Source organism: Solanum dulcamara, chromosome 12 (assembly GCF_947179165.1).
Source record: "Solanum dulcamara chromosome 12, daSolDulc1.2, whole genome shotgun sequence".
NCBI classification, from domain to species: domain Eukaryota; kingdom Viridiplantae; phylum Streptophyta; class Magnoliopsida; order Solanales; family Solanaceae; genus Solanum; species Solanum dulcamara.
Window position 1 is genome coordinate 59924032 of NC_077248.1, and position 72089 is coordinate 59996120.

The 72089-nt window shown below is 35.3% G+C and overlaps 4 protein-coding genes and 2 pseudogenes across 5 annotated transcripts in view; 4 read left to right on the forward strand and 2 right to left on the reverse strand.

The window, feature by feature from the left end:
* LOC129877886 (uncharacterized) overlaps nt 1-369 on the forward strand; it is a 3598-nt gene extending 3229 nt beyond the window's left edge. The window contains exon 8 of the mRNA XM_055953420.1: nt 1-369. This exon is cut by the window's left edge and continues 429 nt beyond it. The gene's annotated coding sequence lies outside the window, so the exon portion shown is untranslated.
* Nucleotides 370-15258: 14889 nt separating this feature from the next.
* Nucleotides 15259-17128, forward strand: LOC129875806 (uncharacterized). The gene is made up of 5 exons (XM_055951042.1): nt 15259-15663; nt 15748-15996; nt 16122-16202; nt 16568-16642; nt 16718-17128. The coding sequence occupies exons 1-5, from the start codon at nt 15259-15261 to the stop codon at nt 17126-17128; spliced, it is 1221 nt and encodes a 406-aa protein (XP_055807017.1).
* Nucleotides 17129-30821: 13693 nt separating this feature from the next.
* Nucleotides 30822-33366, forward strand: LOC129876639 (protein BPS1, chloroplastic-like). Of its 2 annotated transcripts, none has more exons than XM_055952123.1 (2): nt 30822-30924; nt 32086-33366. In XM_055952123.1, exon 2 carries the CDS (start codon nt 32099-32101, stop codon nt 33161-33163), a length of 1065 nt encoding a protein of 354 aa, XP_055808098.1. In that variant the 5' UTR covers nt 30822-30924; nt 32086-32098; the 3' UTR covers nt 33164-33366. The 2 variants fall into 2 exon arrangements, with proteins under 2 accessions (XP_055808098.1, XP_055808099.1); XM_055952124.1 differs by having other exon boundaries at nt 30847-30924; nt 32222-33366.
* Nucleotides 33367-34852: 1486 nt separating this feature from the next.
* LOC129876671 (mechanosensitive ion channel protein 1, mitochondrial-like) lies at nt 34853-59443 on the reverse strand. Its single transcript, XM_055952161.1, has 8 exons — nt 59100-59443; nt 56430-57260; nt 56058-56335; nt 54190-54290; nt 53075-53182; nt 42086-42307; nt 39725-39859; nt 34853-35190 (listed from the first exon to the last, which is right to left on the reverse strand). The coding sequence occupies exons 2-7, from the start codon at nt 57179-57181 to the stop codon at nt 39758-39760; spliced, it is 1563 nt and encodes a 520-aa protein (XP_055808136.1). The 5' UTR covers nt 57182-57260; nt 59100-59443; the 3' UTR covers nt 34853-35190; nt 39725-39757.
* Nucleotides 35744-38340, forward strand: LOC129875807 (soyasaponin III rhamnosyltransferase-like; annotated as a pseudogene).
* On the reverse strand, nt 45717-45833 carry LOC129877962 (U1 spliceosomal RNA; annotated as a pseudogene).
* Nucleotides 59444-72089: the final 12646 nt, after the last annotated feature.

Below are 72089 nucleotides of genomic sequence, written 5' to 3' on the forward strand. Positions count from 1 at the left end.
ACACCATGAATGTTTTCAATTCATTTTCTTCTTTTTGTAAAATTCATTGATCTCTCTTTGCAATAAAGGACAGCTTGTGAAACCTTAGTTGTTGCATTGTAATTACATGTTAGGAAATAAAATTTATCAAATTTGTATTATGGCTACCTCTTAGGTTGTTTTTTGTATACAAGCCAATATTGCTAATCCAATGGCTTGACCAATACATTCCTCTTATAGATGTATTCTTTTTTTGATTATTAATATATGAGGTAGCAGTGCAGAACTAGAGGCTGGATATGGGTTTGATAGAATTCAGTAATGTTAGATCAAACAATGTATTTTATATTAAATATTTATTAAAAGTATACAAATATTAAATTTAGAATCTAGTAATTAACAATTGAAGTTGTTTTAAAATTCAAAATCCACAAAGTTAAAATTTTAACTTTATCTTCATATGCAGTCAAAAAAAAGCAAAAGCAAAAGAAAGAAAAAATGCAACAACTATGCAGGAAGTCAAAAGTGGCTTTTAAAAAAATACAAAAAGCAAAAGCAAGTTTGAAAAAACAGTTGACATTTGGTACGCGTATAACTTTTGACAGGAAAAATAAAACGCGTAGAAAATTAACGCATTTTCTTCCTCCTATAAATAGAGGACTTCGTGCCCTCACTTAATTCATTCAGAAAAAAAGAGAGTAAAAATACTAAGAGAGTTATACACCAAGATAAATATTGTAGTCTTGAGTGTCTCTTTAGTGAGTTGTTCCTTTTATAAGCGAGGAGTGTTAATTGTTGTTTCTCCTTGTATTTGAGAGCACTGTACTCCCATATTTTCATAGTAAAATCCTTCTACCCCCTGATTTTTCCCCTCTATCTGTTTGAGGGATTTCCACGTAAAATTTTCGTGTCCAGTTTATTTTTATTATTTTTATCATATCAAACTTTAGTTGTGGTGCTTCCTCCTCCTACGCATTACTTTAGTAAAGGGCACAAGAATTTTATTCATCTCACAAAACTCTTTCTTTCCTAAGGATGAGAACTTTTGAAATTTTCTGATGGATAAAGGCTTTGAGTAGGATATCCAATTTGGTTACATCTTTCCTTACTTTTTTTCCTTATTTTTTCAGTGTCTTTCTGTAATAATAATATTAATTAAGTAATTATTTGAAAAATCAACTCGAAATAAAGGTTGGCTGCTAATTTAACCAGATGAACATATGTTTGCAACTTAATGCCTCATCTTCTTTTTGGTTCCCACTTAAATCTCATTTATCGAAAAATTATACTTTTGGAAAAAGGATACAAATATTTTTTAAATATAATTTTTTTTTATTGAATCCTTTTTATGTAAGGAATCTTTTTTTTTATTGAATCCTTTTTATGTAAGGAATCTTATAGTGTAGTGGCATTATAGCTTCAAAATTATTATAGATGGTAAGCTAATTACGCATTTAATTAAAAGCAGTATATAAAAGAAAAAGAAGATATATGTTGGTAATTTACGTCACCTAGATTTCTCTTGTATAATATAAGAAATCAGTTTACTTGTGTTGTTGGGATATTAGGGTGAACATCAGGGGCGGAATCGAAATTTTTATTAGAAGATTTTATATAAATTTTATAGTGTTAAGAGCTAATTGCATTTTATCCCTGTTCTTTTTTTAAATTACAAAAATTCTTTAAATGTGGAGGAATTCAGATACTTCCCAAAACGTCTTAATACATTGCGTCTTGATTTCGAATACATCTTCAATGTCTCGATAAATCGTGTTTCGGTTTTGGATACATCAATCAATGTCCCAATACATCACATAAGTCCCGATACATCGCGTAAAGTGATGTATTTGAGAATATGAGAGAGTAGAAATTTTTACAATTTTTTAAATTATAGGGAATTTTAGAGAATATGGTCAAATAAGTTGTGTATTTAGGTAATTTTTTCTTTTTATATTAAGAAAGTTTAGAATTTGAATAAACACACACAAATTAGCTGAAAGAGGTTTAATATCCACTATATATAGATAAAAATATTTTTTTAATTATATATAAATAATATAATTTTCTATCAATTGAAGTTCGAATGAATACCTTGATCAAAGATGGCTCTGCCCCTAGTGGAGACTACTAGACTAGCTAGTGGGTTCCAACAATTTTTTGCTTGAACGTAACCAACAAATCTTCCCATGTTTTGTAAACAGAAGCAAAGTTGAGCTCAGCCAACTTGAAGTATATGTGATGTATCTAGAAATCAGGCCATGATCCTATACTACACATATTATATCTTGAAGTATATGTGATGTATCTAGAAATCAGGCCATGATCCTAAACTACACATATTATATCTTGAAGTATATGTGATGTATCTAGAAATCAGGCCATGATCCTATACTACACATATTATATCTTTTATATGTCACTTGTGAAAATATTACTCTTTCCATTACGAAAGAATGGTAGTTTGTTTTGAGACAAAATTCAAGAAATGTTATCAACTAAGTTAATTGGATGTCCACTTTACAATGGTGGATAGTCCATTTATTTTTTAAGTGGATAAATTGCTCATTAATATTTTCCTCCATTTTTATATATATAGCTATAAATATAGCCTTATTCTTTAATGTAAAGGACATACATTGATAAAGAAAATGGAAAAATTACCCTTTTATACATATTCTAATACCATATTTACTTATATTCCCTATTATACCAAAAAAATTCCAAAATCCCATTTTTTCCTTTAACTCTCTCTCCCTCACTGATACATCACTCTTCCTCCCTAAATCCTCTCCCTAATTCGCTCCTCTTCATCAGTTTTTGAGATTTTGAATTTATGAGTACATCTGTTACTCAATTTCAAGGTTCTAACTAAGAGCCCGTTTGGATTGGCTTTAAGTTGGTCAAAACCAACTTAAAGCCCCTTTTCAGCTTTTGGACGTGTTTGCCTAATGCTAACTTTAAGCCAGAAAGTTCTTAAAGTCAGTCAAAAATGAAAAGTTAGGATTCCTAACTTTTTTTTTCTAAGTGCTTAAAGTCATTTTCTTTGACCATGGAAATTACTTTTATATCCCTTATATTTTAATTAAATTCTCAAACTACCCTTTTTATTCTTTTAACCCTAAAATTCACATAATTTTCCTCATTTAAGCACTTTTATCCAAACACTCAACTGCTTATTTATAAAAATAACTTTCAGCACTTTAAAGTTCTAAAAGCACTTCATACATAAAAGTTACTTTTTTTAAGCCCATCCAAACGGGCTCTAAGGTATATTTTAATTTTTCCTTATATGGAATCTCATTTCATCCTCATTCAATCTGATTTCTCCTAAAATTTGTACCGTTTGATTTCTTCTGTAAATCTTTGAAAAATCTTCTAAAATTGATATCATTTGCTTTCTTCTGTAAATCTTTCTGTTTTTGTAACTCATATCTTCAATGATACATATGGAATCCGTTCATGGTTTCAAACAGTCGAATAAAAATCAAGGAATTCTTGTTTCACCTGGTTCTGATTCATCTTGGGAATGTTACGACGAGGTTAGATCCAAACATTGTAATGATCCAGCAGTGATGGATAAGCTACGTGAAAAATTGAAGTCGAAATCTCCAGTTAAACATGCACCCAAAGAACTAGACAACAAGATTGAAGGAGTTACAACACGCCCTAATCTCCCAAAGGTATGGATTCAATTAAGGGTTTTTTTAATGAAGTTTTTATGAAGGTTTTTTGATTCTGATACATATCATTTATGTATCAGCTTATCATGTATCAAGCGCTAACTCTTCTGATACATAGTGTTTTTTAAATGCTATTTTTTTGGAGATTTACTACTTCTGATACATCGTGTTTAAGTGTCAGTTTCTATTGTATCAAGTTTTAATGATTTTGATACATCTATATTTATGTATCAGATTATAATTTATAAAGCCTTACTGCTTCTGATACATCTTCTGTATGTATCAGAATCTCATGTATCAAATATTTTAATGCATATGATACATCGTATTTATGTATAAAGTTCAAGTTGAATTTAAATATTTTTCATGTCAATGCAGGAAATGAAATACGTCATCAAGAAGATCTCGTCCCACCCATTGAAATTCGACACGACATATAGGGCTAATTTTCCTAGGTGAAGAAGGTATAAAGTTATTTAGGCAATCCATATTTGGTCACTACTTAGATATGTCAAACTGCAATTTTCAAGGGGAAATCGTCAAATGCTTCTTACTTCTTGAGGTAGAGCAAAAAAATAAAGAAGAATTGCACATTCGTCACATGTAGGGTAATATACTCTGATTTACAATAAAGGATTTTACTATCATTACTGGTTTGCGATGTACCGGTAATATCAATGACTTTCGGTACTCTGATGACCCAACAAGTATATTATTGTCTATATATTTTCCTGGTGCAAAAAATGAGGTCAACAAAGCTCGTTTCATTGAGCATTTTCTGATAGAAGGATGGAAAACAAATGAAGATACTGTTCAGATGGTCATTCTCTACTTCATCCACACTTTGTTTTTTCTCAACTAGGTAATGCACTTATATATGTTGATGATTTTAAGATGGTAGAAAATGATAGGTATGAGCAATACCCATGGGGGAAAATAGCATTTTCCAAATTGATAAAAGGAATGAGGCAGGAGTTTTCAAATGCCAAACAAATGTATCGTCTAGGCGGCATGTCATACACTCTGAATGCATGGATATATGAATGTGCATCTCAAGTGCCCTCTGAAATTGTTGTAAGAGTGGGTAATAAAATGTAACACCCCTCAAAAAAATTTCCTAAGATTCGGACCCTTCTTGTATTCGGGTAGGGTCGAACTCGAGTATTGTGGAGCATTTGCAGGAGTTAAGATGATTCCTTGAGAAATTGAGAAGTGCTAGAGGTGATGTGGGGTCACGAAGGACCCCTAGGACCAAGCTAAGTCCAAAAAATTCATCGTGGCTAAGTTTTAGGATGAGTTCATATGAGGGGTCGACTTCTAACGATCCTATCTTTTGAAAGACGACAGTCTGGGTGGTCCACGACCCATCAAATTAAAGGTCGTCGAGTCTTCTTTCCAACGCCACCAAGAATGTAATTATTGGAGTTCGTAGTCAAAAGATATGACGATCCTAAGATGAACTAGCACAGTAGAGATTTTCAGGCCTGGGTTGTAATTGCTGGAAAACTGAGCTTGGCACCGCAGTGGCGCGACGCACCACTATAGCGCCAGAAACATGCCTCAGTAGTTTGGGCTCTGGCGCGGCGCGCCACTAAAAGGTGTGCAGGGTTTTTCAAGCCAATTTCCTGAACCTAGAAAATATTGGCCTTGGCGCTGTAAGGGCGCGACGCGCCACTATCGCGCCAGAAACATGTCTCAGTAGTTTGGTCTTTGGCGCGGCACGCCACTGTGAGGTGTGCAGGTTTTAGGCGTAATCAGCCTGGCGCTGCAATGGCGCAATGCACCACTATCGCGCCAGGTGCATTTTTGCCTATTTTTCAGAACTTTTGAGAAGGGGCAATTTGGGAACTTACCCAAATTATATATGTATCACCCTAGACTATTTTGAGATCATATTTTCAGCCTCCACTCTCTCTCTAAAAGGCCCTAGGAGTTCTTCTCTCTCTCTCTCTTCTTCTTCCTCTCCAAATCCTCTTCCAACAAGAAGAGTTCCAAGAGCTTCAAGGTTTGAGTTCTCCATTGAAGACCCAACCACAAGGTTTTCTTCAAGTCTTCACTAAGGTATGTAAGGCTATCAAAAACATGGGTTGAGTCCACCCATGTGCCCTACCCTTGCTCTGAGGTTAGATGTCTATGAAAATGGAGTTTCTTGGTATGGTTTAGGTTTGAATGAGTTTTGTCCCCTATTTATTTGATGCTATATGTGTTGATGTTGTTGAGATAAGAAGTTCCTAAAACCTTCATGTTAGTATGAGTTGATGGAGATGACCTGTTATTATGTTTTGTTGATCTTTTTAGCCATGTGATTATGTTGCTTAAGTCAATTTCCTTAAATGTGTTATTCTACTTGTGTTGTTGATATAAAGTCATAGAGTTGTGATGAGTCTTGAGGAGATATCATAAATGCTTACCTAAATGAGGCTTGATTGAGTTAATTGGAGGATAGAATTGACGAGTGGACGAGGTCCTAAATGGAACTTGCCATTATGACTTAATTGAGTTGAAATGAGAATAGAGTTGATGAGTTGGCAATGTCCAACATAAAACTAGCCGTGAGGGCTTATTTGAGATGATTGGAGGGAGTCTTATGAGCATAGAGTCATGGGAGGAGTATCGAGCACCGAGGCTGGCGAGAGTATAGTCCGTACTCGAACCCCAGGAACTACGCCGCCAATGTAGGTAGGGATGGAACCGTTAAAGTCGGATGCTTCCCATGGGATCAAACCGTTAAAGTTGGATGTTTCCCATTTATTTGTCCTGAAATGATAGGACTTGACTAATCGATGGTATCCATGATTAGGGAGGCATTTATGCCTTGGCAAGGTATGGACGGATTTGGCAACAACGTCTGATTATTGTACTATCACCGGCTCATAGGTAATGGTTGTCGGATAAGAGAAACTCCCATTTAGGTCTTGATAGTGCTCCAAGTCAGTTGAGTTGAGTGGCTTATGAGTTAGTCCCGTCTAAACTATTCTTGTTAGACTTAGGACACTTGAGTGAGTTGTCATGTATGTATGAGTTGAGACCCTAAGTTGATGTTGATGTTTCCTTGATGTTTGTTTCATCTTGCCATTTTACATACTCGTACATTTCATGTACTGACGCCATTTGGCCTACATTATTTCATGATGTAGAGACAGGTACTAGAGATCATCAACCGGCGCTCCGTTGAAGATCCACATACATTCTCAGCTAGTTTGTGAGTCCTCCTAGTTTTCAGAGGATGTTGAACTTTATTATATAGTTTTGTTGTAGTTTCCTTTACTTTGATTTCTTAGTAGCCATGGGCTTGTCATTGGCACCTTCTAGACTTTGATAGAGGCTTCATAGACTAGAGTGTGGGGAGGTTGAACTGTTATTTTGAGGAGTCCTATTATACTTATTTTGTTGAGTTAAACATGTTTGGCCTTCGGCCCCCATATTGTAAATAGCATGTTATAATTGAGCCTTCTTTTGAGCGTATATGACTGAATGATGGAATGATTAAGTTAGGTGGTTCGCTTGACGGTCAAAAATGGCTTTCAAGTGCCGGTCACGTCTAGGGTACCCTCCCGGGGCGTGACAAACATGGTATCAGAGCCCAGAGTTCAAGTGTCCTAAGGAGTCTATGAAGCTGTGTCTAATAGAGTCTTATTTATAGATGTGTAGTGCACCACACTTATAAGCATGAGGCTATAGGACATTAGGAATTGTTTCCCCTCTTTCATACTCTAAATTCGTGCGATGGAGTTAAACTCTATGAAACTTCCCTTCTAATTCGTGCGTTTATACATTACAGATAATGCCTCCAAAACGTACTACTAGCTAGAGGAATGTCGATAATGTAGAGATTCCCCAGTCTGAGGTACGCCCGGAAAGGGCTAGAGGTCGACCTACGAGGTATGCGGAGGCGCCCCAAGTGCCTGCTACTCCACCTGCACCCACGTCAGAGGCAGAATTTAGAAGGGCGATTGCAATGCTCACTCAATTAATAGCTGCCCGAAATGGTAACCAGAGTTCGCCGACTCTTAGCTCTAGTTCCCAAGAGTCGTTTGCTGCCGCTAGAATTCGAGACTTTCTGAGAATGAATCCACTGGCACTCACGAGTTTTAAGATTGATGAGGACCCTCAAAACTTTATTGACGAGATATGGAAAATTCTGAAAGCTATGCATGCTACGGAAATTGAGGGGGTTGAGTTGGTGTCTTATCAACTCAAGGATGTGGCAAACATTTGTTATAACCAATGGGAGCAAGGTAGAGGTGAGGATGCTGAACCTGCTGTGTGGGATGAATTTGAGGGAGCCTTTCTTGACCACTTCTTTCCCCGAGAGTTGAGGGAAGCAAAAGTGGAGGAATTTGTGAATTTGAGATAGGAGGGTATGACTGTTAAGGAGTATGTCCTGAAGTTCATCCAGCTGTCCAGGTATGCTCCAGAAATAATCCCAGATATGAGGTCAAAGATGAGAAAGTTCGTCTCCGGATTAGGGAGGCATGTAAAGAAGAAGTGCAAAGCAGAATTGTTGATCTCGGATATGGATATTTCCAGATTAATAGTGTATGCTCAACAAGTAGAGGATGAGAAAAGAAGAGACAGAGAAGAGCACCTGAGCAAGAAGGTAAAATCAGCGGGCCATGAGAGTGAACAGAGGCAAAACAAGGGCAACAGGTCCTTCTTCCAGAAGAGGCCTTCCAACTATGCCTCATCTACCGCTAGTGCTTCTATGCCTCAGAACAGGTATAATCGGCAGGGACAGAGTCGCCAGAACCTCAGACTCCAGGGTTCTCAATCCCTGGCCAGCGTAAGTCAAGGCTCGAGAGAGAAGCCATCATACGGCAAGTGTGGTAGGCTCCACTTGGGAGAATGCAGGGCAGGAAGGGTTGGTTGTTATAAATACGGCCAAATGGACCATTTTCAGAGGGTGTGCCCGACAAGGGAAAGAGAGTCCAGCATTCTGCCACCGCACCACCGGCTAGGGGTAACCAGAGGGGCACTACTTCAGGTACGAGTGGAGAAACAAATCGCTTGTATGCCATGGGTAGTCGCTAAGATCAAGAAAACTCTCCAAACGTCGTGATGGGTATGATTCGAGTCTCTTCTCTTGATTTTTATGTGTTGATGGATCCGGGTGCCACCTTATCTTTTGTGACTCCTTATGTGGCTAGCAAATTCGATAAAGTTCCTGAATATCTTCTTAAGCCTTTTAGTGTAACCACTCTTATGGGTGATTCTATCTTAGCTGAGAGAGTCTATAGAGATTGCACTGTGTCAATTCATCATAGGGATACCTTGGCTGACTTGGTTGAGTTGGACATGGTTGATTTTGATGTGATCCTTGGCATGGACTAGCTTTATGTCTGTTATGCCTCCATTGATTATAGGACTCGAATTGTTAAGTTCACATTCCCAAATAAAGCTGCCATAGAGTGGAAGGGTAGTCCGATTATGCCTAAGGGTAAAAGTTTACTTCTTACCTTAGGGCCAGGAAGTTAATCTCAAAAAGGTGTATCTATCACTTTGTTTGAGTGAAAGATGGCAATGTTGAGTCTCCATCTCTCGAGTCGGTCCCGATTGTCAATGAGTTTCCTGACGTCTTTCCCGAGGATCTGCCTGGAGTCCCTCCTGATAGGGAGATCGACTTTGGGATTAATGTTCTTCCTGACACCCATCCTATCTCAATCCCTCCATATAGAATAGCTCCAGCCGAGTTGAAGGAGTTGAAAGAACAGTTGAAGGACTTGTTAGATAAGGGATTCATTAGGCCAAGTGTCTCACCATGGGGTGCTCTGGTCCTATTCGTTTGAAAGAAGGATGGGTCCATTAGAATGTGTATTGACTACAGGCAGCTAAATAAGGTCACCGTAAAGAACAAATACCCTCTCCCCAGAATAGACGACTTATTCGATCAACTTCAGAGTGCCACTTGCTTCTCAAAGATAGACCTGAGATCTGGCTACCATCAGTTGAAGGTGAGGGAGTGTGATATTCCAAAGATAGCGTTTCAGACCCGTTATGTCCATTTTGAATTTTTGGTCATGTCTTTCGGGTTGACTAATGCCCCCACAGTTTTCATGGATCTCATGAACCGAGTGTTTAAACCATATCTTGATATGTTTGTGATTGTATTCATAGATGATATTCTGGTCTACTCCAAGAATGAAGAGGAGCACGCCTATCATTTTAGAGTCGTTTTACAAACCTTGAGAGACCAGGTATTGTATGCAAAGTTCTCTAAATGTGAATTTTGGCTTGCATCAGTGGCCTTCTTAGGCCACATTGTATCTGGAGACGGTATTCAGGTTGACTCCCAGAAGATTAAAGCTGTGAAGAATTGGCTCAGACCCACATCCCCGACAGAGATAAGAAGTTTCTTGGGTCTGGCTGGCTACTATCGAAGGTTTGTAGAGGGATTCTCATCCATATCATCACCATTGACTAATCTGACTCAAAAGAAGGCTAAGTTCCAATGGTCCGATGCTTGTGAGGAGAGTTTCCAGAAATTAAAGACCAAGCTAACCACTACTCATGTCCTGACCTTGCTCGATGGAACAAAGGGCTTTGTGGTCTACTGTGATGCATCCACAATTGGTTTGGGTTGTGTGTTGATGCTAAGGGGGAAGGTGATCGCCTATGCTTCGAGACAGTTTAAGGTTCATGGGAGGAATTATCAAACTCATGACCTTGAGCTGGCGGATGTAGTATTCGCGCTTAAAATCTGGCGCCACTACTTGTATGGAGTGCATGTTGACGTATTCACCAATCATAAGAGCTTACAACATGTCTTCAGCCAGAAGGAACTCAACCTGAGGCAAAGGAGATGGCTTGAGCTACTAAAGGACTACGACATGAGCATCCTCTACCATCCAGGTAAAGCTAATGTTGTTGCTGATGCTCTTAGCAGGTTGTCTATGGGTAGCACTGCCCATGTGGAGGAGGGAAAGAGGGAATTTGCGAAGGAGGTACATCGATTAGCCCGATTAGGAGTTCGACTCAAAGAGAAAAATGAAGGTGGAGTAAACATTCGAGATGGGGCTACGTCCTCACTTATAGCAGAGGTAAAGGAGAAACAAGATCAGGATCCCATCCTCCTCCGCATAGTTCCAGATACTCTATTCATCCAGGCTCCATAAAAATGTATCATGACTTGAGGGAAATCTATTGGTGGAGTGGGATGAAGAGGGATATTGTGGAATTTATTTCCAAGTGTCCGAATTGCCAACAGGTGAAAGTTGAGCATCAAAGGCCATGTGGTTTAGCCCAAAACATAGAAATTCCAGAATGGAAGTGGGAGATGATCAACATGGACTTTATTATAGGCTTGCCGAGGTCTCAAAAGCAACACGATTCCATTTGGGTGATTGTGGATAGAATGACGAAATCAGCTCACTTCTTGGAGGTTAAGACTACTAACATCGCAGAAGATTATGCAAAGTTGTACATATAGGAGATCGTCAGATTGCATGGGGTCCCTTTGTCTATCATCTCAGACAGAGGAGCCCAATTCACTTCCTAATTTTGGAAATCCTTTCAGAAGGGATTAGGTTCAAAGGTGAACTTGAGTACAACCTTCCATCCCCAGACAGATGGCCAAGCAGAGCGCACCATCCAGACATTGGAAGATATGTTGAGGTCATGTGTGCTTGACTTCAAGGGAAATTGGGATGATCACTTACCTCTCATAGAGTTTGCATATAACAATAGCTATCATGCAAGCATCCAAATGGCTCCTTATGAAGCTTTGTATGGAAGGAGGTGTAGATCGCCCATTGGGTGGTTTGAAGTTGGTGAGATTGAGTTGATTGGACCTGACCTTGTTCACCAAGTCATGGAGAAGGTGAGAGTTATCCAAGATAAGCTAAAGACAGCCCAAAACCGCCAAAAATCTTACACCGATGTGAGGAGGAGAGACTTGGAGTTTGAGGTGGGTGATTGGGTATATTTGAAAGTGTCACCCATGAAAGGTGTCATGAGGTTTGGAAGGAAAGGGAAGCTCAGTCCTCGATATATTGGTCCTTACCAGATTTCGAGGCGGATTGGGAGTGTTGCCTATGAGTTGGAGTTACCTTCAGAGCTAGCCTCTATTCATCCGGTGTTCCACGTTTCGATGTTGAAAAAGTGCTTAGGCGATCCCTCGTTGGTAGTCCCCATTGATAGCATTCGAATTAAGGATAGCTTGTCTTATGAAGAGGTTCCGGTCCAAATTTTTTATCGCCAAATTCGCAAGTTGAGGAACAAAGAGGTCGCCTCGGTCAAAGTCCTGTGGAGGAACCAATTTGTTGAGGAATCCACATGGAAAGCGGAGGAAGCCATGAAATCTAAATATCCATATCTATTCGTGCCTACCGACGAGAATGTTGAAGGTAATGCCCATTTCCTTGACTTGAATTCATTTGTACATTTTGAGTCTTGATTGATAATTGTTTAAGAATTTGATTGATTGAATGACTAAATTCTTGATTGTAATTTGCACCCCGAGTCCATTCTTGGTTACTCTTCATTCGAGGACGAATGATCCCAAGGGGGAGATAATGTAACACCCCTTAAAAATTTTCCCGAAGATTCGGACCCTTTTTGTATTCGGGTAGGGTCGAACTCGAGTATTGTGGAGCATTTGCAGGAGTTAAGATGATTCCTTGAGAAATTGAGAAGTGCTAGAGGTGATGTGGGGTCACGAAGGACCCCTAGGAATAAGCTAAGTCCAAAAGATTCATCGTGGCTAAGTTTTATGATGAGTTCATATAAGGGGTCGACTTCTAACGATCCTATCTTTTGAAAAAAGACAATCTGGGTGGCCCACGACCCATCAAATTAAAGGTCGTCAATTCTTCTTTCCAACACCACTAAAAATGTAATTTTTGGAGTTCAGAGTCAAAAGATATGACGATCCTAAGATGAACTAGCACAGTAGAGATTTTCAGGCCTGGGTTGTAATTGCTGGAAAACTGAGCTTGGCGCCGCAGTGGTATGATGCGCCACTATCGCGCTAGAAACATGCCTCAGTAGTTTGGGCTCTGGCGCAGCGCGTTACTAAAAGGTGTGCAGGGTTTTTCAAGCCAATTTCCAGAACCCAGAAAATATTGGCCTTGGCGCTGTAAGGGCGCGACGTGCCACTATCGCACCAGAAACATGCCTCAGTAGTTTGGTCTCTGGTACGGCGCGCCACTGCGAGGTGTGCAGGTTTTAGGCATAATCAGCCTGACGCTGCAATGGCGCGATGCGCCACTATCGTGCCAGGTGCATTTTTGCCTATTTTTCAGAACTTTTGAGAAGGGGAAATTTGGAAACTTACCCAAATTATATATGTATCATCCTAGACTATTTTGAGATCATATTTTTAGCCCCCACTCTCTCTCTAAAAGGCCCTAGGAGTTCTTCTCTCTCTCTCTCTCTTTTTCTTCCTCTCCAAATCCTCCTCCAACAAGAAGAGTTCCAAAAGATTCAAGGTTTGAGTTCTCCATTGAAGACCCAACCACAAGGTTTTCTTCAAGACTTCACTAAGGTATGTAAGGCTATCTAAAACATGGGTTGAGTCCACCCATGTGCCCTACCCTTGCTTTGAGGTTAGATGTCCATGAAAATGGAGTTTCTTGGTATGGTTTAGGTTTGAATGAGTTTTGTCCCCTATTTATTTGATGCTATATGTGTTGGTGTTGTTGAGATAAGAAGTTCCTAAAACCTTCATGTTAGTATGAGTTGATGGAGATGACCTGTTATTATATTTTGTTGATCTCTTTAGCCATGTGATTATGTTGCTTAAGTCAATTTCCTTAAATGTGTTATTCTACTTGTATTGTTGATCTAAAGTCATAGATTTGTGATGAGTCTTGAGGAGATATCATAAATGCTTACCTAAATGAGGCTTGATTGAGTTAATTAGAGGATAGAATTGACGAGTGGACGAGGTCCTAAATGGAACTTGCCATTATGACTTAATTGAGTTGAAATGAGAATAGAGTTGATGAGTTAGCAATGTCCCACATGAAACTAGCCGTGAGGGCTTGTTTGAGATGATTGGAGGGAGTCTTATGAGCACAGAGTCATGGGAGAAGTATCAAGCACCGAGGTGGGTGAGAGTATAGTCCGTACTCGAACCCCAGGAACTACGCCGCCAACGTAAGTAGGGATGGAACTGTTAAAGTCGGATGCTTCCCATGGGATCGAATCTTTAAAGTTAGATGTTTCCCATTTATTTGTCCTGAAATGATAGGACTTGACTAATCGATGGTATCCATGATTAGAGAGGCATTCATGCCCTGGCAATATATGGACGGACGTGGAAACAATGTCTGATTGTTGTATTATCACCGACTCATAAGTGATGGTTGTCGGATAAGAGAAACTCTCATTTAGGTCTTGATAGTGCTCCAAGTCAGTTGAGTTGAGTGGCTTATGAGTTAGTCCCGTCTAAACTATTCTTGTTAGACTTAGGACACTTGAGTGAGTTGTCATGTATGTATGAGTTGAGACCCTAAGTTGATGTTGATGTTTCCTTGATGTTTGTTTCATCCGGCCATTTTACCTACTCGTACATTTCATGTACTGACGCCATTTGGCCTGCATCATTTCATGATGCAGAGACAGGTACTAGAGATCATCAACCGGTGCTCCGTTGAAGATCCACATACACTCTCAGCTAGTTGGTGAGTCCTCCTAGTTTCTGGAGGATGTTGAACTTTATTGTATAGTTTTGTTGTAGTTTCCTTTACTTTGATTTCTTGGTAGCCATGGGCTTGTCATTGGCACCTCCTAGACTTTGATAGAGGCTTAATAGACTAGAGTGTGGGAAGGTTGAACTGTTATATTGAGGAGTCCTATTATACTTATTTTGTTGAGTTAAACAAGTTTGGCCTTCGGCCCCCATATTGTAAATAGCATGTTATAATTGAGCCTTCCTTTAAGCGTATATGACTGAATGACGGAATGATTGGGTTAGGTGGTTCGCTTGACGGTCAGAAATGGCTTTCAAGTGCCAGTCACGTCTAGGGTACCCTCCCGGGGCGTGACATAAAATTCCTAAAATTCTTAATTGGCGTGTTGTTGTCGTGAAGCCAAAATTTGAGACCTTCATGTTTACCATCTTTAGTGAGGTACATGCATTGAAGATTATTGGTTTATGCACTGATTTATTATACATAATATCTAAGATACATTATATATTCGTAACCTTGATACAGTATAATTTAATTTATAAAGTAGATGTATCAGCTGCTATATTTATGTATCAGGTTATAAATGTATCAAGATATAATGTCCCTAATACATCTACTTTATGTATCAAATGAAAATGTATCAAGCTATAACCTTTCTGATACATATAATTGTATGTAGTAGAAACTCATTTATTAGTATTTACAGCTCCTGAAAACTCTATCTTATGTATCAAATTATAATGTATCAAGAATTATATCTCATGATACATCTGCATTTATGTATCAGATTCTACTACTTCAGATAATGTTGTTTTCTATTAGTTTCTCATGTATCTACGATTAATGTTTCTGATACATCATGTTTATGTATCAGAATTATCATATATCAATTATTCACTTGTTTTTCGATAAGCAACCAATCTTTTTTGCAGTATTGATGCTCCAACATTGTGCTATCTCAACATGAAATGGAATCTATTGTCATTCATGGCAGTCAACATCAACCTGAAGCTTCTACATCAATTGTAAAGTTCAATTTCAAAAAACCTCATGAAGTCCCCGGATTTGAGGACTTTTCAACAACACCACCCACAGAATTATTAAAAAGATCCAGTCATGTCACTGATACATCTTCTCCACCTCCTTCCAAAAAAATGAAGATTACCCCTGCTAAAGAGCCAATTCAAGTAGAAACAACCAACATGCATAAGGATGTCATACCACCAAATGAATCAGAAAAGCATGTTTCTCTTGACAATGTACTAGTGGCGAAGTCAGCGGTAGGAGGTGAATCTTCCGGTCATTCGGAGCAAATTATTCATATGCAATTCAAAGCATTGAAGAAGTCCATAAAGAAGTCTTTAAAGAGATACGTAAGTTATTACTTTAAGATGTATCACATACAATATACTTTTAATTAATTGATACATTCTGATTTTTCATATAACTCTATCAAGGTTGACCAGAAGTTCAAGCGTTTGGAGAATAAAATTAATTCGAATCATATTGATCTTTTGAAAGCCATCGACAGTATAGCGAACCGAATGACTGGCACATCATCTCAACTTAAAATAGATGATTTTGATCAAATATTTCATGTGGTGGAACAACAACAAGCACCTACTGGATTGGAGGAGCACAATTTTGCAAATAAATCTGATCCACCCCAAGCAAATGACCAATCTAATGTCCAGGAAGATATTAAGGTACATACATCACGTAATATTTGATATTTATACTTTTAAACTTCTGGATACATTTCATTTTCATGTATCATATGTAAATGTTATTATATTTTCAGGGACCTGAACCATCCACCATGATAAAATAGGTGGACAATATATTAGAACAAAACATTTTATCAGATATTCCAGAATCATTTGATCAGCACGTTTCTTCTGATACATTAAAGGTAATGTATCAGAAATAAATTGATGACCAATCTGATGTTATATATATATTGTATAAGCTCAACCTCTTTAAATATATAGATATTTGAACATTTCGTACATATATATCATAAGTAAATGTTATTATGTTTCCAAGAAGATGATCCGTCCATCAATATACAAAAGATAGATGATGTATCAGAACAAACATTATAGCAGATGATGTAGAATCATTTGATCAGCATATGTCATCAGATACATTAAAAGTAATGTATCAGTATAAAATTTGATTAAGGTAATATATCATATCAGCAGTTTTTTTCTTAAGTAATTGTTTTTTAAACATTTGTAGGAACCAGAAACATTCATTATTACACCATAATTGAAGAATGAATCAGCACACCAAATGAAACCACAAAGAGCAGATATTGTTCAGCTTATTGCTGATTCTGATACATTACAGGTAATGTATCAGATACATTATTGAGATAAAGTCAACATTAATAAGTTTTGTAATGACGTTATACATTACATGTAGAACACTATAGAGAAAGATGGAAGAGTAGTCGTTGATAAAACTGACAAAGTAGAAGAGCAAGTTGAGGAGATTGAAAAAGAAAAAATCAAACCAAGCACATCGGAATCTAATACTTCAACACCATTTTCGACCGTAACTCTGGATGTGATAGATGCTCTAATATACGGACTTCCATTACCAGCCACGCCATTGACCGTTGTTAGTTATGAGCAAGTAGTTCAGGATAAATGTCTATTACGCGATAGCCAGCTACCTACCACTCTTCCATCAAAACCCAATGTATTGTCTGACGATGCGAAGACACCATTTCGAAGAAGTAGGATTCCTTCGAAGATCTTACAATCGCCATATCTTTCAAACTTTGGGTCGAGTGAAAAGGGTAAGGAAAAATTATCATCTGTTATGCATTAGACACACCCTTTTGAAGGTTTTGGTATATGCTATCATCTCTCATCCGAGCTTTTCACAAACTACTTTCAATGGATAGATAAAGGACTACTAAAATCGCATGGCAACAAATAAGTATGATATATACAATTTATATCCATACAAGTTGTGTATTATATTCGTTATATTATTTAAATACAAGCTTCCATTCAGGAAACCGAAGGAGGAACATTACAGATCTAAGTGCTCTTTATTCGGCTTTTAAAAATGCACTTTGTAGTGGCATTTCCTAAAAATAAGAACTGGTTCTACCTAATGTCACAGTCGAACAGATATTGGAATGATGAGGTAAAAATTTCATCATAAAGAATATGATACAAGTCATACTTACTATCTAATACATAGAGATTAATGTATCTGATACATACATAATCTGATATATGAAGTTTATTGTTATATAACTAATATTTTCTTAAAATGTGCAGCACATCGATGTAATATTTTACTACCTTCAAAAGAAATCGAAGATGCAGTTGAGCAATCAGTATTGATACACAATGACAAACTGCATTTTCAAAATTTTCATTGAATCTGCACACACGCTACTATCATATTCCACCTGACATTTCAATCCAAGAAGATATGGCAAGGGCCACTGTTACAGCTCATCACGAGAGATCCGTGAAGAACATAATAAGAGGTTTCTCAATACTAGCCTGGTTGCCCTAGCATTTGGTAGATGAAGTATACATTCCAGTAAACTGCGACAGCGATTTTCATTGGGTTCTTGCGATAGTTGTGTTGAAAAAAAGGTTGATACGTGTGTATGATTCATCGCCTAGACAAAGAAGTAGTAACCCTTCCCAAGAGATCCAAAAGATAGCAGCAATGCTACCAACATACTTGTAAGATAGTGATTTCTTTGACAACAACGAACGTACTGATTGGTCGTCGCTTGATTCATACAAGGACAAATCAACCGGTAACATGCTTGAACCACATCACCCATTTGCAGTTGAATATGTTGAAGAAATTGTGCAACAGGGAAGTGACAGTTTGTGAGTATTAACAATTATGTATACCTAAATTATTTATATGTCAATTTTACTTTTTTTAAAATTATGTATTCCTTTCTTTGCAGGGATTGTGGAGTTTTCCTGGCCATTTTTGCTGAATATCTTAGTGATGGAATTTTTATTCTAAATACTGGACTAAATGCCAAATTCTTCCGTTCAAGATATGCCGCACTCTTGTGGAGATATGGTTGTTAGAAGGCCATGGATGGTTATGTTAGCGAAAACGATGATATAAAAAAACCTAGGAGAGATATCTCTCCAAGCCCAGGAGAAATGATTGATGTTCAATAGGTTTTTTTTGTGATAGTAAACATTTTAGATGTATCTGCTACTTTTAATGTATCTGATACATTAACTATAATGTATCTGATACATTAACTATAATGTATCAGAATCAGTAAGCAACTAAAATATAATAATCTTTCCATATATCAATTAAAAAGATTTGTATGTTTTTCTCATGTGTCAAACTCGAATATAAAATCAAAGTTTATGTATCATATTCTACTGTATCAAACTTGACTGCTCGGGGCATCTTGCTTATGTATCACAATAACATTTATCATTTTTTAATGAATCTGATACATATACTTTTGTATCACATTCTCATTTACAAAACAGTAATTCTTATGATACATATTGTTTATGTATCAGATCCGCTTGTATAAAGATGTTATGATTCTGATACTTCTTTTTTATGTATCATATTCATAAGTGTCACATTTTGTGAATTCTGATACATATTGTCTGTGTATGAAATTTTCATGCATCAAGATTTATTAATTATGATACATCATGCATATGTATCAGATTCTTATTTCTCAACATTTACTAATTCTGATACATTTAGTTTTTGCATAAGAATTTCATATCTCAAGATTTAATGCTTATGATACATCTTGCTTATGTATCAGATTCGCATGTATCAAGATTTACTGCATATGATACATCTACAACCTACATCAAACAACATCTTATGTATCACCCACAACTCTTATGGAATTATGGTTGTCGAAAAAACAAGAATGTTTATGTTTGGGAAAATAATGATCCAAAAAAAACCATGTGAGATTTCATTTTTTCTAGTCAAAGAGAACCGATGGACGTCGTATATTTTTTTTAAAAAAATTATAGCTGTAGAATGTACAATTTTTTTTTCACCAATTGTAAACATTTTAAATGTAACTGCTGATTTAAGTATCCTGATACATTATATTTAATGTATCAGAATCGAATGTACTAATCTTGATACATATCAACTGAAAAGATTTGTATGTTTATATCATGTATCAACTCAAATATAAAATAAAAATAGATATAATTATATGATTCAAATAGAATGTATACCGGGATACCACAAACATCATATCTCTTTAGGAATAAAATTACAAGTCTTTCTATTATGGCCTTCGTGGCCACAACGTCCACAAGAATTTGTGCTACTTATTATCTTCTCACTAGCGAACTTTTTTCTCCCTTTCTTTGGTCTTCCTAGCATCCTTTTGTATATTAGTGGCAAGATAAATTCTTTCAAAATTTCCTTCGGAGTAGACCAATCTTTCTTATCTGGCATTAGAACCATTGGTAATTCATAAGTATTTGTCAACGCCTCTGGCTTGTAGTAATCAGAACAGTATGGGTGAAGGTCAGTAATGTTCTTGCTCTTCAACACTGCAATTGCATGTGGACATGGTATCTCGTCAAGTTGAAATCTGCCACAATTGCATATTTTTCTTTCAAGACACACAATGTATCTTATACCTAATTCATAAACAGAATAAAGATAGTCTGATGAAGTAACAACCTGCAGGAAATAAATTTCAAATATATGTATCATTACTTATGCATCACATACACAACTATGTATCAGAAATAATGTAAAAGGGTAATAATTATCACATGATATACATAACTGATGAAGCAACAAACTGTAGAAAATAAACTTCACATATATGTATCAGAACTCATGTATCAAATACAGATTTGATATATCAGAACAGATGTATCAGTATATAATGATCACAGGATATACCTGAATAATAAAGCAACGAACTGCAGGAATCAAGTTTCACATATATGTATCAGTACTTATGTATCAACTACACATTTGATGTATCAGAATTAATATATCAGTGTATAATTAGCATAGGTTATACCTAAATGATGAAGCAACAAACTGCAATAAATAAATTCACATATATGTATTAGTACTTATGTATCATCTATAGAACTAATGTATCTATACTGATGTATCAGTATATATTTAGAACATGTTATGCATAACTGATTAATCAACAATATGAAGGAAATAAACTTCACATATATGTATCAGAACTTATGTATCAACTGTAGAACTTATGTATCATAATTGATGTTTCATTATTTAATTAGCACATGTTATACCTAACTGATGAATCAACAACCAGTAGGAAATAAATTTCACATATATATATCAAAAAGTATATATCAATTACAGAACTGATGTTTCAATATTTAATTAGCACAGGTTATATCTAACTAATGTATCAAAAAAAACTACATGAAATAAACTTCACACATATGATGTATCAGAAATTATGTATCAGTCTTTAATTAGCACAGTTTATACATAACTGATGTATCAAAAACCTGCAGGAAATAAACTTCACACATATGTATTACAACTGATGTATCAACAACAGAACTGATGCATAAGAAATGATGTATCAGTATATAATTAGCACAGGTTATACCTAACTAATATATCAAATAACTATGTATCAAATACTTATCTACTTAAAAATAAATGTCATGTACCTTCATTCTCGAACACTTAATCGTGTTTGAAACTAGGATATCTTCGAATTTTCTACCCAAAGTATGTTTTGTATAAGATGCTATTTCCCTATTTTTGTAGTTCCAAGCACCAAATAACATTCTCGTTTGCTCCAAAAAGTCAATTATAGGAAGCTCTCGTGCTTCAACAAGATATCCATTGATATATTCTGCGATGTTAGAAGTCATCATTCTACCCCTGTTGACAGTGGCATGAACCCTTGACCACTTTTTGTATCATGCATTTTTTAAATATTGTGCCACCCATTGATCGATTCTTTCAACTTTGGCCATTAATTTATCGACTTTATCTTTTCGGTATGCCTTGACCATTGAATAGAAGAGGTCACTTAGTACAGCTTTGCTCCTTCTGTATTTAGTACACATATTTTTCCATATATGCCATATGTATGCAAAATGAGGAACATTGGGAAATAACATGCTTACACTCTTGATTATGCTTTCGTTTCTATCTGATACAACACACATATTGTCCCTCTCACCAAATGTATTTTTGAAATTATGAAAAAACCACGTCCATGATGCATCATTTTCTGTATCAACAACACCATACTCCAACGGCAATATGTAACCTAAAAATCAATAATAGTGATATAATAGTTATTAGAATTCATCAAATTAACAACAAACGTGACAAATGAGATGACACACTGTTATTCAATAACCAGCGGTATCAAAAAGTAATACCTGCCCCATCAAGTGTGCTAGCTGATACAAACGTCCCTTTATAAGGTCCATCAAGATGCGCACCATTAATAACAACTACGATAAACCTAAAACTCCCTCATCAAGGGCCTTAACGCTATGAACAAATACATGAACTCATCAGTTGGTGACTTATGCATACTTATGTATGAATTTGGATATACGATTTTTAGCATATGTATGTATACAAGCAGCTGTCTATATCCATCAGCAGGTTTTCCCCTTAACATCTTCAAAGCATGCTCTTTTGAACGCCATGCCTGTTGATAGGTAATATCAACTCCATACGCTGATTTAATATCCTCTCGTATATCATTAGGGGTGAGAATTCTCTTATGATTAACCAATTTAGGTGCTGTGAATGCACTAACAAAAGCCTTTGTATCATGAACTTTGTTGAAAATCCTATCTCTCAATGCACATAAATGTTCACTATTGAAATATCTAACTTTGAATATATCGGATTTTTTCCAACATAAAGCTTTCATTCTCCAACAACACCCGTCTGAACAGCATACTAACACATAACTGTATTTTTATAAAAAAAAATAACATGTATCATACCAACATTTTTTCATATGTAATATCACCAAACAAAGGGACATTCTGATAGAAAGTGTGTCAATGCATGTACTTGATACATGCTTCTTAGTATGTATCATGAACAAAAAACAAACATGCATCAGATACACAGTCATATGAATTTGATACATACTGACAGCAATATTTTTTAAAAGTATAACTACGATCATTTTTTAACTGAGTTACAGAAATAGAGTTTTGATGTATCATGACAGGAAAAAATAATTCTTTTAAGCATGTATCAGATACACACATTGATATGTATCTAATACATACTGTTTGATAATATCCAAAACCAAAATTTCCAAATGCAGACTATGCGCATACCTTTTACTGTCGAATCTTTTAATCTTGAAATTAAATTCATTATTGATTTTGTATTTGGCCATTACATCAACTAGAGTTACTTTGTCCTTATAGAATTGATTCACCTTCACTTCTCCACCATTTGTATCAGCGATGTAGTTCGTCAAATCCAATTTTGCTATATAACAATTTGCAACATTATCAGATTCTTCTAAACCAAAAATTTAGGACTCATTCGCGTTTGATTCGGCACAAACGATTGCTCCAGATGTACTGTCGAATGATTTTCTCTCACATCTTTTTTTATCAGAGCTTGATATGCACAGGGGATAATTTACAAAACTAGGCTCTTTCTTCTTCAACTCTATGTAAAGATTAACACCCATATCATTACTAATATATATTGGCGATGAGTTACCTTCAACGATGTATCGAATTTTAATATTTTTCACTGATTCATCCACACTCAATTCAAAAGTGATTGTTGCTTTTAGATTTGAGTAAGATACATTGTCACCGACAACGATTCCATCACTTTTGTATTGTTCATAACTAACATCGGATTGCCAAACTCTAGAATGTCTCAGGAGTATCGTGATATTCATATCGATTAATTGATAAAATGCGAATTTTGTTTTGAATTGATGTTCTGTTGTTTTCCTTGGAATCGATGCTCTGTTTTTTGGTTTGAAACTTCATGTACATAATTGTCGTCTTTTTTAACCAATTAATCTCATTAATTAGATCAGTAATTGATTTAAAGATCCAATCATATCTTATCTCAATCTACTATACATAAATAGCTGATGTGCGTTAACTATTCTATAGCTAAAATTGATGTATCAGATATATAACTTATGTATCAGCAAAACTGAAAAAATAATTGAAATCGACTTTGATTTGAATTGATGCTCTATTTTTTCCATTCGAGACGATGCTCTGTTTTTGGCTTGAATCTTCATGAACATAACAATTGCTTTTTTTAACAAATTAATCATATTAATTAGATCAGTAATTCAATTAAAGAATCAATCATACCTTACATTAAGATACTAACCATAAATAGCTGGTATGCATTAAATATTCTACAACTAAAGTTGATGTATTAGATACATAACTTATGTATCAGCAAAACTGGAAAAAAAATTGAAATCGAATTTGGTTTGAATTTATGCTTTGTTTTTGGGCTTGAATTTTCATGTACACAACCGTTATTTTTTTTAACCAAATTAATCTCATTAATTAGATCAGTAATTAATTTAAATAACTAATCATACCTTATATTAAGATACTATCCATAAATAAATGATCTTCATTAATTATTTTACAGCTAAATTGATGTATCAGATACATAACTAATGTATTAGAAAAATTTTAAAAAGGGGAAATCAGGTAATTTTGATACAATGAGGGATGTATAGTAATTAGACTTTTCCATTATGGGATTTAGATAAAGTTTACAAAGAAAATATACACTGCTTTCTCAATTCTCTCAACTCTCTCTCCGTCTTCTGTTTTTTCTTCTTATTCTCACCTTATTTTGCAAAGTTAATTTACTTCATAACACGTTATCAGCACGGAGCTCTAATTTTCAGAAAATTAACTTCTATATCAGGTATATCTACTGAAGAAATTAAATTTTCAGTTGTCTTTGTTATTTTAAAAATTAATTTTCATCATGTCAAACTTGTCAAAATTGGAGTTTGTGTCACTTGATATTTCTGGCAAAAATTATTTGTCATGGGTACTTGATGCTGAAATCTACTGTACCCCTAAGGGACTTGGTGATGCTATAATTAAAAGAAATACAGCATTAAGTTAGGATAAAGCAAAGGCTATGATTTTCCTTCGTCATCATCTAGATGAAAGCCTGAAAATGGAATACTTGATAATGAAAGATCCACTTGAATTGTGGAAAGATTTAAAAGGGAGGTATGACCACCTCAGGGCAATGGTATTGCCAAGGGCTCGTTATGAGTGGATGCACTTACGATTTCAAGACTTTAAAACTGTAATTGAATATAATTCTGTTATATTTAGAATAACTACCCAATTAAAATTATGTGGGAAAACTATAAATGATGAGGACATATTAGAAAAGACACTAACTACTTTCCATGCCTCTAATGTGATATTACAGCAGCAATACCGTGAAAAGGGTTTTCAAAAATATTATGAATTGATCTCATGCCTTTTGGTGGTTGAGCAACATAATGCCATTTTAATGAAAAATTATGAAGCTCATCCCACTGGAACTGCTCCATTACTAGAAACAAATATAGTAAAAGCACATGATCAGTCTGAAAGAAGACAAAATAAAAATCATGACCACAATAATGTGCGTGGGCATGGAAATGGCAGAAGATGATTTAATAATCGTCGTGGTGGTGGTCAACATAAAAGGGAGAACAATATCAGTTCTCAAAATGGCCCTTCAAGAAGTAACTGTCATCGTTGTGGCATGAAAGGCCACTGAAAAAATGAATGTCGAACGTCTGAGCATTTTGTAAGGCTTTATTAAAATTCATTCAAAAGAAAGGTAAATAGAGGTGGTGCCTCTTCTTCTAATGCTCGGATAGAATTACACTTGGCCTTTGAAAATATTGTTGAGGCAGGACCTTCGCATAATAATAATATTGAAGCAAATCTGGCTTTGAAGAATGACGGTTTTAATGACCTCAATGATATTACTCATTTGGATGTTGAAGACTTCTTTAAGGATTATAATTGATGTTTAATTTCATTTTATGATTTTCAATATATGTATTTTGAATTATCGTGTTTTTATGTTTATCTACTGAAAAAAATGAAAGTTAACCAGTGGTGGGGTATTACAATAATGTGAATTTCTTTAGGGAATAAAATTTGAGTGATGTTCAAAGTTATATTTTAATTATGCACTTAATATACAACCTAATAAGTTTGACAGTTATAATTACACATCTACATCTACCTATTAATCATGTTATTCATAAGGATGTGGATTTGATATAATAAAGTATATAACAAATATTTATTATTGAATGAAATAAATACCACTCATGATTTGTGTGTTTATTATCAGTATGTTAGTGTTCATACAGAATATGTCATTCATATATGATAGTAATCAGTGTTTTAATTCAATCACCATTATGTTTGTATGAACGATCAATACATAACGCGATTTACTTAGATGTAATTATAATACAAGTTTGCATATGTTTTGGTGTTTCAAATTATATCATCATATTATTAACACAACACACCACATGGTATTTGAATAGTTAGTTTATTATAAAATACTGATTTACATTGTTATATTACTTATTGATGTGATATTAATAGCAACATATGCAAATTATTGCTAAAACTTGATTTATTGCTTTTGAATTATACATGATTTTGAATTACGTGAGCAAGCAATTGCACACCATATTATTATATATTTCTATTTATGCTGAACCACTCATATACCACCATATTTGTATTTATATTTATATAACCATTACATTTATCTCTACTACATTAATTCATGATTCATTCTTTATTATGTTACTACATGTTAATATATCATACCTTTTAACTTAACTTATGTGAATATTATTTTTATTACTTATTTCTTATAATGTATTTTTATATTATGAAGATAAATAAATTCTTCAGTCTTCAATTGGATCCAAGATGAGTAATGGATATATGTGCCTTTTGGATAGTGCCACAACTCATACAATATTAAAAGAAAAGAAATATTTCTGTCATTTAATTATGAAAAAGGCCTATGTCAATACAATATCTGGTAGTACAAAATTGATTGAAGGCTCTGGAAAAGCAGCCTTATTACTTCCTGGAGGAAAGATATTGGTAATTGATAATGCATTGTATTATAGTAAGTCTCAAAGAAACTTGTTAAGTTTCAAGGTTATTCGCCAAAATGGCTATCATATTGAGACTGCAAATGAAGGAAAGGTTGAATACATTTATATTACTACAATAAATATGGAGAAGAAAATTGTGCACGAAAAATTACCTGCACTTTCTTCTGGATTGTCCATACAAATATTGATACTATTGAATCACATGCCATAGTAAACAAAAGGTTTACTGATTCTCATGATTTTATCATTTGACATGACTAATAGGGCCATCCCAGTTATAATATGATGCGCATAATTATTTAGAATTCACATAGACACACTTTGAAGAATCAGAAAATTCTTCAATCTAAAGAATTCTCTTGTGTTGTTTGTTCCCAAAAAAAACTGATTATTAAACCATCAGCAACTAAGGTTGGGATTGAATTTCCTGTGTTTTTGAAACGTATACAGGGTGATATATGTGGGTCAATTTACCCTTCATGTGGACCATTTAAATATTATATGGTCTTGATAGATACATCTACAAGATCGCCATATGTGTGCTTATTATCAACTCGCAATATGGCTTTTGCGAGATTGTTAGCTCAAATTATAAGGTTAAGAGCATAATTTCCAGATTATGCAATAAAGACAATTCGTCTTGATAATGCTGGTGAATTTACATCTCAATCATTTAATGATTATTGTATGTCGGTTGGAATAAAAGCTGAGCATCCGATCGCTCATGTCCATACTCAAAATGGTCTAGCAGAATCATTGATTAAACGCCTCCAATTAATAGTTAGACTATTGCTAATGAGGACAAAACTTCTTATTTCAGTATGGGGGCATGCTATTTTGCATGCAACAGCACTTGTGCGCAGTTTCTCCATTACAGTTGACTTTTGGAAGGGAGCCAAATATATCTCATCTTAGAATATTTGGTTGTATGGTATATGTCCCAATTGCTCCACCGCACCGCACAAAGATGGGTCCCCAAAGAAGGTTGGGAATATATGTTGGGTATGAATATTTTTCTATTATAAAATATTTGGAACCTATGACTAGAGATTTATTTACGGTAAGATTCACTAATTGTCATTTTAATGATTCAGTATACCCAACATTAGAGGGAGAACGTAAGCAGTTGAAAAATGAGATAGATTGGAATTCATTATCACTATCTCATTTAGATCCTCGAACAAATCAATGTGAGCAAGAAGTTCAAAAGATGATTTATTTGTAGAATATTGCAAATCAACTGCCAGATGCATTTACTAACCTTCCACGGGTTACTAAATCGCATATCCCAGCTGCTAATGCTCAAGTTCAAGTTGATGTCCCGGTAGGACAACTTGTTCAGGAAAATGAGTCTAGGTCACACTTAAAACGTGGAAGACCAATTGGTTCCAAAGATAAAAATCATCGAAAAAGAAAAGGAATAAATGATCAAGATGATTATAATTTGGAGGAAAGTGCTCAAGAATATCCCAGAGACACAACAAATGGTGATACCACCAAGGAGGTCCAAGTACTTGAAAATAATGAGAATAAAGAAATCTCAATAAGTTATGTCTCGACAGGAAAACGGTGGAACTGAAATAATATTGTGGTCGATAATATTTTTTTCTTATAATGTTGTCATTGAAATAATGCAACAAGATAAGGATCTTGAATCAAAATTTGTCGATGAATGCAGACAGAGAAATGATTGGCCAAAATGGAAGGATGCAATTCAAGCAGAGTTAACTTCACTTGAAAAACATGAAGTTTTCGGATCAATAGTCCAAACACCTGAAGGTGTCAAGCCAGTAGGGCACAAATGGAGTTTGAAATGAAAGACCTTGGAAAGACAAAATTTTGTCTTGGTCTACAAATTGAATATTTTACAAATGGATATTTGTCCATCAGTCAACATATACTGAAAATATTTTAAAGAGATTTTATATGGATAAAGCACATTCATTGAGTACCCCAATGGTTGTGAGATCTCTTGATATTAATACAGATCTGTTTCAACCTCATGAAAATGATGAAGAACTTATTGGTGCTGAAATACCATACCTTAGTGCAATTGGTGCATTAATGTATCTTGTCAACAATTCTAGACCAGATATAGCTTTCTCAGTAAACCTGTTAGCAAGATTTAGTTCTTCCCCAACACGAAGACACTAGAATGGAATTAAGCATCTATTCAGATACCTTCGAGGTACCATTGATATGGGATTGTTTTACTCAAATGATTCAACGTCACAATTGATCGGTTATGCAGATACGGGATATTTATCTGATCCTCATAAAAGTCAGTCGCAGAAAGGCTATTTATTTACATGTGGTGGTATAACTATATCATGGTGTTCAACAAAGCAAACTATGGTTTCCACTTCCTCAAATCATGCAGAGATAATAGTCATTCATGAAGCAAGTCGAGAATGTGTTTGGTTAAGATCAATAACTCAACACATTCAAGAAACATGTGGCCTTTCTTTGACAAAAAATGCTCGAACAATATTGTATGAAGACAATGTTGCATGTATAGCTCAACTGAAGAGAGGATACATCAAAGGAGACAGAACAAAACATATCTCACCAAAATTCTTTTTCACTCATGATCTTTAAAAGAAGAGTGAAATAGATGCCCAACAAGTTCGTTCAAGTGATAATTTAGCAGATATGTTTACCAAGGCATTGCCGACTTCAACCTTTGAGAAAATGAAATACAAAATTGGAATGCGTCGTCTTCGAGATGTTAAGTGATGTTTTCATCAAGGGGAGCAAAATTACGCATTGTATTCTTTTTCCCTTAGCCAAGGTTTTATCCCACCAAATTTTCCTGATAAGGTTTTTAATGAGGCAGCACTCAAGGCGTATTACTAAATGTGTGTACTCTTTTTTTTTCACTAGATTTTTTCCCACTGAATTTTTCTTAGTAAGGTTTTAACGAGGCACAACATCATGGATGTTCAGAATAAATATGTATATTATTTTTGTAAAGTTTTAATGAGACACATTTCACGTGGACATTCAAGAGGGAGTATTATCAACTAAGTTAATAGGATGTCCACTTTACAATGGTGGATAGTCCATTTACTTTTTAAGTGGGTAAATTGTCCACTAATATTTTTCTCCACTTTCATAAATATGGCTATAAATATAGCCTTATTCTTTAATGTAAAGGACATATACTGATAAAGAAAATATACATTGCTTTCTCAATTCTCTCAATTCTCTTTTTGTCTTCTGTTTTTCCTTCTTATTCTCACCTTATTTTACAAAGTTAATTTACTTCATAACAAGAAAATAATTAAGATTTTTTAATTTGTTTATTTTAAAAGAAAGTTGTGTCAAATGCATCAAAATGTCTTTTAAATTAGTATCCTTAAACATGCAACATGTAAAGCTGAAATAAAAGTGTTGCAAAAAAAATAGGGTCATTTTTTAAAAACAGATTAAAAAGAAAATTCTATTTGAAACTAATGGAGTAATTAAGAAGAGTTTTGAGTATTGTTTAATCATTATTCATGACTTAAGATATACTTGCTTCGTTTAAAAAATAATGATCTAATTTAATTTGACATGAAATTTAAGAAAATAAAGAAGATTTTTTAATCTTGTAGTCATAAATTAAAATTATGTCAAATGTATCAAAATATCTTTTAATCTGTGGCCTTAAACACGGCACGTAGAAAACTGAAATTAAAGTGTTGTCAAAAAAGAAAAGGGGTCATTCCATTTTAAATAGACTAAAAGGAAAAGTAAGTCTTTTTATTTTAAATTGAGGATTACTGTTTTATTTTTTGCATTGAATATTTACTTTATTTATGTGTCATCAATTATCATCCCTCATAATTGAAGTGTTTGTAGTGTTTCAAAACAATTATTACTAAAGGTAAAATGAGAAAATAATAATTAATTTTATCTTAAATTTCTAAAATAACAAATAATTTGATACAACTATTTTTAAAAATCACGAAAAATAATTTGAGACAAAAAGAGTATCTACGTAGTTTAACCTACTCCCTTTCTTTTAAATTGTTTGTTCTATTTTGACTTGGTACTATGTAATCTTAAATTGAAAATATATCAAAATAATATTTAATTTCATAATCTTAAACCTGTCATTTACAAAATTGAAATTTAAAAATGCCTCAAAAAAAGAGAGATATTTTTATTTTTTAAACAGAACGAATAATAAATTGTCGGAAAATATAAACGGTCTGATTCTTTCCGTCTACAATCTTCTACACGCTTCCTCACGATAACACAAATTAGAAAATGTCCATAGTCCATACCAAAATTAGACTAATCCTAGCCGTCCTTTATTTGACGATCGAGAATCCAACGGTCACAATCTCACAATAGATAAAGCCCTCTAAAAAGTTTTATCTTCAAAACCTAACCCTATTATCATTTCTGAAATTCTACTCGTCTGCAAAATCCAGCTTCCTCTAGGCAGCGATTCTCTGATCATCTCTCTAATGTAAAGCCTCTTTACCTTGATCTATGTATGTGTGTGTTTAAATTTTATACGTATATATGTATTTTTTTTCTGTATTTGTGCATATGTATGTAAGTTTTAGGGTTCGATTGTGAAATGTAACTTTGTGTGAATCGGTGAAAAGATTAGGTGTTTACTGTTAGGAAAACGTTTGAATTTGTGATATTTGACTATCAGATGAGTGTTTTAGATGTGATTATGGGTTGATTGGTGGTTAATTTGAGCAGATATGGGTTTCCTCTTGTTGTATGTAGTTAAATTTGCTATTAGAAACAGTCTCTCTTGTATACACTTTACTCTCTTCAAATTCCACTTGTGCGATTACAATGGATATGTTGTTGTATGTAATAAAATTTGCTTGATTCGGCGAACCTGGAATATTAAATTTTAGAGCCTATGGCTATGGTATGTGCTAAGAGGATGGATTGTAAAATCCAATTCGTTGTTGCTTGGTACTTCTTTGCTTGAGATTTTGGAGAAATGGTGTATTAGTGAACTATGAGGGTTATTATCTTATTTTAACAAGTAATAATTGAATAAGTCTGATTCAGTTGGAACGAATTTCTTGATGAGGAGAGTATTCTTGCAGGAAATTATATTTGTTGATGTAAGTTTCCTATATTCTCTTCTAGACTTGAGCTTTAGCTCATCTTTCATCCTTTTTAGCAGAAGAAATCATCTCTCATCCCTCTGAACTCGAGTTACAAATGTTTAGGTAATAAAGGCATGTATGTTTGTCTTCCTTGATTCTGAGCAATGAGAATATCACAAAAGACAAGTTCAAGATGGTTTTTATTTCATGATCGAGTAAAGATATTCGGTCTGGCTGGTAAAAAAACAATTTACAAATGGTTTTATTTAAGATGTTGCTTGTTGAGTATAATTTCTTCTAGTATTCTTAATCAAAAAAAGTATGTTGGATTGCTATGTGTTGTTGGCTTCACATGTCAGTTGTTTCTTAGGTTCAAGAAAGCTGTTTCAGGATATAGGTGTGGCTCAAATAAACTACATATAATGTAACATAATATATTAGATATTAATTGCCTCATTGTCACCTGTAAAAAGTAGTTGCCTTGTTTTCCTTCTCCATTCTACAGGGTTCTTCCTTTTCTCGTGTCTTATTGTTTTAAATTTGTTGTGCAGTTTATAAATTAAAATGAGTAGTCCACAGGGACCACACCGCCCTTTTCTCCCATTTGGAAATCCTTTCAAATTTATATTACCCAAGGGCTCATACTTGTCTCCTAAGCTTCTTGCTCTGTTAAATGCCTTTGAGCAGTCCTTAACAAAGAGGGTTAAGAGTCTCAAGCCGGGAGATAAGGAAGACATCCTCACGTTATCATGGATGACACAAGCAATAAGTACACTTTGTGCAATTCATACAGACGTGAAAACTCTCATTACTGAACTTGAACTTCCCGTATGTGATTGGGATGAGAAGTGGATAGATGTGTACTTGGACAACAGTGTGAAGTTGCTGGACATTTGCATTGCTTTCAGCTCTGATATCTCAAGGCTTAATCAAGGACACCTTTATCTTCAGTGTGGCTTGCATAACTTGGATGGAACCTCAAACCAGTTCATGAAGGCTCGTTCCTCATTGGACGGATGGAAGCAGCATATCTTTTCAAAGAACCCAAGACTAGAGAATTGTTTTGCCATCTTGGACAGCCTCACCGAGTCACTGAACCTACCTAAGATCAAAAATTCTGCAAAAGGTAAGGTTCTAATGCGGGCAATGTATGGAGTGAGGGTAGTAACTGTGTTCATATTAAGCATGTTTGCTGTCACATTTTCCGGTTCTACAAAGGAGTTGAAAGACCTGCAGGTTCATGAGACTTGCTTGTGGACAGAAGCATTTGTTGATGTTCGTGATTTTATTAGTAAGGAGATCAGGACTATATATTCAAGTGGAAGGATCACAGCACTGAAAGAGCTTGAAGTTGTGGATACAAGTGTGAAGAAGTTGTACCCCCTCATACAGGATGGAGTAGTAGACCCTAATGAAGCTGAGCAGTTGCAGCTCCTAACTTCAAATCTGACTGAAAAGGCGGAGAAACTTTCAGGAGGACTAGATCTGCTCGCAAAGGAAGCAGATAGATTCTTCCATATCCTTTTGACCGGACGTGATTCTCTGCTCTGTAACCTTAGAATTGGTAGTACTGTCTCTAACACAGCAGAAGCGAACAACAACAACATAGAAAGAAAAGAGGTGAGGTGAACCTTAGAAAGAGGAGGATGTGTCCTGTGTATACAGGGGGGTGGGGGGTGTTTCAGATCTAAGGTTGAATTTCATGTATTGTTAAATACTGCAATATATAGTAATTGTGAAAAGGTTTGTTGTTTGTGGTATGGTTTCAAAAGGGTTGATATATGTTTGTATTGTCATGTTATGTTAATGAAGCATAAAGTGGTTTTCGGGTAGATACAACAATGTTCTCACGAACCATATCAATACGCAATTTGAACTGCTTAAGTTGTTCCACAACTTTACTTAGTTGTGGGTTAACTAATGCAATTGTGGAACGACTTATGTAGTTCTTGGAAGAAATAGTTGGACAATTAAAGAAGTTATTCCGACAATTAAATAGATTCGATAAAATGCACCAAATTACAGAAAAAAATCTTTTCTTTCCATTCAAATTACTACACAGAAAAATATTGTGGAAGAGGGATAAAGTGCGATAGAAAAATTTAAATGAAACCCAATTTGTTATTTTTATTTAGGAAAACTACACAAAATGGAGTCAATTGTAAAACTATTTATTAAAAATGGACCCAGCTTAAATTATTTATCCGTTTATTTTATTTTCTCCTTTTTTTATTTCGTGCATGACGTTAGCATCACTACTATGTGATACTCCGTCCACATATGATACCATAATAGTATCATATATGATTGAGTTTAATCCTCTATGATGCTCCGTTAGTATATTAATACTCTATCGGTATTATATAGGATTTGACTCTTTTTTTAAGAAATAAATAGGCAACAATTAAAAAAAATTTATTAAAGTCACAATTTTATTTATTAAACTCTAAATTAGTAGAAAATATATTTTTTGTGATACTCTATCGATATATTAATACCCTATCGATATCATATAGGGTGAGCGTTGAAGTCAGCATAACGTCAGCGCGCGAATTTTAAAAAAAATCTATGCCATTTTAATATAAAAAAAAAATATGAAAGTAATGAAACATTTAAAGATAAACTCTCTTTTTGGGTATAAGTGTGGTTTTCCCTTTTATTTAAGTGAGACTTAAAAGGTCTGTTGAGCTCGTCACTTTTATTTACTTGAAGACTCAAGGGGGCCTTTTGAGCTCATTTTTTCTGAAAATGTACTACAATTTTAGCATAAGTGATCCTGCGATTTTATCTCAAACAAATGTGGAATAAATTCATTCTAAAATTAATTTTAAAATTAGTTATTCCTTATCCCTCGTACCAAACAAGCCTTTACATTATTATATAAAATAAAATTGTACAAACACTGAACTTCTCTCCGATAAAACTTGAACTCACAAAATTCCATTCTAAAATCCATCAAAAACATCCCAAATAGCTTCAAATTTAACAACAAAAAAAATAACAATCCCAACGAACTTCAATCATCAACTTCTCAAAAACTTTAACAAATCACAAAACTCATTTGTACAACCAAAAATGTTAATGTGATGATCAATACTAATATCATTCTCAATCAATTTCTAAGCATCAAAAAAATGAATAACATATTCCCAAAACCACAATTTCAACTATCGATTTTTGACTTTGTCAATTCCAAATAGGTTTTCCAATTTCCTCGACTTTTGCTCAAAACCCACTCTCTTCAATAATGAGATTGGAGTTTGAGGCACAAATATCATATAAGAATGGCGGATGAATCGGAAATTACTCTAAAAATCGAATAATGAATAAAGGAGGTTATTTCACTTGGAACATAGGGTTATTCACCAGCACCTCTTCTTCATTGTAGGCCAAGGATTAAATCTTTTGCTTTGCAAAATATATACAAAATGGGCTGTTTCAGGTAAGATTGAAATATGGATGCATTTTGGTTATAAGGTTGGGCCGGTATAGAGTAAAGATTCCAAGAAAAATTCGCAAATTCAAGTACTACCATAATCATAGCTCAACAGTGAAATCTTATCTCACAAAGTTAAGAACTTAAAGCAAAACTTCCACCGGAACCAGAACAAAATCCTAGACCTCCACCTCCATGACCGAACAAATCCTCCGAAACCCTGCACAAAGTTAGCAATACACAACTTAAGGAAAACATGCAAGAAAAAAAAATGGACAAGCATGACAAAACCAGTACTTAGACGAGACTATTATTACCCCATATTTACAACATTGACTGTTCGGGGATATATTTTATTGTGGTTCCATATTCAAAGTAAGGATTTTTTTTTTAAAAAAAAGAAGGTATCCATGTGTTTTAGCCATATAAATTGTCGAGGTCTTGTGTCCTTTTATAGCAGCTAGCAAGAACACTTCACACTCTAAAATGCCTCCACGTGGTTATTGACATTTGGCAAAGATAGTCAGTAAAAGTCGAGGCCAAGCTTTCAAGCATACAATACAAGCAAATATGACCAGAATACCTCTTCAAATGAACTTAATTACTCTAATCAATCAGTTAACTGGAAGCTTTCCCTCTTTCTGGCATAAATATAGTTGTAATTTATCCCTTACCGTGTACTTCAGACGAACATAAAGCAAAGAATTGACTCCGTAGATTCAAAAAGCAAAAAAAGAAAATGAACATGAGCAGGAGATAGTATTCACATTGTAATGGTGTTAGCATTTGGTCACCTGAAAGGAGTACAGGTCTCTTTCCCGTCCACTCCCAGGAACATTAAGAGACTTCCTGAACTTCTTCATAACTTAGAACACTAGTAAATCTAGTGGAGTTTCCACATGGGACACCATATAATAATCCTTTTCCATGTGGAACATTATATACATAAATATTCTAACACTCCCCTCTAGCCTGTGCATTAGTCATATGTATCGAGCTTATTACAAATGTAACTAATACGAGGACCAGTGAGGAACTTAGTGCAAATACTTGCAAGTTGATCTTTTGACTTCACAAATTTTGTAACAATATCTTCTGAAAGTATCTTTTCTCTGATAAAATGACAGTCAATATCAATGTGCTTAGTCCTCTCATGAAACACCAGATTTGATGAAATATGGAGAGGCCACTTGATTATCACACAAGTTCCATCAGAATGATTTCTCCAAAATCTAATTTTCTGACTCATTGCTAGATCCAAACTAGCTCACAAGTTACAATAGCCATTGCTCGAGATTCTGCTTTTGCACTTAGATCGAGAAACCACATTTGTTTCTAACTCTTTCAGGACACTAAATTACCTCCTATCATAACACAATATCTAAGTGTGGAACACCTATCAAAAGGTGATATTGCCCAATCAGCGTATGTGTATCCAACAATCTGCTCATGGCCTCGATCCTCAAAATGCAATCCTTTGCTTAGGGCTGATTTTATGTTTCGAAGAATACCAACAATTGCATCTCAGTGACTATCACATGGAGAGTCCATAAGTGGACTAACAACACTTACAAGAAGGCAATGTCAGGTCGAGTTAGTGTGAGATAGTTCAACTTATCAACCAGCCGCCTATATCTTCTGCGATTACAAAGAGGCACTCCCTAATGTAGTAGAAATTTGATATTCGGGTCCATATATAGGATTATTGATCGTTCTACAACCTGTCATACCTTTCTCCTCAAGAATATCAAGGGTATTACATTGTGAGATTACAAGTCCTGATTTTTGGCTACGTGACCTCAATGCCCCAAAAATACTTCAATTTGCCTAAGTCTGTTGTTTGGAAATGCTGAAACATATGTTACTTCAGTTTAATTATACCATCTTCATGCTCTCAAGAAAACTCTAAACTCTAGCAGCCAAAACTTACACTCAACTACGTTTCACGCCTCTGATGGTCACCCTGGCCGGCGGCACAATATATAATAATCTTTTCCATATGGGACACTATAATAATCCTTCCACATGGGACACTATACATTAATATTTAAAACTACTGACCAAATTCTACTTGAGGGAAGCTTATGATGTCCATGAAACCGCCAGACTCTTCATTTGCCGATAAAAAACCCTGAGATCATTCGATTTGCCAATAAACCACCAAGGGTCTTCTTCAAGCCCCTGAAACTCATAGCTAGGCCCGAACAGGTTAAAAAGGTATCAAATCCACTGCATGAACTTTTCACCACCACCATGTGTGGATTTTCCATCTACGGTTGCTTGCAGGAAACATGAAGCTTTAGAGAACTTATTGCTACAGTGCACGGAGAGAATGCTTCATGCAAAACTGTAATGGGACATGATGCCATAGTAGAAGACACATGTAAAGTCGTGGCTATACATACATGCACTGAACTAGAAAATGATTACTTAGAAGCACATAGAGAAGTCAACTGCAAGCCGGCGATTCCAGTTGGATTGCTACCACCAGCGGATGAAAGAACTCCTGCTTGTCGGCCATATTGGTAGATCTTCAAAAGGCTCGATGAACAAAAGCCAAGATAGGTTGAGTTTGTGGGATTCGGTTAAGGAATGTAATTCTATCAAGAATCTATGAAATATAAAATAGAATACAACTCTCCGAGACTTCCAATTCTATGGATACTACAAAACTCAACTTGGATTTGAATGACATAGATGCTTTACCATAAGATTTTTTGACGCTACAAAGGAGAGGAGAGGGTTGATGCACATTCGCTAGGCACTACATAAGGAAACTCTAGCATATTCATCTATTGGAGGGTCCCTCTATCATGTCAGAATTTGGTTCAGGCATTGAAACGTTACACATGGACTTGTTGTTGCCTAGTCTTTGACCAGGGATTGAATGCAAGATTGCTAGAAGACAAAAATGTGGTGATTGAAGTGAAGAGGAAAGAAGAAGATGGATCCTTTAGCGGAAAATGGAATAGCAATGTCCATAAGAGAAGCGATCGTTTCAGAGGAACTAAGCTTGAGCAAGAAAGGGTAGTGCCATTTTTGGAGAATGGAAGCTTCATCACTCCCACATCAGAAGCTTTTGTTGAGTATTTGAAAAGTAATGATGAAATTAAGGTTTAGTCATCAACCAGAAAATTATTGTTACCGTCCCACGTCGGCTAAAGGATAGGAACATGGACTCCTTATATGGTCTTTCCTCATGAGCTGGCTTTTGGAATTGAATTAGGCCCAAGATCCATTTATTTACATAATAGCAGAGTCAAGCCCATCCTAATTCATTGTTTCTGATGTTGGGCCCCCCATCTAATATTGTCCACGCTCCAGATGTCCAATCCTAGGCATGCGGGGACTGTTGGTATCCCACATCGGTTAAAGGATGTGAACATGGACTCCTTATATGGTCTTGGACAATCCTCCTCTCATGAGTTAGCTTTTGAGATTGAGTTAGATCCAAGATTCATTTCTTTATCAATTACAAACCATTTTTATGTTCTCATTGTACTCCAATTTGTAATCTTATTCCAGATTTGTACAACTTAAAATAATCTACAACTGTGCAGCAATTCTAACATATAAGTATGCATTTTTCCCTTTTTCATGTTTTTTATCATCCTGCACTGCATGCACTCCTTGACAGTGATGTAGATAAAAATACTTTAGTTATTTAGGATGCACCCGTTATATTTTAAAACATGCACCTATATTCTACAGGTTGAAGAAACTGTTTTACCCCTTTCAAGTGGGCTGTTCACAGTTTTGGTTAAAACCAAAATCAAACCGAAAATTTAACCAAACCGAATAAAAAAACCGACATTTGGTTTGGTTTGGTTTTAAATTTGAAAAACCGATAATATTTGGTTTGGTTATGGTTATAGTAAAAAATAACCAAATAAATAACCGAACCAAACCGATAATTATATACATAAAATTTATAATTATTTATATGTATAATATTACCTTTTCATAAATAATTAAAGATATTTTATACCTTTTAATTATTAATTTGAAATGGTCGAAGTACTTTTGATTATATTATGGATTCTCTAGTTAGTTTAGTTTAAATATGTAATTTTTTCATTTTAATGGACAAAGTTGTTTGTATTTTGGAACCTCTGTTTGACTTGTTCTTTTAAATCTAAATTGCGTTGCAAGTTTGGTCCACCTGATTTGCCATCAGCATGTCTTTCCCTCAATATGCAGCAAAGTTCGCCCTTGTGGGCCGTGAGGAAAAAAGAGATTCATAAGAAATTTGAAGAATGTAGAGAGAGAATATTTGAATTGTCCCGGCTAGTCATAAACCGAAAAACCAAACCAAACCGACAATAACCAAACCGGTGGTTATTATTTTACTTGGTTTGGTTATGATTTTAGACATTTTAAAACCGATTAAATTGGTTTGGTTATGGTTTTAATCAATAACCACCCCAAACCGAATCATGAACACCCCTACTTTCAAGACCTATCAACTGACTTTCTAAAGTATCAAGGATTTATTTCCAAGAAAGTGTTAAGGGTTCAATAGCTCCTATAGTGCTTAAGATGCTTTATCAAAATATTACACGAAAACCGTCTAACTACACAAGCTTGCAAAACAAAGTAAATGACCATCTAAACAAGTTCTTTGCTGCAATACAAAAAACGAACTTAGAAACTTTTCTGGGTACAGATATTCACAAGCTGAAGTTTCACTCATTACTTAAAACTGTATAACAATGTGTTGAGCAGATGAAAAAGATATATCAAGGAAATCTAACCTCAAGACTAAGACATCTTCGTTCCAATGCAAATCACTGACTCCAAGGATCAGCCAGTGTGCCCCCATGCTGCTTGACTATTCGAACTGCTTGCAGAAGAATATCCTGTTGTGCTGAAAACAATTTGTCCTTGCTCTAAAATACAAAAAAGACGGCAATTAGCTGAATGAAGAGAAACCCATAAACAAGATCACTGAACAGTTGACTGAAGAGTAACATTGGAAGCAAAAACTGATCAGTGATATAATTGCAAATGGAAATTATAAGATTCGCACAAGTAGCATTTGTTCCAAATATCTTGTTGTGTATCAATTACAGAAACCATAAGGCAGACCTCAAGATAAAAGGACTGGCTTTTTGGGGGGTTATGTGGTCAACTTTTGAGGTGCCAATTATAAGGCCCAAATTTGGAAAAACAATGAAATGCAAAGGCCGTGTAACCTAGATAGCTTCTTTTAGATAATTAAAATCTACTATAATCATTTTTTCCTAAGAAGTTCTAAAAATGTTTCTAATCTTAAGGGAAACTACATCTTGTAAGAGTTCTTCTTTACAACCAAAAATGAAAAGTAAAAGATCAGTTCATCTTATAATTTTCAGGATAGAACTACGTGGGTGTTTGGATTGGCTTAAATTTAAGTGACTTTTGGTTTTTAAGCTCTTTTTTAGTTTTGGGAGCGTTTGGGTAACACAAAAAAGTGCTTCAGGCTAAAAAAGTACCCAAAAAAGCCCAAAGCCAAAGTTGGGTGCTTTTAGGTTATAAGCCACTTTAAAAAAGCCAATCCAAACACCCCCTACTTCTTCTTTCAAAACATCTCAAGTTCCTTCCCTTCCTTATCGTTCACCAGAATCTTTTTTCCCACCATTTCTTCTGCCTCACAGTCCCTTGCATCCCATGTAGTTCCAGCATTTTAAAAGTGTTCTCCAGTAGCCTTTGGCATGACCCATTCCATCTCTTTCATGCTTAAACATAAATTCCAATACTTTCTGAATCCTTCCATATAGATAACAATCTTGAGCACAACTACATTCCCTTCTCCTCAGGTTATCATGTGTCAAGCATGCTTCCTTAACAACTAGCCATGTAAAGGAAATCATCCTGTATGGTATTTTAACTTTACAAATATGCTGCCAAGGCCAAATATATGTATGTTGTCCCGTGCCATTTGAAACAACATAGGTTAATTTAATTGTGTAAATTCCTCTTGTGTGCTGCTTCCAAACAATCTATCTTCATTTGCTGTGGTTCCTTGAATTGCTCCAGGACCTTGAAAAATTCAGCTATCCTATTGACCTCCAATCATTTAAGAATCTTCTGAGATTGACATTCCACCCGTGTTCCCAAACTTCTTGAATTGTTGCATCAGGCGCCTGAGTCAGATTGAATGTCAGGGAAGCCTTTAAAGATTGGGAACCAATCCAGTTATCCTTCCAGAAGGATATTTTCTGCCGATTTCCAACTTCGTAGCTGAAATTATTTGCAAGCAAGGGCCACAGATTCCTGATGGGTTTCCAGACACTAACTCAAAAAGGAGAGGTAACCATTTTAGAACCCCATTGTCCCTCACTCCCATATTCAACACAAATCATCTATCTCCACAAAGCTTGCTCCTCAAAATTGTGTCTCCACGGCAATTTCATAAGTAAACTTGTATTGTGCTGCCTCAAGTTTCTTATGCCTAATCCCCCCTCCCTCTTACTGGTAATAACAATTCCATTTTGCTAGAAGTAACTTCTCCTTCCTTTCCCAGATAAATTTCTTCTCAATGCATCCAATCTCTTTTCCACTTTTTTTTTATGACCCAGTCTCTTTTCCACTTTAACAAGGGAAAAAGAGGCAACATGTAAGTGGGCAAAGAATAAATACCTCCAATTATTCTTTTTAAACTTATTAACAATTGTCTCTATTTCTGCCTACATTTTTTAACTTGTTTATCCATTAAAGTTCCTTTTATTTTGTTTTTTTCATTTTTTCTTTCTTGAGAAGGGGACCAGGGGTGGGTTCCATATAGGTTTTGGCAGAAACCACCATAACTGAACTTGCACCAATCAAAATTTTAAGAACACTTGCTATCATAAGTTCAAGGATCTATCCACTTAAACAGATATTATCCACTTAAATTTGAAGAACACTTGCTATCATAAGTTCAAGGATCTATCCACTTAAACAGATATTATCAAGTTCTGATTGTTGTTCAAGTATTACATGCTATTATGAAAATTATCTCGTAATTCAGCATTAAACACATGATAAATTGATTTATATTGTGCTAGTTGTTACAGTAGACATAAAGCTCAAGCAACATATATCAAATGAATTTCACAATGATAGTAGGAAAGATTGAAAAAGAGAAGGCATACCGCATATCTTAAGTTGCAGCCAAGAGTTAGCTCTGCATATGTTTTTTCAATTTTAGACAAGTAGCAGTATGGTGCCTCCTTTTCCAAGAAAACATTTGGATTAGATTTGAGCATGCTCTTTACATCATCTGATATCTGGACAATTATATCAAAGTCTTCAATTTGGAAAGGAACTGTAGTGACCATGGCACGCCATTGAGCACGTGATTTATTCACAATCACCTGAAGTTTGCATAACCATTCTGTCAAATTCTCCTCCTCTTTTTTCTTGTTTCTTTTTCTTTACTATTATTTTTTAGGGTCCAGAGGGGGAAGAGAGGGAGGGAACTTCAAAAAAGTAAGAAATATCAGAGCATAAAAAACTAGAGGTATTAGAGACCTATAGATTAAGAATCTATAATATGATTATTTTTCACTTCCATACAAAATAGAGAGATGAATCAAACTTTCAGCGCCTTCACAAAAGAATTATAAAATGCTCTCTCTAAGTGATCCATTGTAGTGTCCATCCTCAGAAAAGAAGTACGCACCTAGATAAGATTTTGAAAAGAAGTATGCACATAATGAAAGTTGATTACATGTAATTTGAAATCTAAAAACATGGCTAAGATTTTTTTAGACAGATTTACATTCTTTGGGAATGATGGAATATATTGATCGAGTAACTAACAGGAGGAACATGTAAATGCTTAACAACTACACCTGTGTCATCAGTTGAGGGGGCATGGTATTCACAAGGATGGAACCTCTCTTTTAGAAGGCTATTAAATGACTGGGAGATTGGTAGTGTGGCTGAAATGCTGACGGTACTGGAGTTTTTTCAAAGTACTAGGAATGTAGACAATGATGGTTAGACCAACTATGTTGTATGGAATGGAGTGTTGGCCAATCAAGAACTCTCACGCTCTAAAGATTTGTGAAAATGAGGACGTTGCGGTAGATGTATGGGCACTAGGAGAGATAGGATTAGGAATGAAGATATATAGAACAAGGTAGGAACAGCCTTGGTGGAGGACAAAATGCGGGAAGTGAGGTTGAGATGGTTCGGGCATGTGAAGAGGAGATGCCCCAGTGCAGAGGTATGAGAAGTTGGCTATGGATGGTTTCAAGAAAGGTAGATGTAGGTCGAAGAAGTATTGGGGAGAGATAATCAGACCAGTGTTATCGAAGGCGAAAAGCGCAAAAAAAGTTCTAAGGACCATTGGGGCTTTAAGCACAGAGCACAAATAAAGTGTTGGCTTTAATGAAAAAAGGCACAAAAGGAGAAAAAGATACAAATATATATGTCTAGTCCAAGACCAATAATTATAAACATGAATGACAACTATATGACAAAAGAAATTGAAAAAAAGGTATGATAAAGTGAAATATCACTTGTTTAGTGTCACTTCTTCCAAAGAGGCTCATTGGCAAGGAAAAATTTGCCTTAGAACCTTGACGACCACACTGAAGCGTACATAAAGCGAGGTGAAGCGCTAAACACGTTTTGAGCCTCGCTTCTGGGCTTAAGCGCGCTTAAAACGCGCCTTTGACAACACTGAATCAGACAAGACATGACATAGTTGCAGCTTACTGAGGACATGACCCTAAATAGAAGGTTGTGGAGGACACGGATTAGGGTAGAAGATTCGTAGGTAGTAGAGCGTTGTCTTGCTTATACTATTTCTCCAGTACTTTCTTGTCCTTCGATTTGTTACTATCTGTTATTTCTTGTACTTCGATTAGCACACTATTTCATTGTATCTATTGTTCCTTTTTTCCAAAATGCTTTCTTAGTATTGTCATGATTTCTTCACTTCCATTATTTCTTTTTTGATATATTTTTCCTTGAGCCGAATGTCTATTGGAAACAGCATCTCCAACCCCCAAGGTAGGGGTAAGGTCTGCGTACACTCTACTCTACTCTCCCCAGACCACGCTTGTGGAATTACATTTGGGTATGTTGTTGTTGTTGACTTGATGTTGTATTAGGAATGTTGAGAATTTTAGTTATATGGAACAGTGGAAGCAATAAGAGGTTCTCAGTCCGCTCTCCGTCTGTTACAGAAGGTAGCATACAGAAGGTGTTCAAACTTCAGACTGGCCATGGAAATTTATCTGGAAACTAAAAGCCCTCTTTAAAGGTCACATGTTTTTCTTCGTTAGTTGTCAGGAAAGCTTGTCTGACTCATGAAGTTTTACGGAGAAGGGTGATCCAACTGACTTCCAGATGTTTTTTGTGCCAGGAGAAGGAAGAAAGCAATCTCTTTTTGAACTGCAATAAGACTAACTGATATACCATTATCAAAAAAAATAAAAAATTAACTGATATACTATGGTAGTTGTTCCTTCCCTTAACGCGGATTCAGTGGGTTATTCCAAAGAATACCAAGGACTTTCTATGGTGCTGGAACGATATGAAAACAAGGAACAGAAAGATATTGTGGAGGAGAATGGCCCAAGCATGCATTTGGTGGACTGCGTGAAGAGAGAACCATTAGATGTTTTGAGGGCAGAAGTGGTTCCAAACGAAGAATTAAGCTGAACTGTTTCTTGTCTTTTCAATTCTGATGTAAAGAGAACTATATAGATGATGAAGAATAACTCGTGAATCTTTGATTCCTAGTAAGATACAATGCCTCCCTGTAATCGGTTAGTATTTGACTACCAATACCGATTTGGTGCTGACGAGTACAATGTTACCTTTTCCAAAAAAGGTGCAACATGTAGATGTCACAAATTACTTGGCTAAATACCTAAATAGTCCCTTAAACATGGCATAATTTGTTAGTTAGACACCTCAAATCGACAACAATGTGTCTCTTTAATTCGGGAGTCAGCAAAACACAGCGCATGAAAATTATAAGCCGATGAAAATTAAACTTTAGCATCTTGTTGCTTCTTTTTTCATTTAAAAAATAGAATGTTATATGAGTTGCTTGATGCATTTTAAAACTATCTAGTGTGTTGGGCACGTATGAGCTAGATCGCTATTTTAAAGTATCTGATATTCGCCACAAAAGGTCTTAGCTATGTATATTTATATTGTTTTGTGATACTTTCACCAGTTATTAAAATCCGCATGTCTATTTAGCAGTTCTTAGCAGTTGATGATAGTAGAGCATGTTTGTGATCTGTTGATGATATTAAGCAAGCCTATTCAGCGGTATTTGATATTTGGTATTTCTGATTTAGTAGTTGTAATACTTTTTTGTGATTTGCCCTATATTACTTGTGGGTAAGACGTTGGGATAACTATCTCACACTGCTTCTTTTAGATAGGCGTGTTATGCCACTAACCAGATAGCGACTCGACAATACTGAACGCTTACCGGGTAAGACGAGTAGTCGATGCACCACAATAGGCGGGTTACACAGACAGCTAAACACCAAAGACGGGTAAGACATGTGGGCTAATGAATCCAATGCTTCATAGCGGTCATGTAGAAGCAACAGCTAGATGTTTATTTGTTTAGTACGATATCAACAGCTTGACCTTACCTGTGCGTCCTATTTGATACTGTGATTAAGTTGCTTACTTGTATAATCTGTCATATTGTTGAAGCTGTAATGCTATTATGTACTACAGTTTCTAAGCTTGTCCCAGGGGTACACCTGGGGTGGGTCAAGGATCTTACTAAGTCCTTTTTTTGTTGTTTGACAAGGACTTGGCTGACCTTAGGTGGGCACCCCTCCAAAGTGCAATGGAGGTCACCAACCTAGGCCATGAGCCTTCATGATCGCCCATTGACCCTGTCCAGGTAAGTATCTTACTAGGTCATTTTGACTCACCATTTAGTGCTCTGTGCAGATAGTATTGATGGTATATAGTTGTTGACTGCTAAGTTGCTTGTCCTGTTCAGGTGATGCATCCACCCGTCTGTAGCGACGCGTCATCAGCTCCTATCTACTTACTGTCTTTCGTTTATGTCATATCGAGTTGCATCTCTTATTGTTGTATCTCATAACTTTAGTTACTCCATGACTTAATGAGATATTTGGGAATCATTGGTTTTCGTTGATTTTGTACTCCTTTTCAGATATTTTATTACGAGAACGGTTTTACATTCAGTATTTAGCATGCTTCCGTTTATTCTAGCAGTTCATAGCATAGCCTGATAAGCCTGGTGTGGGTAGTAGCTCGTTGGATACCAGTCACAGCCTAAATGCTAGATTTGGGTCGTGACAGGAATTCAACAAGGAAATCCGAGGCCAATTAACCTCCTCAAGAACTCTTGTTAGATAATTTTGTCTCCCAGTTGTCATAACTATAAGTACTCATTTTATTTGTGTTATTTCTTTTAGAATGAACTTGAATGAAGAAATCCTTCTGGGAGCTTAGAATATCTCAGTTCTTAGCAACTTTAGTCACTTTAGTTAAGCTAAGATGTTTGAAGAATTATTCCTCTTCTAGCTTAGTATTTAGTTTGCTTTCTTTAGGTATTGTAATGTTAGAACTCCAATATTCAAGCTGTGCTTTGGTTTCTCCTCTTTTTATCTTTTAGCTTCTGAATCTGCTTCAGCTCATGTGACCCACCTCGGTCAAGCAGAGGTGTCTATCTGGTAACTAACTAGCTAGGTTAGAGTGACTAGCTCCGGTAACTAACTAATGATCTGCTAGGTTAGAGTTACTAGCTCTGGTAACTAACCAATAGCTTGTTTGGCCAAGTTACTAAAATCAGCTTATTTTGGAAAGTGTTTTTCCAAAAAAGTACTTTTGGTGAGAAGTAGTTTGTGTTTGGCCAATAAATTTAAAAGCACTTTTGAGCAGCAATAACTGCTTGGCCAAACTTTGTAGAAGTTTTTTTAATAAGTGTACTTTTTTCAGAAGTGTTTTTCAAAAAAAGCGCATTTAGGGATGTGAGAAATATAGAGGAAAAAATATTATTGAATTGCGTAAGAACAATATTACACAAAGACCCTATTTATAGACACTATAAAACAATCATTTTTCAAGTAGGATACTATAAACTATTCATATTTCTAACACTCCCCAACAAGCTGGTGCATACAAATCATATGTACCTAGCTTGTTACAAATATAATTAATACGAGGATAGGTGAGGGACTTGGTGAAGATATCTGCAAGTTGATCACTTGACTTGACAAACTTTGTAACAATATCTCCAGAGAGTATCTTTTCTCTGACAAAGTGACAATCAATCTCAATATTCTTGGTACTCTCATGAAACATTGAATTTGATGCGAAATGAAGGGCCGCTTGATTATCACACAAGTTCCATATGACAAGTTTCTCCAAATTTTAGTTCTCTCAACAACTGTTTGATCCAAACTAGCTCACAAGTTGCTATAGCCATTGCTCGATATTCTGCTTTAGCATTAGATCGAGCAACCACACTCTGTTTCTTACTCTTCCACGACACCAAATTACCTCCTGCTAAAACATAATATCCAGATGTAGAACGTCTATCAGAGGGTGATCCTGCCTAATCAGCATCTGTATATGGCGGTGATATGCTCATGGACGTGATCCTCAAAGAGTAGTCCTTTACCGTGAGCTGACTTTATATATCGCAGAATACGAATAACTGCATCCCAATGACTATCATAAGGAGAAGTCATAAACTGACTTACAACACTCACAGGAAAAGAGATGTCAAGTCTAGTCACTGTGAGATAATTCAACTTTCCAACTAGCCGTCTATACCTTTCAGGATTACTGAGTGGCTCCCCCTATCCTGGAAGGAGTTTAACATTCGGATCCAATAGAGTGTCAATAGGTCTACATTTCGTCATTCCAGTCTCCTCAAGAATGTCTAAGGCATACTTGCATTGAGAAATAACAATACCTGATCTAGATTGAGCAACCTCAATACCTAAAAAATACTTCAGTCTACCGAGGTCTTTAGTCTGGAAATGCTAAAAGAGATGTTGCTTCAAATTAGTGATACCATCTTGATCATTGCCATTGATAACGATATCATCAATGTAAACAACTAAATAAATACACAAATTTGGTGCAAAATGCCGATAAAAGACAGAATGATCAGCTCCACTGCGAGTCATGCCAAACTGCTGAATTACTGTGCTGAACTTCCCAAATCAGGCTCGAGGAGACTGTTTCAGACCATAGAGTGACCTACGCAATCGACATACAAGGGTACTAGACTCCCCCTGAGCAACAAACCATATGGTTGCTCCATATAGACTTCTTCCTCAAGATCATCATGCAAAAAAGCATTCTTAATGTCCAACTGATGAAGAGGCCAATGACGAACGGCAGCCATAGATAGAAAAAGATGGATAGATGCTATTTTAGCCACGGGAGCGAAAGTGTCAATATAATCTAGCCCAAATATCTGAGTATACCCTTTGACAACAAGGCGAGCCTTCAGTCGATCCACCTGACCGTTTGGGCCAATTTTGACTACATAAACCCAACGGCAACCAATAGTTGATTTACCTGCAGGAAGGGAAACAAGCTCCCAAGTACCACTCGTATATAAAGCAGACATCTCATCAATTATAGCCTGCCACCATCCAGAATGAGAAAGTGCTTCACCTGTAGTCTTAGGAATGAAAATAGAAGACAAAGATGAAACAAAGGCATAATGTGGTGAAGATAGACGATGATAACTCAAGAAAGTATAATGTGGGTTAATATTTCGAGTGGACTGTATACCTTTTTGAAGTGCAATCGGTTGGCTAGGAGTAGGCAAGTCCGCAGTAGGAGCAAGGTCCGACACATGACATGAATCAACTGGACGCGGACGACGATGATAAGTCAGGAGTGGTGGCACTACAACTGGAGATGTAGGAGAGACCGTAGATTCCTCAAAAGTTGGTACAGGTAAGACCTGAGGTATGGGTAAGACTTTAGATACATCAGGATGATCGGAAGATATATAATGTTGAGATTCAAAGAATGTGACATAGGCAGACATAAGGTATCGATGAAGTTCAGGTGAATAACAATGATACCCTTTTTGAACTCGGGAGTAACCAAGGAAGACACATTTGAGGGCACGAGGGGCTAATTTATCTTTCCCTGGGCTAAGTTACGAACAAAGCATGTGCTCCCAAAGACACGAGGGGGGATAGAGTAAAGATGTGACTGAGGAAACAGTATGGAATGTAGAACCTGATTCTGAATAAAGGATGAGGGCATTCTATTAATTAAATAACAAGATGCAATGATTGCATCCCCCAAAAACGCAACGGAACATGAGATTCAATGAGAAGAGTGCAAGTGGTCTCAATGAGATGCCTATTCTTCCTTTCTACGACACCATTTTGTTGGGGGGTGTACGGACAAGATGTTTGGTAAATAATTCCATGATGAATCATAAACTCCTGAAATTGGGAGGATAAGTATTCTATGGCATTATCACTATGAAAAGTATGAATAGAAACACCAAATTGATTTTGTATTTCAGCAAAGAAACTTTTGAATATAGAAAATTACTCCAAACGATCTTTCATTAAGAAAACCTAAGTACATCTTGAATAATCATCAATTCTACGGGTGAACTAACTCTACTAGGACCCCAAATATCAGAATGAACTAATGAAAAAATAGACTCTGAATGACCCTCAGTACTACGTGAAAATGTAGCACGAGTGTGTTTCCCAAGTTGACACGACTCACAACTTAAACTTGACAAACTAGACAAACTAGGCACCATCTTTTGCAGCTTGGATAGACTCGAATGTCCCAAACGTTTGTGAATTAGGTCTGGAGGATCTGTAATGGAGCATGCTATGAAGGAATTTGAAGAGGTAAGATAGTAAAGGCCTTGTGATTCATGTCCTGAGTCAATCGTCTGTCCCGTACTGCGAACCTGCATGAGAAAGAAATCATCAAAAAAGAATATGCCACAATGTAAGGCATAAAGAACAGAGTCTAGGGTGACAGAAGATAAGGGTTTGGCTTTGCCAACCCCTTTTGGTTTTGTTTGGATCCCATTAGCTAACGTAATAGCTGGAAGATACTGTGAATAAACAATATCAGACAAAAGTGATTTATAGCCAGAGATATGATCAGAAGCGCCTGAGTCCCTGACCCATGATCCAAGAGTACTAGATTGTGAAACACAAGCGAAAGAATTACCCGCAACAGAAACATCAGGTTGTGCAACCGAAGCCACTTGTGGTGACGTTTGCTTACTTGCTCAATACTAGAGGAACTCATCATATTTTGTTTGAGCAATATAAGCATTATTGGATGATTGATTAGGTTGAGCCACAGATGCTACTTGTGGAGATGTCTGCTTACTTGCACAATTGTGAAGGAACTCATTATATTCCTTTATAGCAATAGGATCATAACTGGTGGTGGATCATGCAAAATATAACATATGTCACGAGTGTGCCCAAGTTTATGATAATGACTACACTTGGATCGAGGTTTTCCAAAACGCCCTCCTCCTCGCTGATTCTCCATAGATTGATATGTTCGTTTTTCTATGGTTTGAGATGCAAGAACAGAGGAGTCAATGGTGGGTGAGGAGCCTACTTTGTGATTGGGAGGCACGGCAAGACGAAGTAGACGAGAGAATAATTCATCAATTGTAGGAACTACAGGACTAGCTAAAATCTGATCACGCACTGAATCATGGTCAGTAGGAAGTCCAGCAAGTGTAAGAACTAGAAACAACGTCTATCTGTGCTCTTGTTGTTTTTTCCACATTCGTAGTAACTGGCATCAACATTTCAAATTCCTCCATGACTGCTTGTACCTGTCCCAAGTAAGTAGACATATCGGAATCTTGTTTCTTTAAGTTGGTCATTCGAGATATCACATCATAGAATCGAGCTATGTCATTAGTGAATAAAGCACGAGCCTTTTCCCAAACTGAATAACATGTCTGGGATGGGCGAAACAAGGGCATCAACTTGAAATCGATAGATCACCATAAGAGACTACATAATTGAGCATCAACCTTCACCGATTGTGCTTTCACTTTTGCATCTTCCTCATTAGCCTTGGCCTTTTCATCTACCACACAAACATTATTGGTTAAATGATCTTGGACGCCTTGACCCTTACACCACAGCTCAACCGAGGAAGCCCAAGCTAAGTAATTTGAGCTTCCCATTAATGGTTCCGAAGTAATCATAGGACTTGAACTTCCTATATTTTTGGAGACACAAAAATCAATCCCGAAAGACATATTATGAAAAACAAAAATATATAGGAATCTGGAAAAAAAAACTAGAATCTGAAAAAAAAATTGGAGAAGATCTGACTGTCGAAATCTGGAAAAGACAGATCTGACTGTCGGAATCTGGTCGGAATCAATATACAAATATATGGTCAACCTCGGGATGCAGAGGCGACCACACTGGAAAAAATAGGAAGTAGAAAACTGGTCGAAAACTGTCACACGCGCCAACGCGTGAAGCGCGTGGCGACGCATTCTACGGCTTCTGGCGGCGCGTGACTGAGCAAATCTAAGAAGGAGCTCACTGGGGTTTGCCCGCGTGAGTGTTCCGCACCTCGTGGTATTGTTGGTTTTCGCACAACACTTACAAAACAAAAAAACGATGTAAACTAGCCTTTTAATGGTCATTGAAAACTGACTGGGTTTTCTTTCTTGTAAGTTTCTCACCAATGCTCTGATACCATGTGAAAAATATAGAGGAAATAATATTATTGAATTGCGTAAGAACAATATTACACAAAGACCCTATTTATAGACACTATAAAACAATCCTTTTCCAAGTAGGATACTATAAACTATTCATATTTCTATTCCTATTCTAAGTAGGATTATGTACACCTATTCCTATTCTAACAAGGGAAAACTACTTTTTTTAGCTTATAAAAAATAGTTTCTGCTACTCTCTAGAAGCACTTATTTCCTCCCAAAAGCTTTAACCAAACACCTCACTTTCTTAAAATAAGCATTTTTGGCCTCCTAAAAGCTTGGTCAAACAGGATATAACTAGTAGCATGTTTGGACAAGCTTCTAAAATCAACTTATTTTGAAATGTACTTTTCAAAAATATACTTTTGGTGAGAAACAGTTTGTATTTGGCCAATATATTTAAAAAGCACTTTTGAGCAGCAATTAGTGTTTGGCCAAGCTTTTTAAAAGTGCTTCTAAGTGTATTTTTCTCAAAATTGCTTATAGAGGAAGCTACTTTTTTTAGCTTCGGATAAACAATTCCTGCTACTCCCCAAAAGCACTTATTTTCTCCCAAAAGTTTGGCCAAACACCCCACTTTTTTAAAAATAAGCACTTCTAGCCTCCTAAAAGATTGGCCAAACATGCTATAAGTTAGAGTACCTAACTAACAAATTGTGCCAACTTTGAGGTGCTATCTACGTATTTAGCCAAATTATCTTCTAGAAACCAAAAGGAGAACTTGAACTTGACCAGTTGAAACACGAGTTCCATCATCCATGTAACGTTCTTTTATAATAATGTAATAACAAGTGATGGGTAAAACATAGAGAAATAGGAAGGAGAAAATCATTTTGGGACGAAAGAAGAATAGAAAAAATAATTCCAAAGCAGTCTGTCAAAATAATCACGAGGAAGTGTTAGCCATAAAAGGGTAAAACCGAGGAAAAGTAAGCAGATATTATTAGTATCTAGTTTTTTTGTTGCTGGTGATGTTAAAGAGAATATTCTTAGTAGCTAGTAATGACTTCACTTTAGTAAACTAGAGAAAACACCTTTTAAGGGAGCTAAAGATATAATCGTGCACTAATATCTGGACAGTTCTGCACCTTATGGAACAAAGAAGGAACAGATTTAAGTCATCTTAAGCTTCTATATGCAGTAGGCTAAGAGCTAGTGCTTAGGTGTAGCAACTCACGTCCATGCAAGTTAATACTGGGTAGAGATCTAAGGTAAAAAGTTTCCCAAAAGTGATAACTTCCCCAAAGAATGACGAAGAGTAGCTGGAACTCATCAGCTCCTTAGCTTTATTGTATTTACTGAGCTGACAGTTCCCCTCCTTTTGTAACTTTGCATCAGCTGGATGCCTTAATGATATCTCAGTTGTTCCATCAAAAAAGGAATAGTTAAGAAAACTCACCTGACTGGAAAATAGTGAATTTGGGACAATGACAGGGAATTTTTCTGCAGTCAACAATGATGTAGTAGTGAGCCCCATTTCAACCACTTGACCTTCCACTGATCCAGCCTGCAAAAGTAGTTTCTGTTAAACAACTCATACAATAAATTAAATGGTATGTTGTCAGAAAACAGGATTCGAGTTCCGATAGATCTACTCATTAGGAACACAATTATATTTTTTTGTTGATACAAATATTCTTATTACTCTTAATTGGATATCATTTTATTGTTAAACCAGATTTCAAGTCATAACTAACTATCATTTTATTTTCCATCAGGCATCAGCCCTACGAAGGCAGGAATACATCAGAACTGGACCTTTGAAATAAATGTCCATTCAAGTTCAGTTAGCAAGCAGGATTTAGTTCGAAGCCTAGGGCATAAATGTACTAATTCCTTGCCTGCCTCACCCACTCCAATGTAATGCCTCGTGTCACAGTCCATCCATGTGAATGTTTCTAAATGTAAGTCCTTGCGTCACAGTCCATCCGCGTCCTTGCATCTTAGTCCATCGGTGTGAATGTTGCCACACAAAAGTATTTACACTGAAGCCAATGTAACTTGCAGTACCACCTATACTCTAGAATATACCGTTCGGTAAAACAATAATTCCGCCAACTAGGGATGGACACTGAAATTCCGGTTTTCCACTCAACTTGTCATGACCATGCTCAACACCAGTCGCAAGTCTTTATATATTTAACACTCCATTCCATATCTTCTTCAGTCTCCCTTTCCCTTTAACTACATCATTATTACAATATCATGCTAATAGATGTAGCTCTAAGACTTGAATAAATAGTTTAAATGCCTGGTCAAATGTGCTAAAGTTAAATCTCTTCTTTTTTTTCGAAAAAGTAGAATGTGAGAAATTAGTCTTCAAATAGTATTTTCATTATTCACCATTCAGCTTACTCTAAACAATCAAAAAAGTTTTTTATAACTGTTGTATACTAAATAAAGGCTTGTCATGTATTTCTAATTTTTTGCATAAATCGTGCCAAATCCTTAGATACTGCAATAACAACAAAAGGAGAAGAAATTCATTAACAATTAAGAAGACTTTTGACATACTTTTATCGTGTCACCAACTGAAAAAGGTTGTGAAAGCTGTACGGAGAGCCCACTAAGAACATTGCCAAGGATGTCTCTAGCAGCAAAAGCAGTAGCCACCCCTGCAGTATTTATTAGAAAAAGCTAAAGTGGAGTGAATTGGAACACAAACGAGGGGTAGTTAAAATAACTTTTATAAATTTTCAATTAATCATTGTCCACATTGCATCTTCATATACACCCATATACCAGCACAAACTAATATGCTCTCTATTAGTATCATTGTTGACATGATAGCTATTTGCTACTATTAATGTTTTTTTCCTTCTTTCTTTTTTGGATAAGTAGAAAACTGGGTAAGATCAACCAAAGTGGGTAACCATAACTGGATGGGTCTGGTAAATATCTATGACTCCTCATGGCCCTACAGAAACCAACATTTTCCTGAATAAAATTATTTCAAAATTTATGCACATTTTCACATGCCCGCCAATAAGCAAATCTGTCCACTGTTGTATATCACATTGTTTGGTCCCATTCCTACTCTGGGAAGTCGAAATTCTCCAAGTTTATACGTCATCAGTAGAATGTAAAATAAACATGATTAACATGTGTTCTTATGTAGAATGATGAGGAAACTTTTCTCCACACAATGCTAGAAGATACGTCAAAAGATAACTCACAGCAGTTCCCCACACACACACAGAGGAAAAAAGTAAATTAATAAAAAAGACAATAACGACTACAAGCGGAGACACCAAGGGGAAAATGCTAGATGATAAAACCTCAAGCACTAAAAAGGATAACAAAGTTAAAGAACTTTGGACTACTATGAATAAAATGAACTGATAGGAAAATGAGGACAAGGAGCAGTTAGGCCTTCTAGGATCACACTATAAGGGGGTGTTTGGTCTTGAAAATTGTGAGTATTTGAAAAGAGTAGTTTTTGTTTACAAAGTGAAAAATGATATTTGAAAACTGGTGGAGTTGTGTTTGGCCATGAATACAAGTTGGAGTTGTTTTTGAAGTTTTGTGAATAATTTGGAGTTAAAAAAAGTGAAAACAGTTGAATTACTGAACTTTCCAAAATTTTATAGCCGAACGTGTTTTCCAGAGTTCAACTCCAGAACAAAGTAATAAATAATCATGGACGAACACCCCCGAAATTTAAAAAGATGTGCAACAACAACAACATACCTAGTGAAATCCCACAAGTGAGGTTTGGAAGGGTAGAATGAACGCAGACCTTACCACTACCTCATGGAGGCAGAGAGGTTGTTTTTGAAAGACTCTCGGCTCAAGTGCAATAAATCCCGGTATAAAGAAGAAGAAGAAGAAGAAGACAATGAAGAGAATCGAAACAAGGAATAGTGCAAAAGTAGCCAAAACAACAATAAAATCATGTGATAATCGAAATACCATAAACAACATACTAGAATAGATTATTATTTAAAAAAAATGATAAAAAAATAAAAAACTAGTACCATTGCAAACACCAGCCACCCTAAGCAAGACAACACTACACTACCTACTACCCTTCTACCCTAATATGTGTCCTCACTCCTCCACCCCTTCTTATCTAAGGTCATGGTGACAAAACCAAATAAAGCAACCATCAAATTTGCTAATGATTATGCATGTCTTCCGTCAAGCTAAAAAACTTACATTAGTAAGATTCTGTGGTTAAACAGTAACTGAAAAAATCCATTTGCAATAAATGGGCAGGTCATTCACCCATCCAGACTTGCGTTGATCATGTATCACGGGCTAATTTTGCATCCCCTAGATTCAAATATTTATCAAACTAAGCTGACCTTTTGTTTGTAGGAACCTTTCCACCCCATAGATGATAGAACAAGGCAGGTGGGAACCAAGCTAAGAAATCTCACCTCCAATTCCACCAACAGTCAAAATAGATTGTACAGCTACTCCACAAACTTCAGCTAAAGTCATTAGCCCAAGGATGAAGAGGCCAACGGAAGAGATTCTGTCCAAAGTCAACAACCGATCACGGTCGCCTACTTCAAGACTCTTGACAGCCAAAGCTCTGCTGATCACATTTGTTTTCCATCGTTGTAGAAACCAGACAAATGAAAGAATAGCAGCACCTCTCCAAGTCTGGAGAAGGTATTGTGATGCAATAGTGCTTGGTGCCACCATCACAGCACTGCACATAAATATAATTCAACTATAAAGACATAACCAATAGAACATCAAACCGAAATAATATGGGATAAACAGGTAAGAAAAATATTACTAACATCTGTGAAAATGCCATGAAAGTGATTAAATATCGAACCGGGTCCTCCATAGCACCCCAAATACTTTTCTCATAAGAAACTTGCCCCCATATCGAGCTTCCAGGCAATAAGGCAGCTGGTCCTTGCATTGAATACTTGTGAAATCTCCTCAAAAGTCTTGGCAGCACCACCCAAGCCATTAAGGTACCAGTTAAAGTGCCACCAACAGGAACAATTACATCTCTCAGATAAGGGTGTGCATCAAGCACTTGTTCAACATAAGGAGTCATTTCCGAAGATGCCTCTTTCACTTTTTCCCCAGTAGAAGTCACAGCATCTATGGCAGTTTTCCAAGATTCCTTAATATTTCCAAACCATTCACTTCCACTTACACCACCTATATCCATATCAGACCCACTTGCACCAGTTGAAACTTCTGAACCTTTAGGAGTATCTCCTTTACTACTAACAGACGACGAATACCATCGATTATTCAAAATGGGGCTAGTTACAACAATTGATTTACTTCCCCTCAAACTTTTATTATCAGATCTCCCACTGAGATATGAGGTAACATGACTGGTCCCACTAGCAAAGCGTGTACCCCTTATATTAAAACATTTTGGGGCAGCATAATATTTTGAATAGGTGGGTTCTCTAGCATGAAGATTACCATTTATGCAAGCATATGAAGGTCTGACATCAATCTGATTTGCTAATTTAAAAGAGGAATTAAGGGTTCTCTTCAAAGTTGAAAATCTAATAGCAGCCATCAATGTGTAGAGTTTGACCAAGAAATGTATATCTCAAATGAAGTTCTTTTAACTTCAACATACAATGATCATCCTCAATCTGCAACAAGTATTGAGCCAAAAGTTACAAATGGGTAACAATACATAAATCTTTAAAAAATTCAAAACAAATACTTAAAAGGATCACTTCTGCTTGGCTATTAGGTGAAAGAGAATGAGAAAGTTTACTGAGCCGTAGGAAACAAAGAAGATGAAAATTAAGATTCATAAATGTGTACATATATGCATTATACATATGTATACGCTAGCTATGGTAAACGCTAAAAAGGCTTCACGCAGAAGTATATCACATTTCAAATTAGATCAGGCACACCTATGAACACACCATATCAGCATGATACCTATCACCTACTAAGTTTAGGGCTGACCAGCTGGGAAAATTAATATGCCCTCAATTCTTGTAGTACCAATCAATTCAGAAGAACAATATCAAGATATTGCCAACCTATACTATCAACAAAATCAGGTTTTAAATAGAGTTAAGGCAAGCTTGCCCCATCTGCAAGGTGCATTTCATTTCATTCACCTCATCATTTTAAGTAATAGAGCAATTTTGGTTACGTTTTAACATGGTCAAAATTAACATTCTATTGGTGTATATAACACAAATTATAATAAATTACAGTTGAAAATAAAATGAGCACATAATGAATTAAAAAATATATTCAGACTGCGGCGCAAGTATCTCGCTCTTTTTAAGGAGATTCAAGCCTACTGCGGTATAATCTACGTCGATCCAACAGTGTAACTCTTGACTTGTCTCTTCCGGTATACAACAGCCCAACAACGTCGTATATATACAAACAACTCCAAATTAGTTAAAGAGTCCAAAGCTCCGTCATTTGAACACCTTCCTTCAATATAAAATTACTCTTTTATATAGTAAATTAGTTGAAGAGAAAAAATAATTTCTTTGTCTCAATACTCTCTTTCACTACACTAACCTCACTACATACTACAAAATTTTACCATACTTCTCATCTTTTTCATTGTATATTTCCTTATACTCAAAACAAAGTAAGATCACCGCTATTTATAGGTGAGAAATTCTTTCTTGCAATGAATGGGAAGAATGTGGGTAATAATATGGGTAAATGAATAGAGGAATTATGCCTTAGAGGTTACATGAGTTATAAGGCATAATGAGGTAGAATAATAGGCAAATACAGAGTTAGAGGTTATAGGAGTTCCATAGGAACTTATTGCCACATTCTACCTTTAACACATACAAATTAATATTATTATAATACTAATATGTATTTTGCTCCAACACATTCCAATAAGAATGAGAAAGCAACATCACGTTATATTATCATTCGAAAAAGCAAGGAAATATCAACCTATAACAAGAGCCCAAACATCATGACAGTTGTAATTTACCTGAAGTAAAATATTTAGCAGGCATTTAGAGTTTATCAATACATGTGAAGTGAAGTAAAGAATTTGATATGATTTTTTTCACTTAAACTTATGTATTTAGGTTGCATCTTCAAGCTTATAGTGTCTGCAATTTGCATTGTGTCAGTTGATTTAGGCATATTTCAAACAACCTCAGGGCATGACTGAACAAATCCGATTACTAACATCCATGTGAATTCCAACAAGAAACTATTCAAAAGAACCTAGAACTACCAGATACCCCTAAAATCTGATTAACAATAACTAGGTCCAATAAAAATAAAAATAAAAGCAAAAATTCAGAAAAAAAAAACTATGAAAATAAAAGCACGTATCAGAGACGCTTGGAACACAAATTGAGAAATTTGATCAAAATTTTTAAAAAAAATAAAAAACATCAACTACATATGCATGAGTATGCCAAATTTACCAATACACCGAGCTAAGAGGAGAGACCAAAATTCAAAGGGAACTCACTCACCAGAAAGTGCAATGCAAGCAGCAATTGAGAAGCAGAAAATGAAGAACAAACGGATTGCACAGTAGAAGCAGAGAAGTGTGTGAGAGAGTAAGCAATTTGGTTCGTTTATAGAGCAAAAGTCAACAGTAGCGTATGGAGAAAAAGTGTGTAGAAGAAAGAAGAGAAGGATTAGTTTAACAATTTCACCATCAAAGGGAAAAGCTTAGTATAAAAGAAAAATACAGTGTGTCTTGCTCGGCAAGATTTGGATTTGTAGGAACCGAATCAAAGGGAAAATGGAAAAAAGGAAGGAACGAGGGAAGCATGAACATTTTTTCTTTTCTTTTTTTCGACAGAAAAAATTTGTTGTAAACAAAACTTTGATAATTGGGAATATCGTAATACTGCAATTATTAGGGGAGTAATTACACAATGTGGTACTTACAATGGCATTATTAAATCATATTAAATTTTTAAAATGAAAATTAATTATCAAAAATTAAAAAATAATAAGTAAATGTCTTTATAAATGATGTTAAATTAGATATTTTAAGATATATATTATTTCTTAAAAATATGTTAGTTAATAAGCATATATATAGGTAATTAATATTGTAAAAATAATAATTGACATATATTTTCAAATTAATTACAAAAGCTAGAAGTACAGATTTGAACTTTGTGGTCGATGCATATTCAACAAAAAAAAAATTATCAATTCTAACTAAAAAATAAATGGCATGCATTATGAAATAACAAGTCAATAGTACTAAAGCAAATAAACTAGGATAAAAATTATAACAAAAAGTCAAATTTAAAAAAATTAACATAATACTATTACATCGAATTCCAACATATCATAAAATAAGTTTCAACATAACTTAAATAAATATAATTCAAAAGAAAGGGAACATATAGCTATAAGTTCTTTCAATAACAAAAATCTACTTTAACTCAAAAAATTAGAATAAAATAAGGGACAATTTCAAATATATACAATAAACTAATTAATTTCAAATAAATATAGTCATGTTTTATTTACATAAAAAATAATCAAAATCATAGTGAATATACAGTGACTATACAATATAGCTTGCCAAAAGTCAAAAAAATATACACCAATTATAATATATATATATATATATATATATATATATTACTAATACATAAGTTATACACATTATGATTCACTCTATATATATGCGTATACATGTATATACACTAAATATACATTAATATACACTGAATGACCATTTTTTGGTAATTAAAATGATCGAATGGTCATCTACTGTAATTATCCTATAAAATAATGCAATTATGCTATATGAAGCCATCGATGCCTAGGGTCATCCCCAATTACTTTCAAGATGTACTCAATTTCATTGTTAACCACCACTGTCACACATAGGTTGATCCTTTGTTGAGTTAATGTTGTTCCTTTTTTCAAGATATGTCTATTTATGGTAGTTGATCATATTAGGCTTTAATAGAATGATAAAATTTCCTATTGTATGCTCTCTTGTGTCACTAAATTAGTCCTATATATTGATATTAGTTCAAAGATTTGCTTCTTTTAAACCCTATCTTTCATTAGAAAAGTAATATTATTAGAATATCTCAGTTGGATCCATTTAGCCCTAGACTTCTTTCTAAGAATGTTTTCTTCAATTGCGAATCACTTTTTCAAATTATGTAGCGCAATCTTCTCTTATTTTCGGAGGCTATTTGTGTATTGTTGTTGCAACTGGCTCTGTACCTTTGTCAGATCATAGCTTGATTTATCCACTTTATGTCCAACATTCCTGAAAGTTTCATTATTGAGGTTTTTGAACTGGATCTTCGTAAGTTTTATCTAAACCATACAATTTTTCATTTTTAGGTGTATTACTCGAGTTGTCCACACCTCCTCTACTAATTCTTGGAATTGCGCGTGTTCAACCTATATGTTGAAAAAACCTAAATGGGACTTTAATGTTCCTATTAGTGTTTTTCATTTCAACGGTATAGGGGTTGTTCTGAAATATTTGGCAGTTCATACTCTACTATTACATGGCATAAATTTTCATCCATTCATAATTTTCAAATATTTTATCTAGTCGAATACATACTCTATCTGCACTCTGATCCATGTATAATAGTTTTCTTTTCATGTGAATTCATTCCGTAAAAGGTCATTCATGTAATTTGAGAAATCTTTAATCTCTGCATACATAACTAATGCTCCAAACAACCTATCTTGTGTGTAAAAAGGCATTGAAATCCCCATTTATTATCCATGGAATAGTAGTGCCCTGGCATAGTGCTTTTAGTGCATTCTGAAGTGGCTTTCTTTGTTCTCTTATGTTGTAGTCAAAAATGACAATGAGTATGCACTCAAAGTCAATAAAAAGGCCCTTTACATGGCAATGCAATAATTATTTTTCTTCCAAGATCTTGTATACCTTATAGCTATTGTTATTCTAGGGAATTCATATTTAATCATTGCTTGCTGAGTGATAATTGTTCATGTGTCTCAAATTTGGAACAATTTTATTTAGGACCCTATTTGCTCTATGTTGTTTGGTCAATCGGACCAATTAACTTTATTCTTCTAATTTAAAGCATTTTCTTGATTTTCTTTTGCTTATGCTTCATATTTACCCTTCTAATATTTTATGCTAGTTAATTCATTGTTTTGATTTGCTCCTACCATAGGGCTTGCTTACTTCAGTTTCCTCTCATTTGCTCACTTTAGTATTAACATTTTTCCTACACTTAGTAATGATTTGGCTCAAGACAGAAAAATTTGACAGTTTAACTCAGTACTAGGGCTTATGATATCTCTTTTGTTAGATAATTTTTTTTTCTCTGTCCACTGCAAGGGCTGCTAGGAAGGTTGCTTCTTGGTTAATTCTCTCTTGATTCCTCACTGAAAGGGATATATCATCAGTTGCTTGAGATATCTTAGTACATGCAGCTTGAGGTGTAGCCAAGGATAGTGATAGTTGTGTTGTAACTTGGTTGACTCTCTTTGATTGCTACTTATGGGTCTTGACTCCCTTTGTTGCTATTTATGGGTCTTCTTCTTTGTATGCCCCCTTTCTTTTCATGGCAGACCTTGTTCGCCAATCTTTTCTTTGATTTAAGTGGATAAACATGTCTGATTGTTTGACAGTTCCCATAAAATAGTGATTTCGAATCCGACTCCACCATTTAAGTGAATACTCTTCCATTTGATTACATGACCGCTATTTCATTAGCCAAGGGCCTAGTCACATTGACCTAAATCAATATACTTATAATCAATATTCTAGTTTTCTTTGAAGTACATTCGTCTACATACATGAAAACTCTTACTTGGCTAGCAATCTTGCTCAAGGAATCACTACTCTAGTAATTCAAAGGAAGCTTAGGAAACTTTACCCATAATGAAGTAGAAAATTCTTCCTCAAAATCGAAAGATGCAGTCCAAAATTTCATGACTATTGATTTGTAGTTTAGGATATATGGATATGCATACATAATCTCCTCCACACATGTCATAGATTGGAATAAAATGATAAAATAACCATCTTCATCCATATAGACATTAGGTTCAACAGTTGCATTTCAATATTAAATCACAAATTTATGCAAGGTGTTATTGCCAGGGCATTCACCTATTACATATATTAAAGCACATTGTCATATCTAAAATTTTCTATCGGGCTCCTCTTTATCCAATTAGGTCATCAATTGCCCTTCTTTCATTTGGGAGGGGATGTGTGAGAGTACTAATATGTTCTCAAATGCCCTATTTCTGGCAAAACAAAGTTGTCCACGTCTTTTCCTTTACTTTCTCTTTACCCTTGGATACCAGATCCATGGGCTCAGATACTGTTCCATTGATAGGGAATGGAGTAATACCAGCTCCATCTGCTACAATGTAGACTTTATGGGCAATATCTTTAGAAGGATCAGTATTCAGATGTCACTGCTTATTCAGACCTCCTAAGTGAGAGCCCGATCCTAGTGCTAGAAATATGACATTCATAGTTATCGATAGGGTTGTACTCCCAAAGCCCTCTATAGTGTTGTTCCCAATATACACTCGAGAACCTACAGAACTCCCAAACGTAGTCAGAGTTGCCTTCATGAATCTTCCTCGTCTTTCTCATCCTCAAGTATTTTCTCATGATATGGTCATGATTCACACATTGGCATAGGTTAACCAACATGCACCATCAACATACCTAGAGAGAGAATTTCATCACAACATTATTTTAAAGCCTAATCGTTTGATTATGTGTTTCTTTTATCTTGACCAAAAAATAGTGATTGTCAAGTGGTATAATTTATTTGTTTCTTGTGAATTCTGATAGTTCTATTATGGCGCTAAAATGATTGAAGAGAAGAATGAAGGAGATAAGTGAAAGGGACAAAGAAAAAGAATGATAAGTAGTTAGAGTAGGGAGAAGGGAATTTTTTGGTTGTTAATTTTGGTTTTTAAGTTTTGCTTCTAATGATACACATTTTCTTTTCATACATATCTTTATTCATTTGTCATTGACATGTTATTAACATGTAGTTTCACGCATTTAATCTTTCAATCAATGTACTGAAGAAATATATTTCTATCGAATAGAAATATTTATTTGATCATTAGTTAAGTTGAAATATCTAACTAACAAGCTCATCAAGTTTAAAAAGCTTAAAGATATTTGTCTATTTATTTATATGTGGATGTTTGAGTGATAAAATTTTGGTGAAATACATAGACGACTTCTTTAAACTTGGCAATAATTTTCACTTAGATACCTTAACTTAAACTTGTACCTATTAGATACTTTAACTTCATTCAATGTATGCCTATTAGATCACTCATGACTAGCCAATAAAGAAATATAAAATCTGCACTTCATGCACAATAATGTGGCAAATTGATAAATCAAAAAATGCTACATACGATTTCATAATCTATATTGTTAGTCTGATGCACTCTGTCCCATACGACACTATCCTCGACCCCATCCACAAGCCACCGTCCCCCTAGTCATCTTTTCCATAATCCTCTTGAAGATAAATATAAAATCATATTATTCACTGATGGGGAGGAAGCACCACAACTAAAATTTGATATAATAATAAATAATAAAAATAAATTGTACACGAGAATTTTACGTGGAAACCCCTCTAACAGATAGAGGGGAAAAAATTATGGGGTAGAAGAATTTTACTATGAGAATATGGGAGTACACTGTTCTCAAATATAAGGAGAAACAACAATTAATACTCCTCTCTTGTAAAAGGAACAACTACTAAAGAGGACACTCAAGAATACAATATTTATCTTGGTGTATAACTCTCTTTATATTCTTACTCTCACTTTTTCTGAATGATTTAAATGAGGGCAGAAGACCCTCTATTTATAAGAAATAAAAACGCGTAACAATTTTATGCAGTGCATTTTTGTTAAAAGTAGCAAACGCGTATTGTCAAAAGTTGTTGCTTTTTCTTCCTCTACTTTTCCTTTTTTTCTTCCTACTTTCCATTTCTTTTGACTTTCTTGCTGCCTAACTTTTCTTTGCATTCTCTCACTTGAAGATTTAATTGAGAATCAATTAAGTCTTCACACCATCTTTTCTACCCAATTACTGCAATGTTATGTTTCTGCTAGTACATTAGAAGATCGACACCATATGAACTTGTTACAGTTGATCGGCTTTGTAAATATATCTGCTAGGTTGTCATTAGTGTGGATTTTCTGAATATCCACATTGTTTTCTTCCACCTTCTCATGAACAAAGTGATATTGAACTCGTATGTGCTTTGTCCTTGAATGAAATGCTGGATTCTTTGCAAGATGCAAAGCGCTCTGACTGTCACAAAATAGAGTAACCTTCTCTTCTTTGTGCCTGAGCTCCTCCAGTAACATCTACATCCATATTGCCTCTTTGCTATCTTGTGTAGTTGCTACATATTCTGCTTCCGTCGTAGATGTAGCCACGATAGATTGCAGTTTTGAAACCTAGCTTACAGCTCCTCCAGCAAGAGTAAACACATAACCTGTGGTGGACTTGCTTTTATCAAAATCACCTGCATAATCTGAATCAACATAATCTTTAACAGTAAAGTCTGATGCTATATAACACATTGTAACATCTGAGGTACCCTTGATATATCTCAGGATCCTCTTAACAGTATTTCAATGCTCTCTACCAAGATTAGCCATATATCGACTAACCACTCCCACTACTTGTGCAATGTCAGGTCTTGTACATACCATGGCGAATATTAAACTTCCCACTGCCGATGCATACGGTACTCGAGACATATTCATTCTCTCTGCTTCATTGCTAGGACTCATACTTGAGGATAACTTGAAATTAATAGGAAGTGGGGTAGAAATTGACTTACAATCTTGCATCTTGAAGCATCTCAAGATTTTCTTCAAGTAGTTCTTTTGAGAAAGCCAAATCTTTCTATTATTTCTGTCTTGGTGAATTTGCATCCCTAGAATCTTATTTGCTGGTCCCAAGTCCTTCATTTCAAACTCCCTAGCCAACTGTGCCTTTAAATTTGTGAGACGATATTTGTTAGGTCCTACTACCAACATGTCATCAACATACAACAGCAAAATAACAAAATCGTCATCACCAAATCTCTTGTAATAAACACAAGGATCTGAACTATGTCTGCTGTATCTAAAGCCTATAATGAAGGAATCAAATCTCTTATACCAACAGCTCAGCGTCTGTTTGAGACCATATAGAGATTTGTTCAACCTGCAAACCAAGTTCTCTTTTCCCTATTCTTCAAAACCTTCTGGTTGGAGCATGTAAATTTCTTCTTTAAGTTCTCCATGAAGAAATGCAGTTTTGACATCTAACTGCTCCAAGTACAAGTCAAATATAGCACACATCGCCAGGATCACTCGAATTGTTGTGAGTCGAACCATCGAAGAAAATATCTCATTGAAGTCTATACCTTCTTTCTAAGTGAATCCTTTCACCACCAATCTTGCACGATACTTCTCCACTTTATTATGGGCAGAAGTAGTCAAAACCGCCTGTGTATACACCACCAAATGCAATGGTAATGATCAAGTTTGATGGGGGAAGAAAGCACCACAACTAAAGTTTGATATGATAATAAATAATAAAAATAAATTGTACACGAAAATTTTATGTGGAAACCCCTCTAACAAATAGAGGGGGGAAAAACCACGGGGTAGAAGAATTTTTACTATGAGAATATGTGAGTACACTGTTCTCAAATAGAAGGAGAAAACAACAATTAACACTCCTTTCTTGTAAAAGGAACAACTACTAAAGAGGACACTCAAGAATACAATATTTATCTTGGTGTATAACTCTTTTTGTATTTTTACTCTCACTTTTTCTGAATGATTTAAATGAGGGAAGAAGACCCTCTATTTATAAAAAACAAAAACGTGTAACAATTTTATGCAGTGCATTTCTGTCAAAAGCAGCAAACGCGTATTGTCAAAAGTTGTTGCTTTTTCTTCCTCTACTTTTCCTTTTTTCTTCCTACTTTCCGTTTCTTTTGACTTTCTTGCTGCCTAACTTTTCTTTGCATTCACAACATAAAGGACTCTTGAATAAGAGTGGGTATAGTTTGGGAAAACTCAAAATTTAAACCTTCTGATATTTGATTTCAATTTTTGGATTAAGGATTTAACCTTGAATTTTATTTTTAAAATCTATAAGTTTAGATTGAATAATCAAATTTAGATACAGATTTCTTGATATTTGTTGATATAAATTTTTTATGTTTATATTTAGTCCTACCCATATCATATGTGTCAGATTCTAATAAGTTCAATTTTAAAAGGTTCAATAAAATAGTAGCTATAATTCTACCATTATAGTATTAAGTCTAATATGAAATTACATGGCATAGGCGGTAGAAGGCACTCAATTCTTGTCAACCATAAAAAATTGTATAATTTAAGGAGTAAATTATTAGGTGAATTAAGACGGTTAATTATAGTGATCTTCCTTAAAGGCTTAAAAGTCAAAACAAAAAAAATGAAATGTCAAAATGTAATAATCCAAAAACCAAACTTAAAAAGCTAATCCATTTCGAACTTATTTTAAATGGAACTGGATTGTTTGGATCGAAAATTAAAATTCAAATCAAAATTTTCATATCCATCTGAATGATTGGAACGTCCATCCATACACCTGAACCATGAAATTCTCTCTGTTATGTGAAAATCTTCATTTTTCTTTGTTTCAATTACGATTTACTAATAAATGATGTTTTGTATGATTCAAATTCTAAGAAATTTAATGATGAGTCATTCGAAGATCATTCTCTGATATCATAACAGAATAAAAAGAAGTGGAACAACTCCATTTCAACAAAGAAACAAAATAAGAAAAAGATGGAAAATGGAGTTATGAAGATAAAATCCAAAGAAGATAATTCTTTCATCGATGGAACCAAACAGTAGTAAGGGACCACTTAAAAAAATTGATAAATTTAAGAAAACAACTGAGAAATACAGATCGACGAACTGAAAGGAAAGAAAAGAATGGGTACTTTACATGTCAAGCACGCAGAAGCTCACATACAACAACTCATGAAGAAAGTTTATACCTTAAGCTATTCTAAGATCCAGCCTCTGAGTTTGAAGTTAAACAAAATCACAACAAAAATAACATACCAAGTTAAGGTGGAAAACCCCCTTACTAAAAGAGTAACAACCACAACTTCAAATCCACTAATACATCAAAGTTTTATGATTACAACTTAATAATCAAAGGAACTAATTCTAGTACCTTACCCCAAACAATTGACTTGAATTGTTTCTAAGAGTAAAAACTCTCACAAGAAGCCAAACTCACTCCTTGTCACAAGACTCACAACCAACCCATTGACTCAAACTCAAAACAAAACAACAACAAACCAAACTAACTCTTCTACTTGACAAACAACTTTGCTTGATCTACCTTTGAACACAATTCAATCTTTATGCATGCAAAAAAGGTATTGAGGTTGTCCAACCATCATGGCTTTTATAGATGCAATAACCTTGACCTTCTTTCAATAGAAAAGCCTTTTTCTAGTTGAACACAGATTCGATACCTGAGAAATAAGCATTTCCTAGTTGAATACTACTTCTTTATTTTCCTTGGACTCCTGCCTTATTTAAATTCTTACCATACATAATTTACCAAAAATAGGTTTTGCCTAATCATCAAAACTTGCTTCACAAGTAATCTTCAATTTTCTCCTTTTTGATGATGGCAAACATATCAATTTTTAAAAATCAGAAGCTGCATAGTTGCATCATATTAATGGTATCATATATAACACCTATCAAGCTCTTTGCTTTCAACATAGTCGTACCTACAATTATCATATAACAGCACAAAGAAAGACAACATGAAATCTTTCCCCTTTTGACATCATTAAAAATAGGAGTAAGAGAATAAAATGCTAAGTACAAACATGCAAGACACAAAGCCACCTGTTAGAGAAGAAAACATAAGAACCAAGGGTCATGCATTCTATTAGCAACAAAACACTGAAAGGTTAAAACATCCCGCCTACTCAAGGGAGGCACAATTTAAGTCATATTGTGGTCCTAAAAAAATATAACCAAATATACATAAAAACTTAAAATATTGTCTTGTTAAGGAGAACCAGGAAATGAACAAGTTGTCACAGGGATGGGGATAAGGAATTTGCATGAGAAGGCTTGGAATGATCAAGAAGAGGGCTTTGTTTTGGGGAGAAGTTCCATCAAGGCTTGAATATGTTGGAGGTGTCTATTTTACTGCTCAATCATATCAGTCTTTAAGGAGTCAACTTGAGCTTGAGATGCATTCAATCTGTCCTTGAACCGAGCATTTTCTTATTTTAGCTCAGGAATCTTCTTTAATGCAGCCTCCAAATCCAATAGAGATTGTGCCATAGGACTAGACCTTTTCTTCTTGGTGATAGAAGAAGCTACATAATCACATTTTTCTAATATAGACAGAGTAATCTTATTATTTCTTGTGCCAGCAACCTCTTTTCCCAAAGACACTCCAAAGCTCCTAAATACCTCTATCAGCAGAAACCCATATGTCAGCCTATGAGGGCTAGTCTTGGGTGCAGTCACCCTCCCCATATATTTTATCATGAGTGCAGGCAGATTAATCTTCTCATTGAGGTCAAGGGCATTTATAATACACATGTCTATAAAGCATGCCTCATGTCTTCTCCCTCTCCTAGGAAGTATATCCTTACTTACAATCTCAAAAAGGAGTCTGTGATCAGGAGACATTTCCCTTTTAATACCTTCCTTGCCACTTTGGTTTCTTTCCCTTGAGAGAACTTGCTTGTAAGTAGACAATTCTTATTTTTTTTCCACACATATTCCTCCAAACCATTTGAAGGAACAATCAAAATTTCCCTTAATTTTTCACAATCAAAAACTATATCCACCTCCTTCACCTTACTGCTCACGGCCAACCTATCAAAACTCTTAAAATTAGCATAGAATTCAACAACCTCATCATTACGAAACATAGGTTTAACATGAACAAAAAAATGATCCAACCTTGAAAACTAAATCTATCGAGTAATTTTTTAACAAATGAGTTTGACATTGCCTCATCATCCAGAACTCTTTCTTTCAGGAGAGTTTGAGTTGCATAGTAGGCATGAGGGCCTAGACACAAGTACTTTTCATAATTTTTGTTTTTTCCAGACTATGGTATGCAAACCTCTTCTAACAACCTTTTTTCTAGTAAATGGTACTTATGGAGGGAGAGATAGAGACGGTGCAGAAGATATAAAGGGTTTTGACCTTAGTTTTCTTGGGGGTTTGATAGACCCTTTCTTTTTAGTTCTCAGAATGGGGATAGACTCTGTTCAAGTGTACTTAGGGTTCAAGATAATGCCATCATCGCTGTTTATTTTGATGTCTTTAGAAGATGAGGGTTTTGACACAGTAAGAGAGGGAACAGTGGATTTGAGTTCATCAGATGTCTAGGAATAATTTAGGGAATTAGAATTTGAAGGCGTGGGAGATGGTGGTGGTGATATATGATCGATGATCCGTGATTTAGGAGGAGAGAATGGAAGCGTAGGTGATGGAGAGTGAGAAGTTTGTTCCCTTTGAGTTGTAGAGGGTACATATTCCTCGTCATCGGAGTAGTCAACTAGCGGGGTAGAAATTTTAGAAGATGAATACGCCATTAATGGAGGTAGATTTTTTTGTGTGAGAGAGAGATGCCGAAGTTCGTGTTTGAGTTTGGATGAAGGTTGTGTATTTATGAGAGAGTTTTCTTTGTGATCAAGAGCAAGGTGGATATTTTTGTGTGGGAAAGAGTGTTGGGAGGGTTTCAAAGTGATGATTATCAGTTTTTAAAGAAGAGGTAATCATTAAAAGAACAATATTTGATTTTCCCTTTTTTATTTATTGGAACAGAAATGGGGGGCCTTTAGGAATCAGGTTCTCATTTAAATAACAAATTTTTGTGCATAATTTAGGTTGTTTTGGAAAGGATGTGTGTACCTTCAAGACTAATTCCTTAAACATTTTTCAGTAATTCTTTGCAAAAGGAATGATGTCTTTTGATCCTGATCATGTATTCGTCTTTTAAATGAAGATATTCTTCCCTTTTTATAGTTGATTCATCATCCCTAAGGTCAGCTTGTTCCTTTCAAATGTCTCCCTCTAGGAGCTTGGTAAAAATATCAATTATCTGGTCATGAGTCCCACAATGTATCATTTTAATTAACCAATTTTCAAAATAATCTCTGACAAAGTGGAGTGTCACATCAATGTGCTTGATTGTTTTATACTAGGCAAGATTTTTTATCATGTTGACTCCACTTGTGTTGTCACAAAAAATAGGTATGCACCCTAAATTGATGCCAAAGTCACTAAGATGTTGTTTGATCCATAGTAATTGGGAGCAACATGAGGCAACAACTATATATTCAGCTTTTGTTGTTGATAGTGCTACAGAGTTTTGCTTCTTTGTTGCCCAAGAGACAAGATATGGACCCAGAAAGTGTGCCATCCTTGAGGTGCTTTTTCTCCACTAGGTAACCAGCATAGTCTGCATCAGCATACCCTACAAGATCAAATGAATCTCATGCAGGATACCATAGAACCAATCCTTGAGTCCCTTTCAAGTATCTTAGAATTATTTTTTACAGCTTTCAAGTGGAATTCTCTGTAGGAAGATTGAAACCTTGCACATAGTCAAACACTGAATACTATATTTGATCTACTAGCAATGAGATATAGTAGTGACCCTATTATTCTTCTATACTTGGTTTCAACTACAGTCATACCTACTTCATCATTGTCTAATTTGGTAGTGGTGGTAATAGGAGTGTCATTTGTCTTTGCTCTATTTATTTCAAATTTTTACAAAAGTTTCTTGATTTATTTCTACTGATGGATTGATGTATCTACCTTACTCTGGTGAATTTGAAATCCTAGAAAGAAATTTATCTCTCCCATCATACTCATTTCAAGCTCACTGCTCATCAATCCTGCAAACTCCTGACTCATCTTATTATCAAAAGTACCAAAGATTATGTCATCAACATATATTAGCACAATAAGAAGCCCGCTACCTTTACTTCTAATAAACAAAGTTTTATCTATTCTACCTCTGACATACCCATGATCTAAGAGGAAGGATGATAACATGTCATACCATGCTTTTGGTGCTTGCTTCAGACCATATGGGCTTTGTCCAACTTGTTGGTTGATCAAAGCTTTCAAAACTAGGTAGGTGTTTTACATAGACTTCCTCCATTAGATACCCATTCAGAAAGGCACTTTTGACATTGATCTAAAATATTTGAACTCCATATGGGAAGCAAAGACAATTATCATCCTTTATTGCTTCTATTCTTAGGTGTGAAAGTTTCATCATAGTTAATTTTCTCTTCTTGATTAGACCCTTAAACCTCCAGTATAGCTTTATTTCTGGTTACTATCCCTTGATCATCTAACTTGTTTCTGAAAACCCATCTTGTTTCTATAATAGTTCTGTTAACAAGCTTGAGAAT

What these genes read in the sequence shown, in the direction of transcription:
- LOC129875806 (XM_055951042.1), top strand. Translation starts at nt 15,259, where the DNA reads ATGGAATCTATTGTCATTCATGGCAGTCAACATCAACCTGAAGCTTCT. An exon ending in AGAAGTCTTTAAAGAGATAC is followed by an intron (nt 15,664 to 15,747) that starts GTAAGTTATTAC and finishes AACTCTATCAAG; the next exon opens with GTTGACCAGAAGTTCAAGCG. An exon ending in TTTCTTCTGATACATTAAAG is followed by an intron (nt 16,203 to 16,567) that starts GTAATGTATCAG and finishes CCATAATTGAAG; the next exon opens with AATGAATCAGCACACCAAAT.
- LOC129876639 (XM_055952123.1), top strand. Translation starts at nt 32,099, where the DNA reads ATGAGTAGTCCACAGGGACCACACCGCCCTTTTCTCCCATTTGGAAAT.
- LOC129876671 (XM_055952161.1), bottom strand. Translation starts at nt 57,181, where the DNA reads ATGGCTGCTATTAGATTTTCAACTTTGAAGAGAACCCTTAATTCCTCT. An exon ending in ATTCACTATTTTCCAGTCAG is followed by an intron (nt 42,308 to 53,074) that starts GTGAGTTTTCTT and finishes TGCAAACTTCAG; the next exon opens with GTGATTGTGAATAAATCACG. An exon ending in GCTGCAACTTAAGATATGCG is followed by an intron (nt 39,860 to 42,085) that starts GTATGCCTTCTC and finishes TTTGTATTTTAG; the next exon opens with AGCAAGGACAAATTGTTTTC.